We start from the raw sequence: 58,294 nt of genomic DNA, 5'->3' as shown, positions 1-58,294 counted from the left end.
TATATATATATATATATATATATATATATATATATATATATATATATATATATATATATATATATATATATATATATATACAGGGAGCTTATATATATATATATATATATACAGGGAGCTTGAAGGAAGGCGGAATAAATAGGGGAGGTGTACAGATGATATATATATATATGTAGGTCTCTAGTTATTCGGGTTTTCTGCCGCGTAAAATTGGAGATGTCTTGGCGATGTTTCTACGAAGTCTCATTCGTCATCTTCAGGCTCGGTGCTTCCAGGAGCAATGTGAGATCTCGGCTGTTTCTTCTTTTTAACTGCCAGTGGAGGTTTGAACTGATTGGGTGGGAGCTTGGCTGTGTCCTGATTGGGTGGAGGTGTGTCCTGATTGGGTGGAGGTGTGTTCTGATTGGTTGGGGGTTTGTGTTTCATGTAAGGATAGGAGGGGTTTAAAGAGGCTAATTGTGCATTTGCAGTCTGGCTTCTGGTCCTTGGTCATGCCTCCTCATCAGTGTGGGTTTTTGTCTGCTTTCTTTGTGGATGTTTGGTGGCGATATCCTGTGTGGCTCTTGTGAGTGTGGGTCTGGTGTCATTCATCATGTTAGGGACTCGTTTATCAATAAGGGCAGGCTTCCAAATGGCTGGCAGGCGGGAGGTATCGTCCCGCCTGTTCATGCTATGTGGGAGTTTTTTTATCTCAATGGCTTTTCTGATTATTCTGTTGTTAAAATGTTCAGCCTTGGCAATAGTTCTAGTCTTATTAAAATCAATTTTATGTCCTGTGGCTTTAAGGTGTTGGACCAGGGAAGAAGTTGGTTCCTCTTTTCTGATTGTGTTTTTGTGTTCTTCAATGCATGCACTTATTCTTCTGTTGGTTTGTCCGATGTATGTGGTGGGACAGGTGGGGCATGGGATTTCATATACTCCTTGATTTTCTAACTCAATTTTGTCTTTGGGGTTTCTTAGGATGGTGGATATTTTTCGGTTTGTGCAGAATGCTGTCTTGATGTTGTGTTTGCGGAGGATTTTGCTGATTCTGTCTGTGGTGCCTTTTATGTATGGGAGGAGGGCTTTTCCGTTTTCTTGTTCTCTGTCCTGGATTTTAGTGGGGGTTTCTTTTTGGATTAGGTTGGTGATCTTATTTCTTTGGAATCCATTGGATGTCAGTACGTTAAAAGGCACCACAGACAGAATCAGCAAAATCCTCCGCAAACACAACATCAAGACAGCATTCTGCACAAACTGAAAAATATCCACCATCCTAAGAAATATATATATATATATATTTAAAGTCACAACCCCTGGTATGCCCAAATATGGGAGGAAGATCACTACTTCCATTCTCTGTCCTTCGGCTCGTCACAAGAGACCATCCAGACAGAAACCCAATATTTTTTACTGTTGCCTTTTTGTTACATTTGTTATATTTGTGCTGATAAATAAATAAAGGGAGACTAGTATAGATCTATTTCAAGCTATTTAGCTCTCATCAGCTTCGATTCCCAGTAAGGGTATGGGTAAGGGTATGGGTATTATATATATATATGTTATATTTATGCTGATAAATAAATAAAGGGAGACTGGGTTTCTGTCTGGATGGTCTCTTGTGACGAGCCGAAGACAGAGAGTGGAAGTGTGACCTTCCTCCCATATTTGGGCATACCAGGGGTTGTGACTTTAAATATATATATATATGTGTGTGTGTGTGTGTGTGTGTGTGTGTGTGTGTGTGTGTGTATATATATATATATATATATATATATATATATATATATATATATATATATATATAATATATATATATATATTGTTATTGTTTTATATATATATATATTGTTATTGTTATTGTTATATATTGTTATATATATAGTTATATATATAGTTATATATAGTTATATATAGTTATATATAGTTATATATAGTTATATATATAATGTACTTGTACAATTGATGAAATGTATAGCTATGACATAATTTGCAATCCAATACAAATAATTCACAAATATTTTTCAAAAAAAGGTAGAACACTCACAATATCTTTAATCTGATATTTGGTATGCCTTTTTTACCACAGATATTATGAAATATTTCTACCGATAGAAACTGGCATTTTTCATCAGCCAGTGGATTTCCTCTCTATTATACACTTGGGAAGTTTTTAACAACTGGCTCAACAATATTTCTAGATTCATTTTTTTTTCTTTTAGTAAAAAGACCTTTGATGAGATCTTCATGGGCTTCCTCTCTCTTGGCCACTATATTCAGTCTCAATTATCCGCCTTTCCAGCTGAGTTCAGGTATTATCTGAGGGGTTAAAGAAAGCAAGAGGAATCATTAAGTTGCTATGAAGTTACTGCGTCTTTTCCTTGCTGCTGTCCCTACTTCAAGAGGACAAATGAAGAGGCAGCAATAATTTGGCTGAAGGTCAGGAGGTTTCAGGCACTGAATGCAGGCCCTGTGCTGGGGGTTTACTCTTCGACATGTGCCACCAAATGTTGGCCGATGATGCTGTGATGTTGTGCCTGATGGGGCTGATTTGATCTCAGTGCAGCAAAGATTATTTGGCTCTTGATTACTGAACATGTCAGGCAAAGCTATTCAATGGGAATTTCATATCTGCGGGGTGCTTTCTCCCCTATCCCTTATGTTTGAAGTGCTCTGCAAGCAATGTTGCCAGTAATGAAAAAGTAAGGCTAAGAAGTGGCTGCGCACAGAACCGTAGAAAAAAACCAGCCATAGATCTGAGGATTTCAAAGCTGTTATCCAACAGTGAGGAAAGGAATGGGATTAGAGCAATTTGCAATGATACTCCCTTTTGTAGTTCCAGTGTATGGGTATGCTAGTAATTTAGCAATCCAGGAGTGTTCATTGCATGCCATGTTTATTAGAATTAAGCAGTTTAACAGAACTAATAGAGTAAATGATGTCAATTAATGCAAATTGATACTATTGATGTCAGTGAAAGAAGCAGTGGTACAGGATTATTTTTTTTAAAAAAATGATTGTGGTCAATTATCAAAAATCAAAATTTTAAACTCCAGTATGAGCAATGTGCGTGTTTTACTCATACGAATGAAAATAGATAACTATACTATGTTGAACACATTCAGTAAATTGTGATTTTGGAAGCCAAGGATTAGACAAACCCATTCCATGTATTTTAATATGAATCATTTAAAGAAGTGGAATTGTTATGTATGTATGTATGTCATACCAATAAAAACTGAAATATTTTGAAATTAGATTCAACATTTTTAGTTAATTATCACAGGAGAGTCCAAGCTGATGCATACTTTGTGCAATGACATTTTTCACTCAGGAGGTATCTATTTATTATTTTATTGCTTTTAAGTCTAAAAGGTTCACAGATATTTTCTCTCATCATTTCTGGATATGTTTTTCTTTGTAAGGGAAGTAGCAGCAATGGAGGGAGGCCCTATCTTTGTCAGTACACAGAACAATCACAATCCACAAACATTCATCACATTGTACAAACTACTATGCACTTGAGCTTATCATAGGACAGGCAACATAAGATAGCTTTCCAAATCAAGACAACCAACTTTCTCTTTCTGACAGCTGCTAGCTGATCTATCCAAAACAATTTAATGGACTCAACTTAGTTCCTGGTGGACAGGTATCTTTCTTTCTATTTCTCTCCAACAAAGACATAAATTTCACAACCATAAGTACAGTAACAGTAATTGCATATTTCAGCTAGTGTTACAGAAACACTGAAAGAAAATCTAAATTGTTTCCCAACCAATCAGAAAATGACAGTAATGAACCTAAAGCCGTTTACAGAATACAAGAAAAAATCAGAATCCCGCATTATTCAAGCATGTTGTTTCTGCATTTTTTTATTTCTACAACTTGAAACTATTGTGAAGCATAACGTTTGGTAGAAGACAGAATAGCAAGCAGAGATGGAGACACACCTGAAAGTTTCACCAACGGACCATCTTAAAGCTCTTGCAATCATTATATGGCCAACTCTATTGATATAATCATATATATTACAATCCTAAGATTCATACAAGAAATTGCAAAGTGCTTATTATAAGGGGAGATGGAATATGTACGTAGCTTTTGCTCCTTCCTATAAGATCTACCAGACTTTCTATCATTGTAAGTGTAAGCCATGGTGGTACAGTGTTAAAATGCAATATTGCAGGCTAATTCAGCTCACTGCTAGGAGTTCGATACTCACCTGCTCAAAGTTAATTCAACCTTCCATCCTTCCAAGGCCAGTAAAATGAGGACCCAGATTGTTGGCAGCAATATGATGACTCTGTAAGCCATTTAGAGAATAAGCTGCTTAAACTGCTTCATAAAGTACTATGAAGCGTTATATACCGTATTTATCGGCGTATAACACGCAGTTTTAAAACTAAAATTGCAAGCTTAAACCCTGCCTGCGTGTTATACGCCGATACTGCGTGTTATACGCCGGGTCCACTGTTCCCTCTAAGGTGCGCGGCCGCGCGGCCGCGCACATGGCAAGAAACCCCCGCGCAGAGGTTTCTAACTCCCGCGCAGAGGTTTCTTTCAAAGCAAACGTGGGGAAGTCCTTTGCAGGCAGCTAGAACTGGCTGCCTGCAAAGGACCTCCCCAAACTTGTTTCAGCGGCAGCTCTCAGCCTGGCGGCAGCGTCACACAGACTGTGGAAGGAGGGGGAGGAGGAGGGAACCAAAGAGAGCTTTTACCGAGTCTACGCCCCACAGCCAGGACCGTCCTGGCGCCTCCAGCCGCGTTTCTTCCTGCAAAGCCCTTCGGGCAACCCGAGAGTTCCGCTTGACGCCAGAAGGGCTTTGCAGGAAGAAACGCGGCGTTTCTTCCTGCAAAGCCCTTCTGGCGCCAAAAGGAACTCTCGGGTTGCCCGAAGGGCTTTGCGGGGAAGAAACGCGGCTTGAGGCGCAAGGACGGTCCTGGCTGTGGGGCGCAGACTCGGTAAAAGCCTCTCTTTGGTTCCCTCCTCCTCCCCCTCCTCCTCCTCCTCCTCCTCCTCCTCCTTCTTTCTGGAGCCCCTTCCTCAAAGATTTGGTACCAAAGCAATGGCGGTGAGGAAGTTGTGTCTTTTGGATTTTGCACTGTTGTCTTTTCAATGGTTCTCAGACTGGTTGAACCTTTAGCAGCTGGGGTGATATTCTTTACTGTTAAGGTTACAATTGGATGTGTTGGACAAATCTTAAAAGATGAAACTTTTATTAAAACGTTTGACTTAACTAAAAACGTCTTCCTTTTTCTTCTTCTTCTTAAATATGATTTATTTATTTATTTTTACTTCAGAAGTTTGATGACCGTTGTACAAACTAATCCAACCTAAATGTAGAGGAGGAGAAGAAGGGGGGGGATTTAAAAAGAGCAGAGGAAAAAGAAAAGAAAGCATGAAGAAAACATAAAGAAAGGGATGGGAGGGAGGGAAGGAAGGAAGGCACTTTATGTTGAGGAGTTAATGTTATAATTCATGTTCTAATGTTATAAATTTTAATCCAACATTAAGTTCCGAGCTTCCAAGTCATTTATTTTTAATGAAAAAAATTTTTACTCAAATTTTTGTGTTAAAATGGGGGATGCGTGTTATACGCCGGTGCGTGTTATACGCCGATAAATACGGTAAGTCTAAGTGCTATTGCCATTGCTATTTACTAACACAAAAGAGAGCAACCTTGTAAAACTTATCAAAGGGATATCAACTTTTTCCAAAGGTTCATTTCTCTTGTTTGCATCTTTTATTCTTTCTACTGGTGCTGTGAAAACTTAGCAAATTGAAATAAGACAATATTAATAAATGCCATTCGCCAATGCTTTTCTTGATAGCCTGAAGTGAGTTTTGCCCCATTTTATGACCTTACTTGCCACAGTTATTAATTGAATCATTGCAGTTCTTCAGTTAGTAATACGATTGTTAAATGAATCTGGCTTCCCCATTGATTTTGCTTGTCAGGAGATCACAAAAATTGATCATATGATGCCGGGACACTGCGACTGTCATGAATATGAACCAGTTGTCAAGCATCTGAATTTTGATTACATGACCATGGAGATACTGCAATAGTCATAAGTGTGAAAATTTGTCATAAGTCACTTTTCTCAGTGTCATTGTAACTTTGAACGGTCACTAAACAAACTTCTGCAAGTTGTTTTACATTATTTTGCATATATTTTCTACATGTTATTTTTAATAGAACTGTTCAAGGACTAAACTTCTGGTTTTAAGGGGATTGTTTCATCAGTAAGCAATGAAAACTCTGAGGAGATCACAGTTCCATTAGGGATTGTTGAAAGACAAATGATTATCAAGGAGACAGAAAAAAAACAGTAAATAAAATCTGGGAATAGTTTCAAGCCAAAAAGAGCAGAAAAGCCAATCAATATTTAGAAACAGGAATATTATGAGTCCTCTGTTATAACAAGTATGTGACATCTTAGATGTACAGTATATTCTAACTAATGTCAGGATTAGAATATACTACAGATGGTATTATGGTACCAAGGCTGAATAATCATTCATGTAATTTATAATCATTTATAGCCTGCCAACAGTTATTCCACATCCAGGAAGAATTCTTCTTTTTTCTTCTTAGGCATATTTCTGTGCCAACAGATTATTATAAATAAATGGAAGACCAAATTGAAAATAGCTTTTTTCAAAGATCTTTAATGAAATTTTACATAGAATCCGATGGTGCCTATCTGGCTTGTAAACATTTGCTGTGAGAAATGGCTTACTAACTAAGAATTTAAAGGAGGTTTTCCATATTTTTTTTCTGAATACTAAAATAATTGGCAGTATATCACATATCTCCTCAGGAATAAGTTGCACTGAGCTTAGTTGGACTTACTCCCCAGTAAACACATAAAAATGCAAGCTTAGATGAAATACATATTTTAGCAAGCAATACAATTTGCAGTCCACTGTATGCTAACTTTACTGAAAATGTTCAGTTAGCTGGTGTCACTAAATCAGCTTTATTCATTTTCCCACCCCCATCGCCCCTTATTTGACAATAGATCTGAGCATCTCTTATCCCTGGTATGTCTGCATATAATCAGCATCCTTTTGTCAAATACTAATTGCACCTTCTACCACACAGCTGTGTATGTGAAAATCTTTGAGTACAATTCTCATATGCTAGGATTCAAGTTTTAATTTTCTTCTTATCCCATATTCTAGAAATATTTTACATTAAACTAGAAGACTATGGGTCTACCCTGTTGTAACACTCTAATTGTATCAATTAGTAGAGCTTTCAGGAAAATTGTACAGATCCTGCAGTTAAGACAAATGCCACAAAGGCAACACAACCTGGGCGGCGGGGGGGGGGGAGTATTACACTAAGAAAAAATTGGAACAAGATTTTGTTGTTGGTATATTACCCTAATGCTTATGTAAAAAATAATACATAATACATAATCAAAATAACTTCTGGAAATGTAGAATTTATGTTGGCTCAGGTTTTTTTATACTTGGCATTGCATACGTGATGATGTCATAAAGCTCAACAATTCTGAAAGATGATTCAGAATGAAAATAATTTGAAATACTGATTTTTTTTCTTCTTGCCACTTTTTTGTGTTAAGCATTATTATGCTTTATGTCTCTACAAAGTGCATAGTGTTAGCTCTCTATAGGGTAACAGTTGCTAGGGATATTCTGTGCTTCTTAGTAAAAAAAAATCACACAATTTCTTGTTTAGCAGAGCGAGAGGTTGAGGTATGGGGGTATTTGTGTGTTTTGTGGGCGTGTAAACATTATTTAGTTTTATACTGAAATGAATTTTTGCTGAGTGCAATTTATGGATTATAATTCTGCACCTCAGTTTGTACCACATCCCAAAATTAGGAGTTTCTCTTAACATAAGGCATGATTTAAAGTGATGACAGGTGATATTTCTCAAATAATTACACTGACTAGCAATAACAGATATAAAGATGTTTCTTTAGACTGTGATAGATGGACGTAATTAAATCTTTCACTCTGGGGACAAATTTAGAATAAATACTAAAGGAGGGGGGGATGGGTAGAGTCAGGTGAGTGTAGTTGCCCCTCTCCCCCAGGTGAGAGATGGAGGTCACTGTTTGTGAGTTGAGTATATGCAAAGTGAGTGTGTTGGAGAATGAAGGGGTGACTTCTCTGTGGTAGGGAGGAAAAAAGTGGCATCTTGAAGGCACTGATAATGCTAGAGCACCTGTATAGGTTCACCTTGCTCTTAATTGTGTGTTAGTTGGAGGGGGTTCTTAATAAAATGAAGATGAGAGCAGAAGAAAGTAGTCATCTAGTAATAAAAAAGAGTAAGAACAACAGGAGCCAACTTGGTGGAATGGTCAAGGCCCTAGGCTAGAACCAGGAGACCGGGAGTGATAGTCCCACCTTGGCACAAAACCAGCTGGGCAATCTTGGACCAGTTATTCTTTCAGTCCCAGAAAAAAGGCAATGGCAAATCATTGATAAGATCAAAAAATCTTATCAAGAAAACGGTAGGGACTTGCCCAAGCAGTCGCCAGGAGTCAACATTGACTGGAGGGCGCACATATGCACGCACCTATAAATAAATAACAATAGACCCAAGACTTCAGATTACAGGAGTCTATTTTCTAAAAATAGGGGAATCAGGACTGATGCTTGACTAATACTGTGTTTCTGCAAAACAAACCATGCAGCAAATCTCTATGAAAGCTACTTGTAAAATTACTGCCCTCACTATATGGCTAGGAACATTTTCACATGTTCAGTGCCTTAAAATGTAACCTGCAACCAAAGCCTCACTCAGATTAAACCAATTTATCTCATAATTCATAATTTATCCTACCCTCCACAATACTGCTTTCATAATATGGGGTGAAATCCATTCTTTTCACAAAGAAAATTGCTGAAATTTAGAACACCGGCAGTTATTTTACATGTCAGTTTATGTATGTAAAATACAAAAAAAATATAACTAACCACTGTGAAAAAAAATATTTATTTAACCTTGGATTGAGAACAAAATTTACCATCCTGTCTGTGTCCATCCATCTATATAACATTACTCAATTTTACATATATCCTCTCTCTTGATTTAACCTTATACTGCTGAATTTCACTTCTTCACAGCCCCCTCCAGCCTGCTCTGAGATAATAGTCACACAAATCAAAAAGTCTTACAATCAGTCTACAGTGTATTATCAATGGTGCAATTTTCGGAAAAAATGAAATTCAATGCAAATAAATATTTCAAGACTACATAGCATGTTATTGTTATTTCATCTCCCTCAATAAACTGCAACTAGAGAGCAGTACCATCTGACATTAATAAAAAAATTGGCTTCTTTTAATTTTCAACACACCGTCATATTTATTTTTATTAGACACCAGTAAGCTGGAAAATCCTGAGGTTTAGGCCTTTAGAAGAAGAAAGGAAAGGCAGGGAGGGCATTATATCAACCATGGGGACAAATTCTCTGAAGCAACCTGTGGCCTGTCTACAAACCTTAATTAGTTCGAGAGATCATGATATACAGCCTCTTGAAACAGGACTAAGAATAGTTGTTCTCTGCGGAGAAACAGAATAAGCTTTTGTGGCTTGTAATTTAAGGAGCAGCAACAGGCTAATAGCAGACAACAGAGGGAGTAGCATGTGGTTTGGTTCTCAGCAGAACAGCAGGCTTCTAATGAGGCCTGGTAGTGGAGAGCAGCTGGTAAACTCCACACTCAAGTAGGAGGCTCCAAGACTCTTTATGTACTAACAAAAGGCTGCAAATTGCTCAAAGGCCTGAAGAGGGAATGGGAACATGTTCATATGGTCAACTGGGATATACCTTTTACTTTAAAAAAAATTGCAAGGTACAATGAAGCTAAAGCTTTATTAAAAGCGGTGGTTCCTATCCAGCAGAGGACCTCTTAGGTGGGCTGCACTTTATTTCCAAGTCTGGGTGAAACAACTCCTGTACAAGTGCAGTGGTTACAGGTGGGAGCCAAGTTTTTAAAAGTTGCATTATTTGTAGATTTGGATCCCATCTTTGGTCCAGAATGCCACACATGGAGTTCCCTTCACTTTATTTCTGCAACAATTCCTGGGCAGTAGAGCCAGCTGAGAAACAAGAACAGGGCTACAATCCGTGAAGCCGTTTAGAGATATTGTTCCCTTTGGTGTATTTACATAGGGGTTCCACTTCTGAAAGGGTCTATTAAACCAAGATAGCAGTTCTGCCTTCTCTCTCTTGCAAACTGGTGCTCGGGGTTCTTTTTTTCCCCCCCAATCAATTCTTTATTGGGACACAGATTCATTAGTTATTTTCATCATTATAGTACTCAGTAATTGTATTCCTGCTGCCTTCTGCATTTTACATCAAATGATATATTTACTTTTGTATATTCTGCTATTCCCCTCCTTGAAACTATTGGACAGACAAGAAGATAGAAAAGGAAATATCAAGAGTTGTGGGTGTCCATCATCAGAGGTCTTCAAGAAAAGTTGGACTTATATCCAGGGTGATATAAGTTCTCCTGCCATGGGCAGTGGGTTGGACTAGAAGATCTCCAAGGCCACTTCCAGCCCTTTCATTCTTTTCTATTCTATTCTGACTTGACACTATTGTACACTATACTGTTATACTACTGCTGCTCCGTGCTGATGTGAATTAACTAAGATCTTTATAAGATAGAATCCAGTCCTTGATTTAGGACCGTTGAGTGTATTGTTTACTCAACTTGTAATGTTTAATAAGAGTGGGATAAGGTAAATGTAACCATCACAGATCTGTTGTCAAAAGATTTCAATAATATTGACAACAGCATCCTTATTCACTAGCTTCAGGGATTGAGAGAGGTGGACACCATTTTGCAATGTTTCACTTCCTGCCTAAATAGTCCCAGTTGTTGGGGGAGAGATCAACCCCAGAGTTATTCTGGGGTGCCACAGAACTCAGTTCTTTCCCCTTTATTATTTAACGTCTACATGAATCTGCTAGATCATTATAAACTTGGTTTGTGGTATCCTCACTGTTCCAGGATACACAACTTTGAATTTCAGCCTTGTATCTAACAGATAATGTGATGAACTTTCTAGAATAGAATAGAATAGAATAGAATAGAATAGAATAGAATAGAATAGAATATACTTTATTTGTATGCCGCCCTTTTCCCTGAGGGGACTCAGGGCGGCTCACAACTCAGGGGGAGGGGAGGACAAACAAGTTATAGCATGAAAGACAATACATTGTTAAAAGAAAGCACAACAGTCATACCATTCGGGTGGGGTTAGGGTCTTTAGGCCCAGGCCTGCTGGGACAGCCAGATTTTAAGGGCAGTGCGGAAGATCTGGAGGGTGCTAGACACTATTTGTATCTGGATGAGAAAGAATAAACTTAGGCTGAATCCTAACAAGATGGAGTGACTATTGGTTAAAAAGAAAGCTTATTGTTTCCAGATATGATTACTACAAAGATCTGGATGATGCTCCTGCTTGAGCATCAGATGGAGACTGCGGCTAAGACGTTGTTCACATTTTTGGGGTTCTCTTGGGCCTACGACTTTTGTTTCAGCAGCAGGTAAAAATCATGCTCAATTATTTAATGTTTATTATTAAAATCTTTATGCCACCTAATTCCCAATGACTCTGAGCAGCTCACAATTATATCTTACACATTAGTTAAGCTCTTTCTTAGATCAGGGAGAATTGTATATGGTCATCCAGGCTCTCATCACCTCCTGATTTGTCTATTTGAAATTGCTTTACATTTGGACTGCCCTTGAAGACCTAGAGCTTCAAACTGTTTCAGCATACAATGTCCAGGTATTCATGGTATGTGTAGTGTAATGAAAATAAGGAAGAGAGGTTTAATCTATTCTCCAAAGCACCTGGAGACAAGGCAAGAAGCAATGGGTGGAAACTAATCAAGGAGAGAACCAACGTAGAACTAAGGAGAAATTTCCTGACTGTTAGAACAATTAATCAGTGGAACAAGTTGTCTCCAGCAGTTATGATTGCTTCAGCACTGAAGAAGAGATTGGACAACCATTTGTCTGAAATGAAATAGGGTTTCCTGCTTGAGCAGTGTGTTGAACTAGAAATTTCTTTCCAACTCTGTTATTCTGTTATTTATGAGAGCATCTAGATTTGCCCACATTATCCTCCACTCTGGGAAGCACATTGGCTGCCAGTTAGCTTCTGCTCGTTACCGGTATTTGAAGTTTTCTGGGCTTCCACACAGGCGCACGGAGCGTATGGTGCCTATGCAATGCTCCGCTGAGCAGCTGGAGTGTCACAGAGTATCGTGGGTGGTAAGTACACATGCACACGCTTTGTGTGTGTGCGCACACGCTGCACGCATTCATTTGGTGGGTGCCCAGCCCCTTTGCACCGTACCAGTTGCAACAGGATCTGGAACCCCACCACAGTACAGAACCCATTTTCTAAAGGGTTCCTTCTGCATAGACCTTGAAGTAAAGCCTTGCAGTTACTATGCCTTGACTGTGGCCAGTCACAAAACATCACAATACAAACTGATGAAACTGCACTACCTCCTTCTCATTGTCCCACAGGATACCATTTGCCACATCATTGATTGTTTTTTTCCGTGTAAGCAGGCTCACTTTCAGATAAATTGTTGAGATTCAACAACTCTTATCTCTTTTTTCCTAAGATTCATTTCATATAATAACTATACTGTAGGTTTTGATCTGTTACAAATTCAACATTTTTAAATCAGTGCATCCTTTTTTAATGATTCAATTGCTCAATTTCTTCAATATTAAGTAATTTTTGCCCCACAACAAGTTGGCTGTGACAAATTGACCTGTGATGAGTTGACCGTGACTGGTTGACTGTAGCGAGTTGTCCTAGACCCCTGGCCAAGTCTTTGACTCCATTTATAATTGAGGACAATAACGCCAAAGATCCTTCTTGGTGTGAAATAATCTGTGCAAAATATTTTTGATTCTTGGAAATACTAAATAAATACTCTGTATATATGTATCTGAAGAAATGTAGACTTAAAATTATGTAAAATGTTGGGCAGTCAAAGATTCTATTCTTCCCTATATCATGCTTTAATATACCATCAATTAATGACCATTAATTAATATACCATTAATTAATTAATGACCATTCTATTATATAATTCATTATTGTATCGTATTTCCATTAGACAATCTATACCCACATGCTTGGGATAACCCACATTGAACTCAATGGCTGTCAAGCAGACATGTAATAGATTTTGAATTACTAATCTAGGTGTTTTTTTTATAAAAACAAAACCAGGTTTCTGAAATATTTTTATTAATGTACATTTCAAAGTCTATCACAATTAGGTTTTGAACATTGCTATGGTATATAACTGATGGGCTGCCAAACAGTTTCCTTAAAAACAATCGTAGACCAGTTTTCAGGTTGTCTGAGATCAACCATAAGCAGCTTTTGTATGTATGGTTGGTATTGCCAGCAGCAAGTCCTTGGGTCTTGGCTGTATAAAAATATGTCACACTCAGGAGGAGCCTCTAAGGCCTGCTGAGGCACCGGCATCTGCTTTGTGTGTGTCCATGTGCAAGGAAGCTTAAGTAAGTGTGGGAAAATAGCAACTGCAGACCAGGGAGACCTAACATGTCAGTCTTTCTGGTTCATCACAGACAGATGGAATAGCACATAATAGGCCTGGGCCACAGGTCCTCAGGTTTTTTCTTTCTTCTTTTTCTTATGAATATACAAATAAACATTAGCCAAACGTAAGGAAGAAAGCCACTTAAGAAAGAGAATCAACTTCACTTGCAGGGCCATTAGTTGCAAAGTGTTTGAATTAAAATAAGTTGGGAGTACATTGTTGCTTATTTTAGAGCCTATTCACTCATATTAGTTGAGAGGAATAAAAAGATACTTCATTTATGTCAGTTGCATGTGTTCAATGACTCATTTAACATTAGTATTGTTTTACTTTAGTTCTGTCCATTAGGGTATAGGATACGATTTCCAATTTTTTGTCAGATATATCATTCCTGCATGGACTATTGTCTAGATCAATTTTATTTATTAAAGAAGCACTACGTACCTGCTACAGGATCACTGTTTTTGAAAAGAATTTTGAAGCATAGCTTTGACTTCAATCTTCATCTAGTAATCATTTAACCTGTAGACCACAGAACACTTCCCGGGAACTATAGATATTAGATGAAGATTGATTCTGTTCATCATTATTCATATGCACAAGTCATAATTAAAAACTGCCCACTTACAGTAATGAAGAACACCAATCATATTTATGATTAGCCTAGATGTTATGTAGTTGTGAATTAAGCCTAAGAGTGCAACTTTTTCAATAATCATGTAAAAGGGTTGGTATCTATTTAAAGCCCAATTGAAAACTTAATTGAGTTTATTGAAACCCTCCAAAATAACTTTGATAGCCTTGTCTTTGTGTGTGTCCCTTCTATTCAAATCCTTTGCCCTCCATTTTCCAAAAACTCTACCGTAGTTGTGTGGCACAGTCAAGCTACAAATGGCAAAAACATTTTGCTCTTTATTATGGAACTTGCCATAATGGCCGTGACACAAAGAGGACTGTTCCATAGGGTACTAGAAACACGGTAATCAAGTTAGGTTTTATCTGTCTTGGTAAGAGTAACATGCCAAATCTCTGCTTATTATAGGATTCTACTTAAGAATATGCTTCTGGTGAGTGCAATCAATCTGCTGTTTTCATTGTAATGTAATGTGGTTCATAACACAATATCAGTCCAGCCACTTTGATCCTGCTGATTGGTGTGCTCCAGGTTCTTTTGATTAAAGAATGTCATCTATCTTGACCCCAGAAATTCACTTTCTCTGTAGAGTAATTAATATTCACCCAAGATCCAGATGTTCAGAAGAATGGTGAACACATAAGGGCAAGAGAAACCCCTTGCTTCATTCTATTTGGTCTGTCATGCCTGCCATCTTTTATCTGTTATCAATTTTATTGTAATTTACTTGATTATTGTAAACTGCGCAGGATCATTGGGAATTGACATGTATACAAGCTAAATATATTTCATTTTGCAGTTGCAACAGAAGAACTGGAACAGATGCGAAATTTCTGATCAAACTGGATCTGTGCAAGTTCAGTTTTACTTTAAAGCTGAGTGCTTGGAACCTTTTCCCCCAATCCCAACAATGATGCGCAAAGGTACTGATTCAGTTAAATTTCTCCAACAGAAGATTCTATCAAAATATTTTGTGGTTCCAAGTTCCTTTTGTCATGTCTGAAAAGTCAGAATCCCCCTTCATTCTCAGGATTTATCCATTACATCCCATGTACTATCATTCATATTAAGAGACCCCAGAATGTTTTCCAGATCACAAGTAGGCTGTGTCCCTTTAAATATTTATATTAAAGCTTTGCTTTATTTGCATAATCAGAAAAATTATGATCCTTTATTGCCTTGTAGTTTTGACAATATTAATTTATTTATGTGTTTTCTAGATTTATACCCTATCTTTTGCTTAGGACACAAGGTGGCATGTAAAGTATTCAGTTCTTCCACTCTCCTTATGGTCACAACCCTGGGAGATAGATTAGGGCAGGCTGAGAAAAAATGACTGGCCCAACATCACTCAATCAGTCCTGCTGCTAGTCCAATATGTCAACCACCTCATTGAGTCTCATTATCAAGAAGCTAGAATAAAGAATACTGAATAAAAATAATTCACTGAAAACCATGAGGTTTGTAAGGAAGGAAAACCATTGGTTCATTTTAGGACCAAAAATAATAATAAATCAAAGTCTACCTAGATTATATTCAAAATATGAATAAATAGTATTGCATGGATTTGATTAATCATATATTAATTAATCAGGTAATGTGCCTTGTCTAGAGTTGTGTTACTTACAATGGACTCCATAGAATTCAGTATGAAAGCTTAATCATACTTAGACCCTTCTAGTTTTGAATGCAACTAATTAAATCTGCTAGACTTTGTGCAAATAATTTAAGCTAGATCCAAATCAATGTGGTATTTTGCATCTTCAGTTTCAAAAGAGAGAGGGAGAGAGAAGGATAAAAAAAGTGAACATAGTTAATTATAATTATACATTCAAGAGTAAAGAGATAATCAGACCATAGTTACAGCAAGTGTCATCTCACATTTCTATTATTGTAATGCACTCTACTTGGGCCGGTCTTTGAAGTTGCAGTTGCTGTAAATTGCAGTGGCCCACTTGCTGACAAATAAGAAACATTTTGGTGGAGAAAAACCTAAACTGCAGAAGCACTAACTTCCATCTTTTAAATACAATATTGAAATGTTCGCACTGTGCTAAAGAGTCCTATGTACGGTAACAAAACTGAGAGGTTTATTGAGATTCCTCTAGGTTGCCATGTATATGGATCAAATAAGATACTGTAGCTTGCTGTAGCTTAAAAGGTTAAAAATTCTAAATCTGCCTATGTGAACTAGCATGCTAGTGTGACTGAAATATTGGACAAGGGCTTGTGGGATTGGAGGCTGAAGCTCTTCCTCAGCCATGTCATCTTCTGGGTGATCATTAACCAATCAGTCTTTACAGCAGGGGTGAAATTCAGCAGATTCTGACAGGTACTGGAGAACTGGCAGTGGAAATTTTGAGTAGTTTGGAAAATCAGCAAATACAATCTATGGCTGACCCCAGAGTGGGGTGGGAATGGAGATTTTGGAATATCCTTCCGCTGGAGTGGGGTGGAAATGAAGATTTTGTAGTATTCTTCCCCCAGGAGTGGGGAGGGAATGGAGATTTTGCAGTATCCTTCCCCTGCCACACCCACCAAGCCACACCCACAGAACCGGTAGTAAAAAAAATTAAATTTCACCACTGCTTTACAGTCTTATACCGTCTCACAGAAAAGTTGCAGGGATAAAGCTAAAGATAAACAAATATGTTCCTTTATGTCCTTTAGAAAAGCTGACACGGAAATACAATAATATAAGAATAAGAAACAGGAAAGGTGGAATTGGATCTGTTTTGTGACCCAGGAAAGCTACTGACTTCCGCACTTGCCCCAGACTCATCAACACACTTTACTTCTTTGGTTCCTGCTAAAATGCAATGAAGGCTTGGGGAAATTTCAGTGGTTGAGGAAAGTTCAGTGAGAAAAATGAATCCCAAGCTTTGTAGAAGGCCATAAAAGTTTGCATGCACAAGTGGAAGAACATTAGCTTTTTCAAGTGGCCCAGACACACCTGGTGCTTCCAACGAGAGACAGACACTCAAAAGAAAATTAAAGCTTCAAATGAGCTGCTTCCACCTAACAAGCTGTAATTTCTCTCCTTGGAAAGAAGGGAAGGAGAGGTCAGATAGGAGAATCGTCATGGCAGTCCGTTTGCTCTGCCTGAGAGGAGCAGCTCAAGATGATCTACCGAGTGCCACAAGACAAAAACATCATTACCTATAATTACTGTCTACCAGTATCCACGGATTGATAACAAGCTTTTTCTGCCAGTCTGATCTGGCTTTTATTAGGAGAGATGATTACATTAATTAACAAATCAACGTTATCCATATCACACTGGGTTATTGACCTCCAAAACAATGACAGGCAGCTTGTTAAATATAACTAGATGACAACCAAAGATTATCGCATCCCAGGATTAATAACAGGAGATAATAAAGGGATCAGTGTAGCATATTATTTCTTTGGAAGTTAATAAATATAATTCTCTTCTGGCAGATTTCCATTTCTCCTTCCGCTTCCCTCCCACCTACCCCCTCCCCAATATTTTGACGAAGGGAAAGAGGGAAGAAGAGACAATATCTTATGAATAAATAAACAAAAAAATAACTATATTTCTCTAAGATTCCCACAAAATGTCATTCAAACACCTAATTTAATACTAGCTTGGAGGGGAAAAGGTTTAAAAAGACCCTTCATTAAACATGGTATAACTAAGCAAAGGAGAAAATAAACGAAAAGAAAAGAAATGTAAGAATTCTGTACGCGTCTAACCCTGTTCATTTAAATACCTCACTCTCAAGTCTTTTAAAATCATTTGTGTGACCATTTCTTTTCCTCCTGCAAATCTCAGATGCTGAGAAGGGGCAGGGAACATCGTGAACATATATTATGACTACAGCAAGGAATAAAAATGTTAATGTTCCTAGTGGAGTCGATTAAAACAAACTTCAAAAATGGGAGAGGGGGCAATGCCCTATTTCAGAGTTTCTCAACCTTGAGAACATGTGACTTCAACTCCCAGAAAATTCTGGAAGTTGAAGTCCACCTGTCTTTGGATTGCCAAGGTTGACAAACACTGCCCTATTTCAACAGATGAATCAACAGGTGAATTAAAAAATATACAAGAAGGCTTCTTCCTTGTGCTTGTACGTTCATAGTAAATAACAAAAAAAAATCTGTGCAAAACAACCATTTTTGCATAAAACAATATTAATTCCTATTTTAAGGGCTGAAACGGGATTTCTAATTTGAGGAGAGAGTAGAATTTATTTCAAAATAAGTTTTCTTTTGTTCTCTTCAAAAGTTTTAGGCTATAATTCTCATGAATCTGGCTTCTTTCTGGAAAAACTGTTTTGTCTTCATCCTTCTCATGTACTGACTGTTTTCCATCTTTAACAATATAAAAAATGTTTGAATGTAGTCTTAATGTGGAAGACAGGATGGTTTGGGGGTTAAAGTATTAGATTAAGGTAAGGAAGATGAGGTTCCAGCCTATGTTTAGGAACAAAAAATGTATTGGGAAATTTTCAACAAAATATGTGTCAAACATATTTGACATAATTGGGATCGTTGCTATGGAGAAAATTGAGGAGGTAAAGTTAAAAATGCTGCAATTTGCTGTGGAAGGATTTAAATCAATGATCAATTATTGTGACCAATTTTATAGGATCAGATAAGACCATCTAGTCAGGAGACAGAAGAACAATTGAAGGGCAGTGGCCAAACTGTCAAAGATTTAATGTACTATTTTAGTTTCTGGCATATTTTTGAATCTCTTGCTTTAAACATCATGACTTGCATTGCCTTTATTGCAAAAGGAAAATCTATTCTAGATGTTCTGAATGAAAATTTAATGAAATGGAAGGTCACACTGGTTTTGAACAAGATTCATAGTGCCATTACACATAGCACCTGACTGTGGAAATATCAGAAAAAATAAAATCCATGACTGTCTATGTTTAATTTTGTAAAGCACCTTTTGCAAGACATTCTGCCTTTTTCCCCAGGATATTTATTTCACAATATCAAGTTTTCTGGGATTTTCTACTAGCGCAATTTACTTTATGAAACTGTTGAGAAAATTGTAAACAGAAAATCATTAGAGTTACCAAAGAGAAAAGTATTAATTAGAACTGCTTTCATGTACAGTCATTTGAAATTTCTCACCCCCTTGCAAAACATATGTTTGATTCATTTCAGGATAGAATTTACAGTAATATGCTACAATATGATTTTTGCTGCCAAGGTCACAAAGAAAATGTGAATAGGATCCTGTCCAACTACAAGCATAAAAAGACCTGTAGCATAATTTGTTATCTCTTGACATAACTGCCTTTACAACAAGCTTTATGACATCTGAGATTGCATCTCTCCTACCACTATGATAACTGACAATCTGCTTGTGTTATCTATACAGCACAGAGTATTTATGGCAATTTAAATACCTTTTCCTAGGTATTCGCTACTGCTACCCAATTTCTCAGAACACTTGAGTCATGAACTAGAGCACAGCTGGATATGGTTTGTGGGTTCAAGGATTGCAAATCAGCTTCCAGAGGTCCTGCAGATAGACATCTGGTAACACATTACCTAACTGGGACATAACTAGAATTTAAGCATGGCCATATTTATTTTATTTTTCCTTGTTTGGAATTGATTTTGGGTGGAGCAATTAAATATAGAAATCCTTCCAAAAATATCTATGGATATTCTCAGTAATCCAGGTCATGGTTGTCCCAAAAATGCTTTTTCAAGAGGAAACTGAACTTTCTGGTTTTTCAGCGAAACGTCTTCAAAGAAAAACCTGAAAGTCCAGTTGCCTCTTGAAAAAGCATCTTTGGGGCCTTCCAGAAATAAATTGCTCCCATTCCTGCTCCAAAAACTGCCCTAAAAAAAAAAAAGAAAACCTCCAACTTAAGTTGGACTTTTGTCTCCCAATTTCAGTGCTATGATTTCAAGGTATTAAGAACTAGAGTGGGGTTCTGTGAGCTCAAATGGCATGGTCTATGGATAGTTTATTCCTAGGCCGCTGCGTATATCCTTGGACACAGCTCCCAAAATTGGAAGATGGTGCTAAGCCTGTGCAGCTTTGAGACCAACCTTTTCCATTTCTTTCAGTGCATCAAACAGAAAGTACTTCCGACTTTCCACGTTAAGCTCTCAAGAAGTTTGCATCAGGGTTTTCTTGATGTTGAGCTCTCTCATCATGCACATTGTTTTGCAGATTTCGTCTGCTTGTTTTTTGAAGAAATGAACATGACACAATCCTAATCACATCAGCCAAAATAATTATAGCTGTTGAGGGTACTCTTCCCTTTACATAAAGAAAGTAGTGGTTAAGCATAGTACTTCAGGAGGTAGGTCAAAACTTTTCTGCAGTTTTGTTCAAGATGCATTCTATGTGTTTTGTTGTTTATAAATGATTTATTTTCTTTGATGAGACTGGGAGATCCTTTCAAAGATTACAATTCACGGCAAGTAAAAGAAAACCTTGAATGAAAATTAAAACTTACTTTTAATTGCATGGCAATTTAATGGTATTTTCAAGCTGTTCATTTCACAACAGCATTCACAAGCTGGCTTCATATGCAGCTATTGTTTTAATACGATTTCAAGGGCCTCACTGTCTTCAGGCTTGTTAATTAAATGTGTTGTTGAAAACATGTGGCCCAAGTTCTTCAAAACTTCATCAGTCTCTGCTTCATCCTTGAAAAGAAGTCCTTGGAACAATGCCAGAGCCTTAAATAGAAAACCACTGATTGCAAACCAGGTAGTCAGTCATTTACCTGTATGCTTTAACTTAAAATGCTACATGTTCTCTTTTTCCATCTCTTGTATTCCGTTAAGAGTGAATGTTTTCTTTGAAATCAATGGAAGACATCAAATTATTTCAGCCTTTTTAAGATACATAATATTTTAATAGCCTTTTGGAAAGTTATTGGGCTTGATGTGGCTTTCTTATGACAATCAATTATAATTAATGGCTAACAAGTGAGGCAAATACACTTTCTTTTTTGGTGATCAACTACGGTACTAAGGAATATAGTGTACTCCACAGAGCTGCTCAAATAGCAGCTAAACCAAATCTCTCCTATTCAGAGGAAATGAGCAAACTGGTTTATGACAATATAGATTTGAAATTAAGTAGAACAGCAGTCACCAACTGGTGGTCCGTAGACCACTGTTGGTCTACAAGAAAATTTTGGTGGTCCACAGAAAACTTCTTTGCATTTTTTATATTGTACTAAATCAGGGGTATTCAAATTATGGCCCCTGGGCTGGATACGTGCAATGAATTTTGTGTTGTTGTTGCAGACAGTCTCCCCATTTGGGATCTTTTTGTGTGGGTCCGAGAGGGGTAAGAAATTCTGACTTGGAGTCTGCTTCAAACTCTTGGTGCAGGGCTTTGGGCGAAGGCTGGAGGAAAGTGCTGGTGGCAAAGGCCTTGTTCCAGTGGGACTGCATCATGGCTTGGAGCTGACCAACTCAGGCCGCTAGCTTCCATGCACCGGTACCTGGCCTTGCACTCCCATAAGTCTTCCCTCTGCTTGGAAAGCCTATGCTCATAGTTCTCAGTGAGGTGCTTCTGCTGAGCCTCCTACTCAGTCAGATCCAATTTGAACTGAGCTGTTTTGCCAACTCTTTCTTGTGGTGGCTGCTTAGCTCCAACAACTGCTTCCTGTTGGGGCCCTAATGAGCCCGAGTGTGCAGGCAAGGAGTGGCTGGGAGGGGAGGAGCGAGTAGAGGCCAGCAAGGTGCCCCTCAATGTGAGTGACATCCAGTTGGCCACATCCACCCAGTCACATGACCACCTAGCCATGCCCACCCAGCTGGTCATTAGGCAGATCATATTAGTGGTTCGTGGGATTTAAAATTATGAATTTAGTGGTCCCTGAAGTCCGAAAGGTTGGTGACCCCTGAACTAGAATGCATTAAAGGAAACAGGTTCCAGGGGATGGCCACTGCTATCAATTTGTTACAAACCATGTGCTTCTTAGCATGAACGTTCCTGAAAAAGTTTTTTTTCAGAAACAATCTGGCCTTCTCTTGTTGCTCCCTCTTGTTGTAACCCCACTTCCTTGTGGTAGCAGCACATGGTTGCCAAGACCCATCAATGATAAAGTAGCAGTTTACTAAGTCCTGAAAGGCAGAAAGCTGTCATGTCTTTTCTTTATGAACAGAAAAACATGTTTAAAAAAAAATAGTACAATTAAGGTTGGCATCACCATGGACAGAACTGGCATGGGGACTTCCTCTTCTCCATCCCTTCCCTGGTTTGGCCATAGCAGATGAAAAATGAAAAGGAGCCTTCAAGCCCTCTTTTTCAGCGACTTTTCTATAATGTTGCCCTTTTTTTTGTAGAAACAGGAAAGGATACTTAAGTGTTCTCTGCATGAACAGTTGACTTGGGGAAATCAGCTTTAGATCTGTTCCAGGCTAAAGTATCTCCTGCTAGGTTAGTTTGAATTTATTGTGTTATACACAGAGTACCTTAATATCTTTCATTTGATCCATTAAACACATTATGCAAACAGAGACACTACATCAAAGTTGTATTTATAAATAAAACTAAACTACTAGCAAACCTAAACATGATCACAACAGATTGTTTTGGTTATTAAAGAATATTCCTGCTTTTTCATGTTGAAATTGGATTAAAATATTAAATTGCTTCAGAGATAAAAGTTGAGTTTGCAAACAGGATTATATATACATCAGAGGGACACTGCTAGATATGGGCCAGCTATCCAGCATTTTTCTTTTATTTTGGCCTCTCTCTTTTTGGCATCAACAAATTTTTAAACATCAACAAATTAATATTCTGTTAGAAATTCCTTTCATTTGGAAATGAAGAAAAGAGTTCTTAAGAGTGGGATATGTTCACACCTAAAGAATTTGACTCACATTCACATCTTTCTTGTTTGTTACTGATCTCTTCCAGATTCTTTTTCTGCTTTCCCAATTTAGCCTACAGAGTTTGGTATTTCTTTGTCATTCCCCAACTAAATCTCAAACTAGGTTTGACCCTTCAAGGACTAGAAATAAATTGAAATATGTAATCCTTTGTTGTGCATCAATAAATGTCCCCCTGAGGTTGAATGCTTTTCTTAGTAGACAGGACCAAGCATTCAGACAGTATCCACTTAGAGAATATCCAAACTAGATTACTGTATTGCTTATTTGTTGCCTTCATTTTATAAGGAAACATGTTTTTATTCCAGTTGTGACCAATAAATTTAAAATTACTGATGAAGCTAAAAAGATATATTTGCACATCATTGTCCTCATTTAGAGTATTAACATCCCAAGTAGTAAGACAGTGATAGGTATTCTTTGCCAAGTTTGGGGATTTAAAAAAATAATAACTTTCAGAAGTATATTTCCCATTTTATACAGACAGTTTTCTATTGATTTGACCCACATATATCTTTGTCTGGACTGGTTCAAGAGACTCGGAATACACTCAGCTGGTTTTCACAAGAATATGTTGGGGGCTTGAAGAAGGGCTATGTGGCATGTCATAAAAACAGCTGCCTCTATCTTTTCCAACCAGCCAGGAATAAGCTGATGAGAACAAAGACTTGAATGAAAACACCTCGACTTCTCATGCTAGGACAAAAGATGGTCATTAAGCATACCAGGAAGGTTCTTTCACGGCTATAATTACTTATAAATTGGAGAGTTACAATTTTTTTTTACAAAAAAAATCTCTTCATTTATTTTAAATGTGATTTCTGCCATCATTACCTACTGTATGTTGTTTTTCAGCTGTGTTGTTAAAAAAAAGCTATCTGTTTTCAATATTATTATAAATATGCAAATATTGAAAGTTTCCTCACAAAAATAGGCTTTTTGCTTGCAGTAAAAGAATGGGGTTTTTTTTCCTTAATTAGTACAACTTTTTTTCAGTAGGGAGATAAGATCAATTCTATCTTTAGGAAGAAATTTAAAAAAACCATGGCCCCATATTACTCATCTCTGCTTCCCCATCCTCTCCAAGTCTCTTTTCTAAAATTATAATAAGAAGAGATTGGACTACCATTTGTCTGAAATTGTATAGAGCAGTGATGACAAACCTTTTAGACAGCGAGTGCCCAAACTATGCGAGCATGCATGCCCAAACTGAAAGGTGTGTGCGTGAATGCTCATATGCATGGAGATGCGCAAACGTGCCATGCAAAGCAGAGACCCAAAGACCAGCTAGCTGGCAGGAGGCAGGGCATCCCAACACTGGCAGTGTGGCAAGAGGTAAGATCATTTTCTTTCATGAGCTTCTGTTTTGTTGTTTGCAGGGAAACAGAAGCTCACATAAGAAACACAGCAGAGATCTGACCTGGGGCGATGGCGCATGTGCCAGCAGAGAAGGCTCTGTGTGCCACCTCTGGCATGTGTGCTATAGGTTCACCATCATGGGTCTGGGGTCTCCTGCGTGTGGGGGGGTTGGACTAGAAGATCTCTAAGGCCAGTTCCAACTCTGTTATTCTGATCTTGAATACAAGCAAAAGTGGAATGGAGCATGTCACTATAGTACCTGATTTAGTAAGAACAATTCCAAGTAACCTGTTATTTTTTCCCAGAAGAGGATCTCATCAATAAATTAAAAATGCTCTGTTTTTAGAATAATGTGGATAGTGAGTTGTTAATAAAGAAAATGCTACAATACATTGGGGCAAAACTGCTTTTATTTTAAAAAGATGTAATCACAGAATCATGTAGTTTTTCAGTGTGATTTATTTCAGGTATTCAGTTTCTATCTCTCTCCATTAGTCTTCTTCATAAAAGATTTTCCTTTCTGTTACATCAAAAAGGGGTGAGTCTATAGGTAAGAAGAACATAAATTCCTGGGTCACATGTCATACTATCTTTTCTTCCTTCTTAGTTTTCTAGAAATATTTTTCCTACAGGATTTGTAATTGTTCAAAAAAAAGGGATAGACAGATACATTGGCTGACATGTACCAGGAAAATTGTCATTGATACAAATGACATGCACTATTGATAATTACACTTGCCATTTTCTTGCAGGATTTTATTTTGGCCTCTCAGTCTACCTTAGCCAAATGTATAGTTTTATGCACAAATGCTTGGTAGTTAAAAGAAAAAGGAAGAGTAAGCGGGGAATATAGAATCTATACATTTTGGGCACAATCCATTCAATCAGTCTGGATTTTACACTAAGTATGGGAACAATGATATTGTACAACAATACCTATGTCAGTCCTGCCTTTAAGTGGGCTCTAAGGAAAAGTAAAGGAGCCTGGACATAAGAAGCAAGACTATTTGAATAGTGCTATGCTAACATATAAAACAATTGAGAAAAAATACAATTAGGCTTTCTAATAGAAGAAATCAGTCAGTGGTGAAGAAGAAACATCAAGAGGGAAGTGCAGACAAGCAGATGGAGGATAGTTTCTTTATTGCTGCTCTAGGGCATATCCAGACGGTGGTTTCCCACGCTCTGTATTCAGTGCTGGCCCACTAAACCATAAACGTAGGAAATGGGACAAAGTGGTCTGCTTGAAAAAGCAGGTCCCTTTTCTTGTAGGTTTCAAGAATAACTCTTGCAAAGGTAAATCACACAGCTAAATATGGGTCCTGCAATTATCATCACTTTTTCAAGAGATCAGGTGAATAAACAACCCAGGAGGGGGTTTATTCATGCTCTTCATTTCTTCTCTTTCTACCGTTCAGACATTTTTCGAGGTTGCAAAACTACTGTCCCAGCCCTATCCAAGAGGAAGGTATCGGGCATCACTTCTGTTAAGGATGAGTTAAGATTTATTGGTGTTCTTTTTTAAAAAAAATATTTTATTTTAATATAAACTATCCATCTTCCATTAAACAGTGTATCATCTGAGTTCAAATATTTTGGGCAATAACAACAAAAATTTACAATTATATTCATTATTAATCTATTCCAGATTAATACCAATATTGTAAATGTCTAATACTATAACAGTCCTCTTCTTGATTTATTTAACGCTATTGGCTATGTTAACTCTATTGATACATTTTCTATATTTTACACCTCTATTTTTACTTCTAATTCTTATATTTATTCTCTAACCATCAATAAAATGATTCCCATATAGTATAATCAGTTTGTTCTGTCTCTTTAATTGCCAGTGTTAATCTGTTCATTTCTACAAATTTTAATATGCTCACATGCTTCTCTGTAGGAATCTCTTAACTTTTCCAGTTTTGTGCAAATACAATCCTAGCTGCTGTTATTACATGGATAATCAAATATACATTTTCTTCACTATAAGTTTCTGGTAAAATCCTTTATTGGTGTTCTGTTTGTTATCTTTGTAACAAACATATCTTAGAAAATTGCAAAAAATAACTATCTGGGGTAGCTTCTGCAGGTCTGAATAATGTCTTAGAAGGGGATCCGATAACATATTTTACAATAATTTATTATCCCTAGCTATAAACAGGGGGATTGCAAATAAATTATGATTTGGGAGACTTTTTAAAATAACCCCTTCCTACTCCTCCCCTCAACATACTGAAAGTTTATTTTATTTTTATTAGTCACATATGGTTGAGAATCAAGAGAGGGTTGGAGTAATAGTGATCAGCACCAAAGCTCATTGGATGGGAATATATCTCCACCCTGCCTCCACCACTCAGACTTCATTCAAAAGATGAACCAAAATGTCTGATGTTATGAAAGCAGGAAATTATGAAAAGTAAAGGTGGTAATTGTATTAATTGTAATTAAGTCTTTAATGAAAACTGGAATTTATCCCAACATCAAACATGAACATTCATTTACAAGTGAATGGTAGTTCATCTTTGCCAGACTGTGAAGTGTTCCTTATTTGCATGCCTTTTTTTCCCCCGAGGAAGCAGGTTTACCTGCCCTTTACAGCTGGTGTGAGTTGTACCCTACAAGGACCTGCTGCCGGCTATAGGACTCAGGTGTTAATTTAATCAGTTGCAGTCCCAAACAGATTTCTCCATGGAAAGTACCTTCCAAAAGCAAGTGCTGAATAAAGAATGTTCAAAAGGTAAAATGGGATAGTGGGAGAGCTCAAAGGCATAAGGAACAATATTAACATTCAGCTAGATTACTGGCCCAAAATAATTCATCATAACAGATATTTAAAAAAATAAATCAAAAATTGACTCATGCACACTTTTATTTAATTATGTTTGCTTCTAAGCAAAGTAGAATGATGAAGTCAGTACTGCAAGATTTATAGAGAGGAGAATACAAGACAGATTATAAATAAAGTGAAGAGATCTCAGAAGGGTTTGTTTGTTTTTTTCATTTTATAAACTTAAAGAATTCTACATTTTGATTCCCTTTTCAATCAGCTAGTCGGGGGTTGTTGTTGTTGTTTTCTTTTCACAGTCCTACACTTTGGGAGAGCTAGCCGAAAACACCTAAACAGAAAGGAAAGATCTTTTGTAAGATTTTTAAATTGTGGAGTGGGAAATTCTAGAGTTCAGATTTGCTATTGGGATATTAGGACCATATAAGGAAAAGTGGATACATGTAAGAGCCATTTTATTAAGGCAATGCACTGTCTCTTGTTAACAAGAGGAGGACAATAATCAGATTAGACAAGTATCACCCAGTTACCCAATGCAATTTCCTTTTTAGATTTGTGTTATAATAATCTTCAGGTTACAATGGCAATTGAGATAGGGATTACCATCCCTAAGCAATGCAGTCATAAAGCACAACTTCTCATGACCATATCCCTGAGCAACAGCAACCTTAGCAGTCCTTCTTGCCATTGTAACACTAAAATTCAGTGGTCATTAAGTGGAAAACACAGGAGCCCCAGGTAAGTAGTACTGGGGAGCTGGAGAGGGGGTGAGGGTGGCCCTAGCCTGGGGGATTAGCACAGGCTATATGTGTATCAAGAGAGCCTGGGGAAAGGCTTGGAGCCAAATGTAGGTATCACATGAGTTGTGATAGGACTAGAAGGCCTGGCAGGAGTGATTTACCAGAGCGGTGACTTCCCCTGCCAGTTTCCTCAATGACTATTGTTGTTGTTGATAAGCAGTGTCTTTTCAGCTAGGAAAGAGTCAGGTACTTTGTTGAGAAGCAGAAATTGTTTCTTTGGATCTGAAAAGTTTATGTGAAATGTGGAACTGAATCTACTCTCTGTCATGTTTAAAAGGTCAGATGAAAGTTTCCTCTAAATAAGCTCTCCTCTCATTTCAGCCATTACAACTGTATTGTTTATTAATATTAATCCCACCACAGTATTTTCTGAAATGTATGTGACATTGCCATAAAAGAGCAAATGGAAGCTTAGTCCTTTATGAACACTTACTTCAATCATTAAATCATAGTTAGTCTTGGATAGTCAAGATAGACAATGTAAATTATCTATAAAAACAGTGGCAACTAATGCTGGTCTCTCAACACAAGGATAAAATGCTTCCAGAATCCCATACTAGTTAGAACTTGGCTGTGCATTTTGCACCTTATGGATAAAATATGACTCCATAGCTACACAGATTACATATTTATATCAATCCTTGCATTGGCATTTAATCTCTAATTTCTTGACTTGTGGAAACATCAACTATAATTCTATAATTCCATGGCAGCAAAGGCACTAATTTTGGAAAGCCACATTTAATATGTAAATGTGACAGAGGTCAGTAACATGGAAGAAAAGGGAGCAGCTGCCATTGAAGTCTTCTCTTCCTGGAGCAATATGGAAAGTGATGTGGAAGCTGCAGTAGAGCTGATATAATTGATCTAAACATAACAAACACTCAAGCATCAACTGTAAAATACTTTTTAGATTGCACACCTCAAAAGAGAGCAGTGGAGTACTGAAGGACCTTAGGCTATGGCATGGAGAACAAATGAAGGTTTCTGAGAAGGTTTGGAAGAGACTGATTGTGTGATGGGGTGAAGAGGAGGTAGGATTAGAGACCGGTAGGTTATTGAGCATCATAAGAGAGTTTTGAGCCTGTGGTCGATGAAGTTTATTGTGTGTAGATGCCAAAGTTAATCTGCAGAACTGCTCTGCACAGGGTTGCTGATATTAGTGAGATCACTAAATGGTGGAAGCATGTAAATTAAAACAACCTGAAAACAGCTCTCTCTCTCTCAATCTCTCTCATCTTCTCTCTTAAAAAAATAGATAGATAGGCAGGCAGATAAAATGTTAGATATGAACCCATGAAGTATGTTGGTGTTGGCTTTAACTGAAGAGATCCAGATTAAATCTCCTTCCAGCAATAAAGCTCCATTATCCAGGTAATCTTGGGCCAGGCAGTCTGTTACACACTAATTTATCTGGTATTAACTATAGTATATGTCTTTCTTGAGCCTCCTGGAGGGAAAATATAGATGTTCTAAAATGAATGAATTTATGAAGGTACATAACAAGGCAAAGATCAAGGGGTATATTTCTCTCTTGTGAGTGTTAAATAAGAAGTGTCCCCATCCTATTCAAAAGCACAAAAGCCATTCCATTTTTATATTATGCAAGTGAATATCCTTTTAACAACCAAGAAATTCGCATCAGATAATATTATTTTATTTAGAAGAGAATTAAACAGACATGACATGCATTTTTTTTTCAAAAAAGACAAAGAAGGTAGCAAAAGGCTTAGAAAAGAAAAGGAGCCAAGAACCAATTGATTCAAGGCCTTGAGGTGGATGAAAACTGGGTATTTCTGTAGCTTTCAATAAGAAAATGCCAGCAGCATTTAAGACATAAATTTACAATAATCAAACAGTTGTTCAGATGCCTTGATGTGATAAATATTGAATTAAATGCCCCATATCCAGCTAAGAGGTTGATTCCAGCATGTTAAATTCTTATTTTCAATTTGTTTACTTAACCTTGCAGTTACTCAACAAAGGTGTGACCTTGTTGTGACAAACCTCTCCTTTGTTCATTCCAGCATGAAACACTTCAGAAAGTATGTGCTAAGAGACAGATGCTGAATTCAGCAGGTCTCTCCTAGTTGATGTCAAAGTATCTGAGCTCAGGTGTACGGAACAATCTCATAACAGCTGAAGGCCATCTTAACATTTGGGAGGGAGGAGGGCTAATGATACAAATGAACAGATCCAAGATTTGTTTTCCTGGGTTTGGGTGGGAGGGTTCTTCTGAGATCCCCCTTCAGTTCTTTGTTAAGATTATGTTTGTACAAAGTCATGTCTCCAGTTTTCAGTCATTATAATCCAAGGGGGATATTATCCTAAAGATGCTTTTCCAAAAGGCAACTGGACATTTTTGTGTGTTTTCCCCCTTGAAAACGTTTTGCTTCTCATCCAAGAAACTTCTTCAGAATTGAAGAAGCTCCTTGGATGAGAAGCAACACATTTTCGGGGGGGGGGGGGGACCAAAACAGTCCTGTTGCCTTTTAGAAAAGTACTTTTGGGACAACCATGAACTGGATGATTGAGAAACTCCGTAGACAAAGGGAGACTGCGGACCCCAATAAAGTAATCTGTGTCCACCTTGGGGCTTCAGGCTGCCCAGACCAGCTCATGTAGGATTTGTCATTTCCTTATTCATCTCCACTGATTTCACTGTGTTTCTTTAGATCATTATGGTATAACATTATGCCAAAATCTTCCTAGCAATTTCTCAGTTCTCTTCTCATTTTTTAAAAATTTCTTCATCAGTTGTTTTTAAATCATTTATGGTGGTGCTGTTGCGCTTGCTTTCCCATTGGAGGAAGAGAAGAAAGTAGTAATTACAAAGTATTCATGCTATATCAATTCAGCTGATTTACATTGTTTGAATATTGTCCTATGCCTATATAACAATTATGCAAGTCCAGGAAAAAGAACGACTTCCTTAAAGAACATCCAACAGGTATAGAAAAGATTGTCATGTTGGATCCAAATCACCATTGATTATTTTAGATTTGAAAGCTGTATTCCATTTGATGGGAAGGATTTGAGCTTTAAAAATGATTGAACAAGAATTTAACAACTAGTTATCACACACACACACACACACACACACACACACACATGTGCACAAACATAAAGAAGATGGATAAAACTGTGGCTAGGGCATAGTTGAGATGAAATAAAGGATTGGAGAGAAAAATGTATTCCATTTCAATGTGACTTTTGCAATGAAGTGTTCTGAGCAAGCAAGAACAGAAATGTTAAATAAGGCATATGAGATAAAATGTGCAGAAAGTATTTTAGGAAAAGTCTACATATTAGCAGTGAAAGATGCTAATACATTACATTTTGATAACTGGAGTCTTTCTATTTTTTATGATCCAGATGACAATATACAGTAATTCAAACATCGGTATAACCCTTTTATCTTTCTTCTAACAGGCAGTAAAGCAAGCAGGTGTTCTAACCTAGGATTCTTTAAAAAGCATGAAGCAAAGTCTTGGTCCTTTATTCATCCCAACTGTGCCCTAGTCATAGTTTTATCAAAACCTTTTTTATTTACACAACTGTGAATTCCTTTCATTCACAGTCAGAAAGGCTTGGCAAGCAGTCTTTCAGAGGAATATTTATCAACACGAACCTTATCTCACTCAGAGAGCTGACAGATAATTAGTTTCCAAACGGAGGACAAAGCAACATTTGGCACAGAGTCTCTTATAATCACCAGCAGAACTTTCAACTTTTGAAACAACTGAATGAACGAATTGTTTCCTGCAACAACCCCTTCCCATTCGCTCCTCTTTTGTTTCTTATGGGAGGGACCAATCACCTCCAAGTTGTGGCTTTACTCCCAAGTCGGTTGTTCTTGCCTTCTGGGAGTTTTGCACATGCGCACACAAGGAACAGGTACGAGCTGTTCCTCTGCCTCACTGCTGTCTATATCCTTCTCTGCCTCCGATGCAGAGCCCTCAGCTTCCCTCAGCCCCCAGGACTGGCCCATGTTCCTCCCCAACCTCCTAACTGTCCAACTTTGCTACCAGCTCCACTGGCTGCCACAATAGCTGGCAGTTAATGCAACTTTCAGACCAGAGTGTGACATGTACTATACTGGGAACACATATAACTGCCCACACCACCGAATTCTGCATAAGTTTAAGCTTTGAATTACTCTTCAATGGCAGCCCCATGTAGAGCACATTACAGTAATTTAATCTTGAGGTCATCAAGACATGAGTGATTGTGAGCAAATCCCCCCACCCCTAATCCAGGAAGAGACGCACCTGGCATAGAACATGAAGCAATGGCAAGGCCCTTCTAGCCATGATTGACCCCTGCTCTTCTAACAGAAGTTGTGGGTCCTGGAGAACCCCCAGATCACACACCAGATCTGTTTAGGACAGTGCAATCTCATTCAGTACCAATGGTGGCACGGTACTAGAACCAATAGGCTCCAAAACACAAAGCCATTGAGTTTTGCCAGTGTTCGCCTGTTGATCCCCATTCAGACTCTCATAGCCTCCAGGTACTGAGATAAGATGTTCCAGACATCTTTTAATTCACCGGGGCAGAGATGTATAATTGGATATCATCAGCATACTGTTGATACCTCACCCCATGGCAATGGATGAGCTCATCCAGCAGCCTCATCTTGATGTTAAATTGCAGAGGAGATAGCAACAAACCCTGTGGCACTCTCCATATTAACTGTTGGGTGTAGTAGTAGTAGTAGTAGAATACCAAATACATGCAATCAGGGTTTCTTTTCCCCTAGCATATAATATATGACATATTGCATCAAGTATAGAACATATTGAATAGAATTAATAATCCCCACCAAGAATGTAGGGCTATCTATCAAACTCCCCCCAGCAGTATACTCATTTGAAAATGAATAATTACATATTTTCATAACGTTAATATAATTCCTTTCTTATGTCATCCTATTGGCAAGACCCTTATTTCTGCAATTTTTGCAAAGAACAAATACATAATACAAAATCCAGGATGGTACAAGGAAGAATGTTTCACTGGATTGATTTTGAACATACCTGAAAGCATTTTGCTGCTGCTAAAATTTATTTGGTATGGTTCAGTGAACTCAAATGCAGTTCAACCTGATTTTGACATATTCATGTTTACCTCCAGGTGATAGCACAGAAATTGTTCTGACTCATGTTTGACATCAACCTTAATGCTATTTTTATTTTCTTCTGGAAGTAGAAGAATTCAGAACTCTCTTTGACCATTGCTGTTTCTTGCCCTAAAACAGCTGTTGGATTTAATTCACATTCAAAAATTGTTCCATCAATTCCAGGTTTCTAAGAGACTTTTCAGATTTTTTTCTTCTGCCTATGCTTAACTCTTGTGTTTCCCAGTTTCAACTTCAGCATTAACCATCTTTGATTAAAAACACCTCAAATTTCTTTCACAGGGGCATGTTTCCTACTAAATTATTAAGAATGTCATGTTCATTATTTTTCATTCCAGCATAAGTAAATATTAATAACATTAAACTTCTGTGACTTCACACCCAAAGGTTTGGAATGCCAAGTGCTTCAGCAGGGTTTCAGAAACTAATTTATATTAAAATAACAATTTAGCAGGCACTGGTTTTTTTCTAAATGAATGTGGAAACTGACTTTCCTCTTACCTAATAAAGTGACTGAATTGTCTTTGTTCTTCCATATTATAAAATTTCATTTTACAAATAGATAATATTAATAGGAAGAAAATGGTCTTTCGCATGCTGTGGTTTTGTGTTTCTAATCTTGTTTTTACTTATTGTACAAATGGAAAAGAATTAATGTATTTTGTAATACATTTGCTATTAAAAAAACCAAATCAGTTTTTGTCTCTCTGCCTACAAGTGTCCCAGCTCTGTCCAGCTGAACATCACAATTATCCTCTAGCCCCAAGGCAATATTTATCCTGCATTTAAAAAAAGTGGGGTTGCAAACATTATTTAAAAATAATCCCCATTGCTAATGGTTACTGGAACTCTTAATTCATCAGGGAACTTCACGAAGCTGGAAGCTGCAGCTTCTCATCACTTACAAAAATGGTAATCTTTAAGATCCAGAATCAACTGGATTTAGGATATAAATCTGGATATTATTAATAAGGGCCTTTTTTCTTATTGAAATTCACAAAAGCTGTCCCTAAGTGGGAGTGCTCAAATCTGCTGCACATATGAATTTTCCCCTGATTAACATACATACATGACTGTTGAGATCTCGATATTCACAGAGCTTGTTTTTTTTCCCTTGTAAACATTTCATTACTAAAATTGATAATGTCATCATTGCCACAGCTTAAACACCAGCAAACCCTCCTCCCCTTGCATCCCCTTTCAGAATTGACAAGGTTACCGAGTCTGATAATGAAATGTTTGCAGGAAGAAAAAAAAACCAAGCCAATGCTAAGATCTGAACATTTCAGTTCTAAGGTGCACATATTCTCCACTATCATTAACCCCGCATGAAAATAGCATATGAATCCCATTTAACTAGGTTAACTGGCTGTAATTTCTCATACTAGTATGAGTGCCTTTTTCCACTGAAGAGTTCCAAGTGGCTCCCACACATGTTCCATCTAGGATATTTTTGGAAGACCATCTCTAATTAGCTTCAGCAGAATTGAACTGTGGGTAATCAGAGCTTATAGAGCAAAGCACTTGTCATGTTCTTCTTCTGTGCTCTTCTATGCATCTTGCAATGAGAATTTATGCTACCTGGAAAATATATAAGAAAATTTCACTTTGAAACTGCTCTATGATTTTGATAAGTATTTTATCAAAAATATTAAATCTGGAACGTTGTTTGCGTTTGTAAGTAACTCTTAATGACTTCCACTTTTTTTTTCCAATAAAATGCTCACTGTCTGCAATCTGACAAGCTACTTTTAGACTTTTGTTGACTCCATGATCTCTGGGAATCACTGGCTTAACTTTTTTCATCTTGCCTCTCTCCAGGAAACTCAGTGTCTTACAAAACATTGTAATTCAGTTACTGATCCTTTGCAATCCCATGGACCACAGCACATCACACACACACCATCTTCCACTTCTGTACAGGCAGGGAAGGAAGGAAGGAAGGAAGGAAGGAAGGAAGGAAGGAAGGAAGGAAGGAAGGAAGGAAGGAAGGAAGGAAGGAGCGAGCCCCGGTATCCTCCAAAGTGCCTGAAATAATCCCTATTTGGTTAATAAGATGCTGCAGAAGAGAGGAAGAGAAAAGATACTGGATGCTGAATGGAGAGATTCAGGTTCTAGTCCACCTTTAGTATTGAAGCCAGCTGTAATGATTTTGGCCAATCATACACACCCCTCAATTTTGTTAGTCAGCAGGTTCAGACATCCCTATTTAGCACTGTGGCTCAAAGTGCATTGACAGAAAGTGTACAAAGAGTAAAATCCATGTCTAAATGAAATCCTCATCAAAACTCTTGGGGCTTTTATGAATATTCTGATTTGCCATAGGACTGGCAAGTTTCAAATTCATGTTACACATTGTTTAAGTTGGGGATATGAGAAGGGGGAGATACTCTGAGACTAACCAACTTTGTTGTATATATGGTGTACAATGACAATAAAGGCTATACTTGCAAGTACTATATTAATCTATATTCATCTGCCTATATCCCACAGTTTCTACCTACCTTTCACAATCTGACGGAGTCAGCATACCTCAGATCTTATCGATTGAACCATGTTACCTAGTCCTAGTGGGACCCAGGAAGTTGACCTTCTCTGTCATAGCACTTGTCCTCCGGAACACCATTCTAAGATCATTTTCTCCCACTTTGGCCCTCTCAATTGTAAAAACTGGCTCTATCACTAAGCATAAATCACAGCTCATGAGGGATCCCATGTATCATATTTTGTCTTTTAGGCGATTGTTGTCTTCTCTTCTTCCTCCCACTTTTTCCTTTGATGATATGCAGTAATTATTTTTACTGTGTTTTTATAGCTTAGATTCCTAACAGACTGGAGCAGCCAAAAATGTCATCAATAAATCTGGCAGTAACATAAGGCTACTTCCCACCAACATAAACTTTTTTTTCTGGAGATAAGCAGAGCAAAGAGTTGCAGCAGCAGAAATCAAAGGCTGCAGCATTGGAATAGAATGTGGAAAGCCGCCTTAAGGATTCACTTTTATATGTATTTGGTTTCATTTATTTATTTTTTTGTTTAATATAAAATGTTAGGGCTTATTCAGGGTTGCGACAGGAATGGAAGACTGGAGTAAGGTGTCAGTCACTTTGCCTTGTTGTAACTCAAAGGATGACTTCGATCTCAAACTGTCTTAAGCGTTCATGGAAGCCAAAAAGTCCAGCAGTGGGGAAAGAAGGCCTAAAATTCCCGACAGGCTAAGCGTTGGCTTGAAATTGCAAAAGCAACCAGCTCCATTCACTGCAGGCGAGGGGCCGGGATATTGGTTTGGATATTCGTCCTTTACTCAGAAGAAATGTGGCGCTGGCCCAATCAATGACCCGCATCGTTTTCAGCGGCCCGTTTACTCGAGCCCGAAGCTCTGAGAGTCGGAGGGGCTGCATCTTTCTAACTAGAGCTGCTGTTGGGACAAACGCGTCATTCTGCCCTTGGCGCGGTTCTTTGACAGGGTGATAGCAATAGCAGTAGACTTATATACCGCTTCATAGGGCTTTCAGCCCTCTCTAAGCGGTTTACAGAGAGTCAGCATATTGCCCCCAACAATCTGGGTCCTCATTTTACCCACCTCGGAAGGATGGAAGGCTGAGTCAACCCTGAGCCGGTGAGATTTGAACCGCTGAACTGCTGATCTAGCAGTAGCCTGCAGTGCTGCATTTAACCACTGCGCCACCTTGGCTCTGCTTGAAAGTCGGCTGCCTCGGATCCTACTTCCCTCCTGCTTTGGATGACGGAGGTCGACTTCTTCCGACACAACGGCTTTTATTTCTTTCAGCCATATCTCTTTATGATTTTTCCCTATGCCACCCGAGACAACTGAGGAAGTCATCTGAACGCTTAAGCCGTAATGATAAACGTGCTGCGCCAAGACTTTTCCTTGTACCAATAATGGAATGGAATTGAATTCTTTATTTGCCAAGTGTGATTGGACACTTCAGTGTTGAAATGAGGATTCATTCATTCATTTTGTCAAACATGTACGAGATAACAGGTATAAGTATAAACATGGACATGAGCACATGGAATGAGTACAAATAAATGGGGACAGTAGGACAGGGACTGTAGGCACGCTGGTGCGCTTATGCATGCCTCTGAGTTTGGTTGTTTTCTTGCAGATGTTTCATTACCCAAACTAAATAAGATCATAACTGCTATTCCTGAAGCTATGATAGTAGTTTTTCTGGTTTTCATGTTTATAGGCGGGGGCTTCTCTGAAAACTGCCTGGATCCTACCTTCCGTGGTTCAAACCGAGGCGCGGATTGAAATGTTGCAGGATTGGTTGATTGGCGTCAGGAGAAACCACTAAATCGAGAGAAACGGAAGTTTTAGACAGAAGTTGCGGCGGCTTCTCCTTCAGCTCTTCCTCCTCCTTCTCTTGGGCTGGAACGGCAGTGGTTTCGCCTAGTCGCTTGGGAATCAGGAGGAGCTGAGTTTTCAGACGACAAGAGTTTGCGTTGCGCTCCCCATAAAACAGCTGCCCGGTTGTCTTGGCTTCGATTTTCCCCTCCCGGCTCACGAGAATAATATTTTGGGATCCTCCAGAAGCTCCAAACGCTTCAGGATTTCCGGTCGGGCCCTTAAAGAAGATGGGCATGCTTTCAATATTTGAGTCTATTTGTGCTTCTCAACAGCCACGAATCAGATTGGGGGTGGGGGGGGAGCACTTTATCATTTTACCAGAAGCTTCAAATCTCACTCATGCTCTGAATCCCTTTCCTTTGATCCCTTTCCTTTGAGCCTCCCAGAGTCACTTTGGATAGTGAGGTCAGCATCACATAAATTTTAAAAATAAATGCCCTTTAAAACTGGAACGCACACTTTGAGCGTCTTCTCTGTCGTCGTCGTCGTCAAACCCCCCCCCCCATTTTTTTAAAAAAATGCATATATTTTGCAGTCTGGCACTAAACATAGTCGAAAATCAAATACTTTGTCCAGAAAAACCCTCCCCACAGAAATGGGATGCTAACATGCTTTTGCCCCTTACAAGACTCACCTAGTTTTAAGATTTGAATTTCTTATTTTCTAATGCCAGGGGGAGAGAGTTATCAGTAATTGCTTCAGGAGAGAAGCTAAAGGAGTCCAAGGTATGAAACTCCAGTATTATAATATTACCGTTTAAATAATTTAAAAAGAAAAATGGGAAATTCCCAGAATCTGTTGACATCTTTATTTGCTTGCTTATTGTTAACCTGTCAAGAAATTAGATCTGAGACCAGAGGAAATCAGGAGGTTTTGCTACCACAGTCTTAACGAAGTATAAATCATTGTGTCTGGAATATAAATATCTAAGTAAATATTGCCATTGTTGATGTAATGAATTTTTGCAGACTGCAGTCCATTGTTTAGTAATGAAAAATATAACGTTAAATGTTTGTGTTAAGAACCTGCCTAAAACTAATGCAGGCTCTGTATCAAAACCCATGAATTCCTTAGCTCTTGCTCAGAATTGGGAGCTGCAAGCAAAGAGGCTAAGGATTCAACCTTTGGCTGCAATTCAGTGCTTTTTAGCTTTCCCACACCTGACATCATTGATGTGCCTTCAGTACAATTTTGTAGAAGTCTTGATCCCCCTATGATGTTTCCATTCCAATTCCCGAAATATTTTTTGCTTCCTTGAAACAAGTCACTCACTATAATCTGCCTAATGAATTAACCCATTTCATTTCAGTTAGCACAATCTATTCCAACATAAATGAATAAAATCGGTGTGGTGGGCATAGTAGATAATCCAGAAATAAACTAAGGAAGATTAACAACCTCTCCCCCCCAAAAAAAACTGTAATGTGTTTTGCAAATGAAATTACTACATTGTTATTTAACTTGGTCAGGGTGTTATGTGAAGGCAGCAGTTGTGTTTATGTCATATGAAAGAAATGATTAAGATAAAAGTGCCACTTAATATGAATCAAATGCATGTTTTTAATGAAACTTCTGTTGATGCTATATTGTACTGAAGAGTTTCAAATGCCTTTTTACACCCCCCCCTCAAAAAGACTGAAAAATCTAAGAAAAGTTAAACAATAGTTCGCCAATAACTTTATTGTCTTAAAAATGACAACCTGTAACTGAGACCAAAATACTTTCCACTGTACACCATTCATTATAAAGCATACACCACATGTTGTCTACAAAATTCAAAAAAAGGATTTTCTTGAAAATTATATAGAACGTGCTTGAGGGGTCATGCTTTCATGTATTTATTTTACAAATGTTACAGTATTGTGTTATAAATAAATTATAATCAGAGAGTCGGCCAGGCTGCTGACATCCTATGCTTTACCCTCCCTGTGGGAGTCATAAAAAATGTTCGATCAGAAGTAAATCCACACATATCGGCCTGTAAATGAGATTGAAGTTGTTGTGTAAAGTGTGTTTTAGGTAGAAAAGGGCTATTGTAGCCAGCATTGTTTTTGATATTGAATAAAGATTATACCATTTTTTAAGTGCAGGTTTTCCATCAAAATATATATCTTAGTGCTGGTCAGAACAAATGAGGGGGGAAAGCTAACTCCTTATCTGCAGGCAACCTCCCAAATACCCCACAAAAAAGGCACACTTTAAAAATGTTATGGAAAGAAACAGATTGGCTGTTCCAAGATTCCCAGTGTATTGAATTAATATTCTGCAAGTAATGGCATTTGGAGCTGTTTCTTCCTTCAGAAAAAGATTCTTAGAATATAAAATAATAGAGTTGAAAAAAACCTTGGAGGTCTTCTAGTCCAGCCCCTTGCTTAAGCAGGAGACCCTACACCAGTGTTTTTCAACCACTGTGCCGTGGCACACTAGTGTGCCGTGACATAGTGTAAGGTGTGCCGTGGGAGAATTACTTTATATATAGTCAATATAGGCACAGAGTTAAATTTTTTTAACATTTTCTAATGGTGGTGTGCCTCGTGATTTTTTTCATGAAAAAAGTGTGCCTTTGCACAAAAAAGGTTGAAAAACACTGCCCTACACTATTCTGGACAAATGACCATCCAGTCTCTTCTTGAAAACCTCCAGTGATGAAGCATCCACAACTTCTGGAAGCAAGTTGTGCCACAGATAGTTTTAACTGTCAGGAAATTTCTCTTTAGTTCTCTCCTTAATGATCTTCCATAGGTTACTCCTTTGTCCTTTTGTCAGGTGCTTTGGAGACTAGGTCAACCCCTTCTTCTCTGGGCTTCTCATATACTGGAAGACTGCTCTAATGTCTCCCCTAAGCCTTATCTTTGTTAGGATAGAGATACTTAGTTCCCTCAATTATTCGTCATATGGTTTAGCCCCCAGACTCCTTATTATCTTTTTTTGCTTTAATGTCACTTTCCAAATAGTACTTAGGACTGCAGGTATTTTCACCCTGAGTTCATTCACCCAGTTTCACACCTACACCCCTTTCCCTGCTTGCTCATTTCAGTAGGTAAAGCCATGATAGGCTAAATCAAACCAGGGAAAGGAACCAGCAGCCCACAAAGTATTGTTGAGGAATTGGTAGAGTGTTCAATAATACCATGAGAATCATAACAGACTTGGGGGTTCTACTGCTGGAATGAGACTACTCCAAGCAAAACTTTTTAAGATTTCATTAAATATGCTTAGAGCTCAGCCAAACGCCTGATCCTAAAATATTACATAAGTAACTCTCAATCCTCAATTATATGAGTGTGATAATCCAAACAGCTCTCTGTAGAGTGACAAGTGACTGCAGACTTTCATGTAGCAATGTAAACTCTCTTCAAACTAATAAAAGAGCTGGCTGGATAAAGTTTGCTAGTATGGAAACCACATTCTTTTCCTCACTAGTGATTTACAATGGCACCCAAATATTTTTCTGCCAGTAAAAAACACTAATGAAGTCAGGCATTATACTGCCACAAAGATGATTGCAAGATGGCCTAAGAAGTATCCAGTCCATTGTGACATGTGAAAGAGTTGGATATTTCACCAGAGAAACACATATACTCAAAATCAGTCCACAGCGCAGTAGGATTTTTTTAGGCTATAACCTAAGTGAAATTTGCTTGCAAAGACAACCTGAATCTCTTGGCACTGTCATCAGTTGATAAAAGCACGGCTATTGGCACAACACACTGAACCACAAACTCACCAATCAGATTTTTTTAGCAGAGCTTGTTCTGCAATCCCAACCCACTTACTGATCAATCCTGCGGGGAATTTAGAAAAGTGGGCTCCATCTTGCAAACAAAACCTCTGAAGTCCCTGGTCCTTCAGAAGTTTTGGTCAGCTCTGCAAACTTTTTTGTCATTGCCCACTTTTGGCTGAGGCTGACGGAAGCCCCACCGGCAGGGGAAGTACCGGGAAAAGCAGATGCCCACCTGATATTTCTTAAGGGCAGAGCTTAGTAAAGCTCTGAATTGAAAGAGCTGGGCGAACAGCTTCCCCTTTTTCTAGTCCTGGGATACGGTATGCCGACTGAATGGGATATTATACTCAGCAGCTCCTCCGAGACTTCATTCCGAGGAGGCTAGCAGCTTTGGTCACCCCCCAAAGTGTCGCGTCCGACCCGCCCTCCACCCACCGACCCGGCTTGGTTCGGTTTATTTTTATTGCTGCTCTTTGGCCCGGCAGCCCCCGCCCCCGCCGCTGCTGCCGGTGTCCTGATCGCTCTGATCGTCCGTGAAGCAGACGTCGACGTCGCTCTCGTTGTCCGTCTTTGGCTCCTGGAGCTCCTCGGCGCCGCCCTTGGGCAAGCTCTGACCCGGGTGGCGAGACTTGACGTGCCTTTCCAGGTCTCGGCGCCTGACCAGGACCTTGCCGCAAAACTCACAGCGATAAGGGGTGTTGCCTTCGGCGTGCAGGCGGATGTGCTTGTTGAGGTTGCTGGGGTCGCCAAAAGGCCGCAGGCAGACCTTGCACTTGAGCGGCTTGTAGCCGGTGTGAGTCCGCATGTGGATCTTCAGGCCGTACTTGCGCGAGTAGAGCTTGCCGCAGTACAGGCACAGGTGGCCCGTCTTGGGTTTGCCGCCGGCGGAGCCCGCGGCCGCAGCGGCCGGCAAGCTCTCCAGGCGGCCGCGGCTCTTCTCGGCCGCCGCGATCTCCGAGAACTGGTGCGTGTGCAGAGCCATCTCGCGGTCGACGCCGGCTAACGAGCCCAGCTCGGCCGGATGGAGGCCCGCCGCGGCGGCCCCGCCGAAATAGGGCGCCGTCTCCGGGTACTTGAGGAAGTTGCCGAAGTGGAGGTTGAGCGGGTAGCAGGGGGCGCTGTAGAGCAGCTCGCCGTTGTAGACGGCGAAGGAAGGCAGGAGAGACGGGAGCGGGCAGTCCCCGGAGGGCGAGTAGGGCGCCAGGCCTTCGAAGGGCGGCAAGGCGGCGAAGCGCTCCAAGTGGAGCCCGGCGCCGCCCGCCAAGCGCGGGTAGCGGCCGGAGGGGGGAGAAAGGTTGGCCGAGAAGCCGCGCTCCACGTGCTTGAAGGCGGAGTTTTCCTCGAAGGACGCTAGGAAGGGGAAGCCCCGGACGGCGCCGGAATAAGCCAGCCCCGCTGGGGAAGGAGGAGGAGGCGGGCCGGGCGGCGGGTGGCATTTGGTGTGTGGAGGCGGAGGCGGGTGGCGGGAGCCGCCGGCTTGACCACAGACCCGGCCGGGCTTGAGGCTCCCTAAGGCTTTGCTGAAGCCGCCGCCTTTACCCTCTTCCCGAAAAGCGGCCGAGTCTTCTTTCGCCAGGCCGGTGGGCTTGAAGGCCGACCTCACTCCGGGATAGAAAGACAAGCCGTTGCTGCCTCCGGAGGTGCTGCCCAGCAGACCCCAAAACTGTCCCGGGCCCCGTCCCGAGCCCACGCTCATATCCAAGGCTCGCTCCTGCTCGGCCTTGGCGCCTTTGCGCCCGCTCCCGCCCGCTTTGGCTAAGGACGGCGAGCCGGTCGATTCCCGCTTAACGGCGTCTCGGAAAGCGGCCGGGCAAGGGGGCCTCGGAGACGGCACAGCAGCCGGTTTCAGAGCCGTACCGAAGAGGTCTCCGGGCCGGTGGTGGTCCGGTGCTCCTGCGAATCCGCGGCCGTGGTTCAGCACGCAGTGGAAGTGGACGTGGGCCTTGAGGCTGTTGGGGTACTTGTAGGTCCGCCAGCAGTACCAGCAAATGTAGCGCTCCTCGCCTAGCAAGAAAAAAACAAACCGGGAGAGCGGTTACCACCAGCCGAAATGGACCAAGCGCGACTTGACTAAAGATTTAAGGATTTGAAGATGGGATGGGGAGGGAGGCGATAGGGGGCGGTTGGGGAAAATCTGTTGAAGGAGAGGCCGGTGTAACTGCTGTCCATTAGTAGTTGCCTAATTAGTAGTTCCCTGATTAGTTGTTCCTTTGGGCTCCCACTTGCATTAGTCCAAATAATTTCCCAACAATCTCTGAATTGCCACGCCTTGGTTCACACCGCACTGATGTCTTACTTTAGTCTCCATTGGGTTGATAAACAGGGTAAGGGGGGGGCGCGTTTGCTAGTAGAGTAGGGTAAGTATCAACCTGTAGTAGTTCTGGATATTGCAGATGATTCTTTTCTCCTTTTCCCATTACAAAATGAGAACAATTTCTATAAAGCCCAACCTGACATATTTTATGACTTCTCCATTTCTTATTTCTAAGCAATTATAGTCACACTTTAATTTTGAAATATTTTTAATTAATATACCTCTGCAGTTTCTAGAGACACAAGTTCAATATATTATGGTTAGTCTCACAGTCAACCAGATGTTTAGACTAGATCTGACGTTTTTAATCCACGTATTGATTCCTTTCCAAGAACTTGGGATAAGCAGCTGTTGTTTGCATATATAATATATAATTACTCACTATTGTTTCTAAATTTTAAGTTAATAGGGCTTGATTTTAATTGATTTATTTTAAGACTGCCTCTTTTTTTAACACTGGAGGTCAAGAGTAAACTTTTATGTTGGTTCTACAGTAAAAAAAAACTGCTATTATACTAGAAATTGAAAAGACAACACAAAGGAACATTGCCTGGTTTGATCAAATTAAGAGTAATTCTGAAGGTAAAAGAATTAATATATGAATGAATCATTTAACAATTATGGCATACCTCACTCATCTCTAGAAGGAATAGCACTGAACCAACTTTTTTTGGCAAGGTTTGGTGTCCTCCAAATCCTGTTTGTCAGTTTCAAAAGAGACCCTATTCATATTGCAACTCTAATATTTTGGAAGATTCTGGATGCTCACTGATCATTCCCCTTAATTATTTTATTAAAACTTCTATCCCTGCTCTGATCTATTTATAGATTTCAGCATCTCACGTCATTAATGATGTACTATCTTATCTGGTTTAACATGAAGCACTCAATCTGTCTGGCAAACAAAAATCTGAACTGACCAGCCCAAGACATAGTAAAAGTTCTGGAAGATTCAGGCACATAATGTGCAGCTATTGGAGAAGCCAGATTGCTTTCCTCTTATCTAAAAGCAATCTTCCCCTGGATTACAACTGCAGAATTAAGTTCTTGTCCTGAATGCATTTGGTATCTGATTAACTGGGCAGACAAGGGTGTCATAATCAGCTATCTTGAAGTTAAGTTGAGCCAGCAATAAAATACAAAATCTTTTATAAAATAAATAATCCTATTTCAGTAACATCTCTTGCCTTTTGTCAAAATGAGTTTGCCTCTCTGCATATGTTAATTAGTTCTTACGCACATCAGGTATATTGCTTACTCTATATAATTGCAACTTTCAGATTTTATGGACAATTTTTGAATTTTGTTTGATAGGTTATTCTTTGTAAATGCCATTTCCTTCTAATTTCCCTCCTCTCCATTTCTTCTCCCTACTCTTTATGAACAACCACCACAACCACTAGCAGTGCTACAGATAGACAAATCATATCTTGTTACAAAGTGAGATGCCTGAATTATCCCTCTTCACCTATTCTGGGAAGGCTAATGATGTCCGTTTCAATATCAGGGGTTTCCATAGCCACATCTTCCAATGACGCATATGTTATCTTTGGCAACAAGAGCTTTCTGCATCTAGCCAGGATAAATAGGCAATATTTACAAAAACAAATACATGAAATCCTATGTTTAAAATGTTAACATTCATAAAACAACAGCAAAACTCTTCAACCTCCCAAGTCATTCTGTTGTGCTTTATGGTAGCCATTCTTGAACAAAGACCCTTTATAGACAGATTATATAGATTATTATTCATAAAATTACTGAGGAAATAGTTGAATTTTTACTAAGGAAAAAACCAATTTGTGTGCTAATTGATTCATCAATGCAATGCATGTATCTCTTCCAACACATATTTGTAATGCTCAGTTACTTTCCACATTTCATTCCCCCATCACTTTTCTTCACAAATTGCCCCTATCCAAATCAAGGACGCATGTATACATATAACTGATTGAATTATATATTTGTAACCCCTTAGACTTGCCAAGGAACATTTTTTATATTCTTTGCAAGTTTTGGCTTGCTTCAGGCATCTCATGAAAAGATATTTTGTGTGAGCCAACTTATGCCACTGAAAATCAGTTCATCTTTTAAGGTCTCATTCTTCTTAAGAAACCATGAGTTCAACCAGTGACACTGTGCCTGTTATTAATTTGTCTGATGCCAAATACTATGTTTCCTTACTCAGAAATACAGCTTAGTAAATACAAGCAGGCCTATCATGCTTAAGACTTCAGTCTCAAAAGAACCTTGTCCCAGCTTCTTTTAGTCCAAACGGTGGATTGCATGATCCCTCAATCACTTGTGTAATTTCTATCCCAATTTTCTTTCCAGAAGATAAGTACAGAGGGCAGTGCAATGATCAAAGCAATTTACAAGTCTTTGGGGAATCTGAATCAAGCTGCAACAGTCAATCCACATCTGACTGTTGAGAAAAAGTGGAAAGACTGGATAATACATATGAGCCTCACTTGCGGGCACCTTTCTCGGTTGAGGACTTTTCTCCTTTGGGGGTGGGGGAAGTGACAGCGGAGCGAGAGCAGTAAAGCTGGAGAAGGCGGCGAGCTCTGCAGCGAGGCTGCTTATGGACACGAAGAGACGGCCAGCACCAGCAGCTGCCGCCTTCACGCTCGGATCCGGCAGCCCATCTGTTGACGCGGACAGAATAGGTAGCGTATGTCAGGGAACGGACTCGGGGAACAAAGGGCAATCTAACGCTCATGAACCCCTCGTTACCAGGCAAGACAATGGCCTAGATGGATGAGCCATAAGGAATCGGCTGATTTAAAAGGCAATGGCCTTCGGGCTCCCTTCCTGAAATGTTTAGCTTGTCCCGAAGTGGGTGAAAGCAACTTGGATTCAGGTCCGATGGTTTATGGGTGGAGAGGAAAAAGGAAGATTGTGCCGGAGTGCTGGACAGCGATATTAAATCTTCTGGTTAACCAGCAGCACCCATTAAGTTCAGAGAAAGTGAGGACGTCGACAAACTATATGTGACTTTTTAGCCCGGGTGTCAACTGGTGTGGGGGAGACATCACTAAAGTAATTTTCGGATTTAAAGAGATCTTAAACACCACCACTTGATAGGGAATGAAAAGCTATTTGTCAAACGGCAGGCAAAAAAAAAAAAGATCCGGAAGGGGCTGCAAAACTTCTCTAAGTCAAAGTATAACACGAATTAAAAATTACTGTGTTACATTGGTCACCCAAGAATGAACATTCCCACCAATGTGGGGACACAACTTTTTCAGATCATAGGCTTAAAGCAATAGCAATAGCAGTTAGACTTATATACCGCTTCATAGGGCTTTCAGCCCTCTCTAAGCGGTTTACAGAGTCAGCATATTGCCCCCAACAACAATCCGGGTCCTCATTTTACCCACCTCGGAAGGATGGAAGGCTGAGTCAACCTTTGAGCCGGTGAGATTTGAACAGCCGAACTGCAGAACTGCTGTCAGCTGAAGTAGCCGGCAGTGCTGCATTTAACCACTGCGCCACCTCGACTCTTGGTGGGAGGAAGGGGGTGAATAGACATGGAAGTCTATTCCTAGACTTCTATTCTAGACTTATAAGGAATATTTCTAAAAGGAAGCGCTGGGTGAAATACCAAATCTCACAAATAAACTAATAGTTGTATTCCTATAATAGCTGGTTGGTTTTGTGCTGGGAAAAACGAGGCAAACTATATTTTTCAGTTCTCCTTCAGTTATTTAAGCCCATAAATAACTTACTTAATCTTTAAAAATAAATTATGTCACTGTCTAAATTAGTGACTACCTACATCCATTTGAATCTGTTTTTAAAAAGGGAGATGGGCCTTCGTTCTAGTTTCCCAATGGTTTTTTAAAAAAAACTTGGAGAGATTACCTCCCTTCTGCTGGAAAAAAAGAGAATTTTGTTCATTTATTTATTTATTCGATCAATCAGTCGATTGATTTATATGACCCCTCATCTCGCAAACGGGACGTGGGGGTGAGGGGTGAAAGAACAAAACTTAAAAACTTTAAAGCCAGCAAAACAACGCGCTTTTTTTTTTGAGAGCCAAGAGGAAACGTTTTAATGTATAGATGGGAATGTATATTTCCAAGCAAGGGAACCTCCAAAGCCCAGTTTGCAGGCGGAAAGGCTCTCCTTCACTCTACCTAAACTGGTACAAACATAGTCCACATTTTCTGCCAGGTTCCCTTACACGGTTTCTGTCAACTTATCTAATGAAGAGTTCTCCAAAACTCGAAAGCTTGCTCCTACTTTATAAAACATCTGGGCTTTAATGAAGTGTTGCTTCCGTAAATTGGCGTTTCTTTCTCTTGCTTGCTGACTCGACTGGCCAGCGAAGATAAGTATGGGCTGTTCTTAACAGCTTTGGGTTTTCAGTCTGTAATTGAAGAGTCCCAGTCCAACACATTGTAAGGAATTCAGGTTGGAAAAAGACAGTTTCTTTGTCTCTAAATATAACTGGGCTGCTATCCCACCATCTTTGATCGCCATCAGCAGTTCTGGCTAAAGACTCCGACAAACTTAATTTTAAGTGTTTGAATTCCCTATTTCTCCCTCCCACTGGCTGTCTACGGACTTTCCTCCCCAGCAGATCTTATTGGCTTCCTAATTCGCTTTTACGCGGCTCACCTTCGGAACGATAAGATGCGGGAGGGGGAAGAGGAGGAAAAGGAAGGGTCATAATCTCTTTAATATTCGAGTGCGTTAAAATGTGTTTGCTCTCAATCCGACTTAGTTGTCCATGTACTTGGAAAGAGTAGGGAAGAAAACAGGTAAACTTCGCTAGGAAGGGAATACTACATACCAGAAATTGTGACCGATCCATAAGTTTCAAGTGGTAACGATTTGGAAATAGTAGCAAGCCTAATCAGAAAGTTTCTTGGTTCCTCCACACGCACAGATAGAAACACACCCGCTTTCGGTCTGCTCCTAAGAACCTCGTTTACTCAATCTGCACCCGCTGAATGGAGCGGTTCCAATACTCGGCAAGGTCGCTGTCTTTCCAAGCCGTTTGCTCTGCCTCGTCTCCCTCTCGACACGTTTTATATGCGAAGGGACTTTTTCCCCCAAGGGCTAGATGAGAATCTCTTCGAGTGAAAAAAAAATCGCTCCCCGCCGCCTTTTAAGGTTTCCTGAGGTCATTTAAAGCGAGGTGCAGTCGGAGTTTGGCTTTTCAGATTAGCAGCATCCAGAAGCAAGGTTGGAAGTTGAGAAATGGGCTCAATAAATAAATAAAGAGTAACTGGGGAGTGAACCTCACTCCTTGCCAAGAGTTTTGCTGCCCTGCAGCACATTCACTGAGAACCAGATCTCTTTGGTTCTAATTGGATTAACTCTACATAAAAACTCTAGAGAAGGCTCAGTTCCCGGGGAGGTTGTGGGTAGCTCCGGGCAACAGCAGGAACCTCATTGCGAAATACTGGTGATTAAAATAACATTTAGAAAGGCTCTTGTATTATTAGTTGTAATGTTTAGAATGGCCTGGGTCAGAATTCGCTTAATGAAGCCAAGATCTAATCACCACCTCAGTTTGAGAGTGGTCCAAGAAAAGAATTGCACTGAGAGAAGAGTGTAGTCCTTAGCTGATTGTCTGATTGCAGAACAGCTCAGGTACCACTTACCTTCATACCCAGTTGGCAAAGACAATTCTAACTGTGGAGTTATGGTCCAAGGGACCACCAAGGGGCTCAAGAGGAGCCTGCTGCCCATTCCCAATGGCTTAACAGTAGAAAGCAAGACAGAAACCCCTCCCCTCCTCCTCCCTCTTCGAAAGAGGAGAACACTTTAATCAGAGTAATGGACAGTGCAACTATGATGGTGGCTCTAATGAGACTTTCTCCCAGGAAGAGGGAGGAGGATAGCGAGCTTAAGAAAAACGTGCAAGGTTGGACAAGATGGTTTGTTTGCAGTAACTGGCAGGCCTTGATTGAGCTAAAAAAAAAGCTAGGAAGGGTGAGACCTAGTTTGTATTGAAAAGGGAGACTGCTAGGAAATTCCAGGACTCTAAACTAGACTATGAAATTTGTGAAAGCTTTACGCTCCCTGTATGATTGCCGAGAAAACCACCTGCTATTGGCTTGATTACTCTCCAGTCAATCCAATCCTAGAATAAAGTGTTGAGGACTTTGTCATAAAATTGCTGTAACGAACAGTGATGAATTACCCAAAGGAAAAAACGTGTCCCCAGTGTTACAAAGCTTAGGAAAAAATAATAACGAAGCAATAATGTCTCTTAAGAGAGGCTGTAGAAGGTTTTTTTTTTAACAATGGCTGATTAGGAACATCAAAATATAATGTGCTAGAATAGCTTCTGTACAAGAAAGTATGCACTACAATCCTGTATATGTAAATCAGATATTTGTTTCCATAACAATCTAGAACTGTATCCTGTCTGAAGTGTACTCTGGATTCTTTCAACTCAGAAGTGGAATTTGCATCCAAGTTTGAAAATGCTAGACTGAAACTTTGGAAAGCAATCCCTGACATCAGGAGTGGAGTCTTCAGTGGAAACTTTTGCAATTCTAGAACATTGACTGGGAGCATGTAAATTATAACAAAGGACTTCTGGACAGGACAGTCTTACCAGATTGGGGCTTGCCTATAAATTAAATAAATAAATAAATTCCAGAAGGGTGGAATGGGCAGTTGTGGACTTAGCAAAGAATCTGACCCACTGCTGCTTGAGAGTAACTATTTCTAAGAAATGTTTTTGAAATTTAAAAAAAAAGTGCATTACTGGACCTTTTGTTTCACCCCACTGAGACTGTGTTCCAACCATTTCTTATCATTTTTGAAACAAGGAATATAGAGGAAACCCTACAATAGGCTTAAAAAAGAGTTCAGGGAAATAAAAGCTTCAAGCTCCTCCCCCAACCACAAGAAACCTGTCTCCGCCCCCTTGGTTTCATTGCCCCACCTACTGCAGCTCTCCGGTCCGTCCCTCCCACCTCTCCAGAAAGCTAAGATTGATTTCTAATCATCAAATGTGGCCCACGTCCTCCTTAGTTCTGTGCCGCTTCTCTGTAGGAGCCGGTGACTTGGGGGCGGGGCTGCCTTCAAAAGACAAGGAAAATTGCTAGCGCCCATTTTAAGCAATCACATGGAGGTCCGTTTTATTTCGCCATCCTCTCTTTTACCCACTTACAGTACTTTTCCTCCCTTTCTTCCTTGCTAAATCTGCCAGTTGCCATTTTTACACTAGTAATTTGGAGTCGAAGACCTTCTTTAGCCCCGAGGGATCCTTTTTTCGGAATAAGACCGAGCTGGACTCTGCAGCAGGGCTTTGCAAGGAAATTCCTTGGTATCAAGAAATCCCCTCACTGTAGGATGGCTCTGTAGGATTTACTGCCAAATAAAGGGCCTCTAGGCTTCGTGTTTAAAACATAAAAATATTACACACGAGGGGGCTTATTAACTGTTCACCCACCTTTCAAGAACCTGAGCTTGCTATCCCAAAGGTGTTTTTTTTTCAAGAGGCAACTGGACTTTCTGGTTTTTCTTTGAAGACGTTTCGTTTCTCATCCACAAACTTGACCTGACCAGTCAGAGTTAAAGAAGCTTCTTGGATGAGAAGCGAAATGTCTTTAAAGAAAAACCAGAAAGTCCAGTTGCCTCTTTGGGGGGGAGGGGGGAAACACCTTTGGGATCACCATGAACTGGATTACTGAGAATCTCCATAGACACTTGGCTTGCCATCTAAGCCAGCAGCGACGGAGCTTGTCTTCTCCTGGTTCTACGAAATAAACTGTGAGGAGTTTAGGAGGCTTCACAGCTTCTATCGTCTCCTTTGCATCCTTAGCAGTAGCGATGAACACGCGGCGCGGTAAACGGTAAGACACTGTCTTTTCCCGAGGCTGCGCCCGAGTAGCGATTGTGCCCGCCCTTGCAGGAAATCCAGATCCGCAATTGGGGGCAGAGGGTAATCCCATTGGGCTCAATAGGGTTGAATTCCTCCAAATTAAAGACCTCTAGGACTTTAAAATTAGGTGGGACGGAAGTGCCTATGTAGTCTACCACATTATTCTACCTATGTGAAAGTTAGTCGCAGGGACTGGAAGCAATCAAAGTAGGCACCGCTTCCCGGCAGTGCCCAACTCTGCCCGAGCTGAGATGCTCGCTCGCAGGGACCTACCTTTCTCGTCGTGGGTCGGAGTCGCCGAGGCCGGGATATCAAACCACTCAGCCAAAGCGTTGGAATACCACACGGTCAGCTCCTCTCCCGGCTGGACGTCTCGCAATGCCCGGTAGAAAATCTAAGGAGAAACGAGAGACTGAGACCCTTAGCGGCTCAGAGGGGCAAGCCTTGCCACCTCCAGACCTGGACGGTACCCCTATCCGCCTCTCCAGTTCACCGGGAGCAAGCTAGGAGGCCAGTACCTGTCCCCCCGGCAAATCTGCCACCGCTTCCAGAGTCTGCTCTTGCGCGTGTCTAGCAGCCCGGATTAGTCCGATCCATTCTACGGCCGAGGCTCCGGCTTCGTCCACCAGCTCCCCTCTCACCATCCTCACCTGGAAAACAGGGAAAGACAGTCAATTGTAAGATCAGAAGCTTGGCAACTGGCTTGCGCTGCCTCGCAGGACGCGCGTTCGAAAACCGGCATTCCAATCACTGGACGGGATCTAATAACTTTTCTGGATGGTAGGAAGGATTCCTGCTGTTTGCAAAGGAAAGGGACCTATCGATGGGCTGAGCTCCTTCGCCAACTGCTGCAGCCAGGATACGATTGCCAGTAACCCCAGGAGTCTTCATTCCGAAGTAAATTCCGTCGGGGCTTAGGGTCGGGCCAATTTACAGAAAATCGCATCCTTAGAGGAGCAAACACCGGCCACTTACAGCCACTGCTGCAAACCAGAATCTGGTTTAGGCGATTGAGTGCGACGAATGTGTGTGTGTGTGTGATGGAGATTGGATTTAGAGCGCTGAACTGGGAAACGCCTGTGTACTCGGTAGTAAATGTGGATTGTCTTTGAAAGTAGTGCCTTTGGAAGAGAAGTCTAGTGCTTTCTTCGGTTTTCCTTTATTTCTGCTAAAAGGTCCTCCGAATGGGTTTGCCTAGGCACCCTGGGAGAAAGGAAGGGCAGCCAGATCCGCTTGAATCGAAGGGCTGGTGTTCAGGTGATACAGCTACTACGGTGGCCATAAAGGATCTTTCCTCGAAGTTAAGTCCTTCTGAATTTAGTTAGCCTCAAACTGGGTTATGAACTCTATTTTCTCACAGCAGGCAGAAAGTGACAAGCTCTCCCTCGTGTTGCTTCAGAAAAATTCCCCTGGCAAGTGAAAAAACAGAGGGGGGATTTGGGGGGGGCACCCAGGCCCAGCCCTTCCTTTTCCTTTCACTTTCTCTGCCCTGACTCTACTGCCACGTCTTGAAATGTTTAGTGGCGGCCACCTTTCAAAATGTTCTATCAATATTTTCCACCCACCCAGGCAAATCTCTGCACCATCTCCTCAATCCCCTTCAGTGCAATTAATTAATGAATCATCTAGTCAGACTTGTTCGGGAAACGGAACGATGGGTCACTCAGTTTAGTCACCAAAATCTCTCTTGTATTTCATAATCTGCTTGAACATTGGGGGGGGGGGTTGGGAATGAGGAGCTACCTCGTTTGAAAGGCTGCGCAATAAACATCATTCTTACAAAGGCGTGCTAAAGGGAGCAATTGAGGGAGCCAGATGAGAAATAAATTTGAAGAGTCTGGCAGGGCGTTTAAAAACAATTAAAGACTATTCAGAATCCAAGAGAAGGGGGTGGAAGACTTGTGACAGATCGCTGCACTTGGGGATCAAGTTGCCTCCTCTTAGATTCATCTGGAGAAAGTCTCACATCCCTAAAACCATTTCTATTCTGGAAGCCATTTATAGGTTTGGGATGCATACATATTATTAATGTCCCACAGGCCTATATTTTGGAAATAGTCCGGATTCGTTTTGCTAATAAATATTTCACCCGGATCAAAATTTTCTGATTATTATCATAACTTAGCATGGAATATGTCACCAAGGGCTTGGGATGTGCAGCAGGCATCTCTCCAGCATGGCCCAAAGCCCCACGACAAAATGTGCCTAGTTATTCTTTGCATCAAAAGCATGTGAAAAATTAAGTGATTCTAAGAATCCACAGCTTGCAAACTTTGCTCTCTCTCTGTACCTGTGAACCCCTGTGCTACCACTATGGGAATAGTCTCTAGAATAAGACAACCGGTACCTCATTAAACTGTCGTTGCTCCAAGACAGCTGACTTTGCTTTAACAACCTACCCATTGCCACTTCTGCCAGTCTCTCCTACCTAGGCTAAGACCTGGCGAGATTGTGTTGCCGCCACTTTCACCCCACTCCGACGACCATCACGGCACCTCTTGACCATTTAATAACATCTTAATTATGAATCCCGCCTTTAGGTTATTTGGGAAGAGACCTCAAGAGGAGGGGGAACTTATTCTGAGGTCAAAAGCTATTCGGGATGGAGAAGGAAATGTAATGCGTGCCAGTAAATGTGTGTGTGCTTGTGTGCCTGTGTGTATGCGAGAGGTTAAAATAGCAAACACCCAAAGCCAGGTATCTCCTTAAATCTAAACATCTGAATGGCGTCAGAAAGAGTGGGTACCCATCCCCAGAAACCTCAGAGACTCAAACCCTTCCCTTTTCCTTGCACGGGCGGGACGAGGGAAGAAAAATAGGGTTTCTCGCGCGCTGCTCCCCCCCCCCCCCAAGGGATCTGCTTCCCATTCCGCCCTTTTCCCGTCTGGGTTTACGGGTCTCTCTCCCTGTGCTTTCCGTCCAGGTGTGGGAGCAATACCTTTTTCTTGGGTCCCGGCTCCCTGCGATCGGACAGGTACTTGCCCAGTTTGAAGGTGCCGGGCACAGGACCCAGCCGCAGGCCAGCCGGGATGCTGCTCTCCGCGGTGATGCCGAGGGCTGGCGGGGGCCGGCTGCTTAGCATTGCTGCCTCTGGGCAAGGACCGCGGCGCTGGGAGAGCTGGTCCCACTCTGGACGCACTTGTGAGTGAGCGAGAGCAGCGGCGGGGGTTGAAACGCCCTGGTGTTCTCTCCGCCCGCAGAGTGACGCGGCCGGGGGTGCGCGCCGCCTTTTCAATTGCTACACGGCGACCGGCTCTCCCCTTGGCACGACGGTGCTCCAGGGCGCCCGGTTGGGGCGGCGAGAGAAGTTGAGCGCTCGGAGCAGCTGCCGAGTTCCATGCGACAGGGTCACATGGCGCTTTTCCCGACCCCCTTTCCTCCTCCCCCCCCCTCACTCCGCAGCGCATAATCAAGGGCTCTCTCTCTCTCTCTCTCTTTTTTTTGAATGGGGCAGCCAACAATGGCCCAGGCGACCTTCTCATTCCTAAAAATCCAATTTGTCAAGGGCAAAGAAAAGACGCTGGTGAATCAAAGGTCTGGAGGGACCATTAATCCTCAGCATGGGGGATTGTCCCCGAGACAGTTACGATATTTTAAGTGACAAATCCACTGTATAATTTCTCCATAAATTTTACTTCCTCTGATTGTTCCCCGACAAACCAGTTTTGGAAAAGAAGGGAGTGTTTTAAGTCTACTTGGCTGAGCCTTTTGTAAACCAGGGGACTTCAAAGATTTTTAATTCTCCCTCCTTTGCGGGATTGTAAAGGCGATTAAACAAAGAGGGGTTGGGGTGGTGGTGGGGAAAATGTTTGGAGGCCTTGTTAACTTCTATTGATTCCTGGCGTGTGCCATACAGAAATTGGGCAGGTACTTGATGGGAAAACACCAGAAAATGCTTACACTTTTAAAACGGAAAGAGCAACGCAGCTATATGGCCAACTTCGTGGCTCTGTTAAAGGCCAGAATTCTGCTTAGAGACCGGCTTCGTTCCTTAAGTCTCCGTTTCTTCTGGACTCACCTGTCCGAGAGCCAGGGTTCCTCCTCGTTTCTTAGAAGCGTTTAAAAACGTGACAGAAATAGTTTTATCTTAATTTAGGGAGCTCGCATTGGAACTCAGATAAGGAAGAGAAAGTATAAGAAGACCCAAGATTGTAAAAATCGCTTCTCCTTTGGCCTGCATTGCCCATACCTCGATTCAGGCAGCACAGAATAACTTTCTCTTCTTCTAAGTGTGTTATTCTGTTTATTTAGAACAATAAATCGAAAAGCTGCAAATCTGGTTCTTTAAGTAACAAAACCAAAGGATCTGGCAAATTATTGTTATTTAAGAAATTTGCACAAAGACAGCCACATACAAGACCTAGAGTGTCATGGGATGGAGAAAAATAATACAAGATAACTAGATAGCTAGAAAGCAAATAGGTAGATGATAGATGGAGATAGTTGGACAGACAGAGATAGATGGGGATAGATAGATAAATAGATGGATGGATGGATAGATGGAGATAGATAGACAGACAGACATCTGTATACTGAACAGCCATACAATATTTCAGCAGGACTGTAGAGAGTGCGGAGGTTGCCCACATTTCAATTCAATTTATTTTCAAATCAAGACTGTTGAAATAACTATATCTTTCTCGGAAGATAATCTTATTACGGTAATCCTACAAAACGTTTTTCTTTGGGACGAAATGCCAATGGACTCAGGGAAAGCCAGGAGTATACTTCAGGGCTTTCATGTAGGGTAAGAATTAAGTGTTAGGTTTCAGCCCCATAGTTGGGAACTAATATTCTTAGAATTTAGTAGGAAGGAAACTCCTATTGAAACCCCGGGGTCTTAGACGGGGCTCTCCATCACGGAAGGATGCTTCTGTCCTTCACATGGCAGTGATAGATGGGTTCCGGTGGCTTTTCCTGGAGAATTTCTGGCAGCTCTTGACTGTCCAAAAGCTTCCTGTTTCATCGCGCACCTCCCCTTCCATGCAGATCTATTGTCTCGTAATACCAGGCCTGCCCTCCGAAAAGGGATGGAGATTTATATACAAGACATCTCAGAGCTTGAGGAAGGAAAAGGGGACTTCTTAACTCTACTTCTGCAAACATTTCAAGCAATCGGTTGACCTACTTCTAGGACCAGGCACAAGGAAAGAGGAGACACACCTCAGGAAGAGGTCATTTTCGTTTCTTCAAAAGTCTTTAGGGCTGCCTGAAATCGGTAGAATAAACTGTGTTTAAGGAAAACAGTTTTACATCGGTCCTCAAAACTTTGAGTAGCTGCCTAACCGGGAATCATGTGACCTGGCTTGTTGTTGGTTTTTTTGCCTCTCTACCAGAGAGTTGCAAAGTATGGCTGTGAAAGTTGGACCATAAGAAAGGCTGAGCGCCAAAGAATTGAGGCCTTTGAACTATGGTGCTGGAGAAGACTCCTGCGAGTCTCTTGGACTGCAAGGCGACTAAACTTGTCTGTCCTAAAGGAGATCAACCTTGACTGCTCTTTAGAAGGGCAGATCCTGAAGATGAAATTCAAATACTTTGGCCACCTAGTGAAAAGGAAGGACTCACTGGAGAAGAGCCTAATGCTGGGAACGACTGAGGGCAAAAGAAGAAGAGGAGGAGGACAGAGAATGAGGTAGCGGGATGGAGTCATCAAAGCAGTCAGCGTGAGCTTAAATGGACTCCAGAGGATGGTAGAGGACAGGAAGGCCTGGAGGAACATTGTTCATGGGGTCCCGATGGGTCGGACAGACTTCGCAACTAACACAACCAGCCTATGAGGAGCCCCCAGTTCAGCCAAGGAAAATTTACTTCCCAATTTATTTGTACCGCGCCGAAGGTTAAGCCGCTATGGGATTCGCAAGATTGACTTGTCACTTTTCCGTTTACAAGACGGAAAAGGGGCTTTCGCGCAAAAGCCCACAGTAGCTTTGCTGTTTTTGGTCGCACGTGCGAGAGGAAGACCTTCGCCGCGGTAGCTTCTTGAGAAATGCACTTTATGCCGAGGGAGAAGACGCCTCCGTGCGCGGCTGCATTGTGCTATTTCTCGCTGTCTCGCTCGCTCTCTTCCCAGAGTTTCGACGAGCAGCAGTTCCACCACCGGCGAACATACCGGAACGAATCGTTTGGAGGCAAGCCAAGGAGACCCCCAAATAAAACCCATCTGCTTGAAAAGGATTTACTTCCCACTAGTTATGCAAAGGCTTCGCGGCCTGGCAGGGCGGGGATAAGCCCGTCCGTTGGAAGTTACATTCAAAGGAGCGGGGTAGGGCCGACTTTCACATAACCTTTGGGACAGGGCCCCAGAAAACGCTTAAATTCAAAGGACCCGATCCGGCAAAATTCGGCGATTTCATTAAAAGCCTTAAGTGAGGCTGGCTCACAAGGGGGGAGTGGGGTTGGTCTTTTATTCACTCCGGTTTCTAGGGGATGTAAACATGTGGAATATTTAGTCACCTGGAGCGAACTATCTCGTGCGTTTAGATCAGGGGTCCCCAAGCTTGTCAAGTTTAAGACCTGTGAACTGCAACTCCCAGAATTCTCCAGCCAGCATAGCATAGCTGGCTGGAGAATTCTGGGAGTTGAAGTCCACAAGTCTTAAAGTTGCCAGGTTTGAAGACGTCTGGTTTAGATCTTAAGCCTATTGTATGGGAATAGGGGAGGAAAGCTATGGCAAATCTAGACAGCATGCGAAAAAGCAGACATCACCCTGCCAACAAATGTGCGTATAGTCAAACTATGGTTTTCCCAGTTACAATGTATGACTGTGAAAGTTAGACCATAAGAAAGGCTGAGCGCCAAAGAACTGAGGTCTTTTGAACTATGGTCCTGGAGAAGACTCCTGCGAGTCCCTTGGATTGCAAGGTGA

At 40.5% G+C, this 58,294-nt stretch overlaps 1 protein-coding gene across 1 annotated transcript; it reads right to left on the bottom strand.

The window, feature by feature from the left end:
• Positions 1 to 41,720: 41,720 nt before the first annotated feature.
• Positions 41,721 to 54,511, bottom strand: PRDM13 (PR/SET domain 13). The gene is made up of 4 exons (XM_032215273.1): positions 54,368 to 54,511; positions 51,948 to 52,079; positions 51,703 to 51,823; positions 41,721 to 43,264 (listed from the first exon to the last, which is right to left on the bottom strand). Exons 1-4 carry the CDS (start codon positions 54,509 to 54,511, stop codon positions 41,721 to 41,723), a joined length of 1,941 nt encoding a protein of 646 aa, XP_032071164.1.
• Between the last annotated feature and the right edge of the window lie 3,783 nt (positions 54,512 to 58,294).

This window comes from Thamnophis elegans, chromosome 4 (assembly GCF_009769535.1).
Source record: "Thamnophis elegans isolate rThaEle1 chromosome 4, rThaEle1.pri, whole genome shotgun sequence".
NCBI lineage: Eukaryota > Metazoa > Chordata > Lepidosauria > Squamata > Colubridae > Thamnophis > Thamnophis elegans.
Note: the sequence above shows the minus strand (reverse complement) of the source record. Positions and strands in the feature narration are given on the sequence as shown.

Bases quoted from the DNA above. Each gene is read 5' to 3' on its own strand.
- PRDM13 (XM_032215273.1), bottom strand. From the start codon at position 54,511: ATGCTAAGCAGCCGGCCCCCGCCAGCCCTCGGCATCACCGCGGAGAGC. The intron at 52,080-54,367 runs GTATTGCTCCCA...CCTGTTTTCCAG, and splicing joins AGCCGGGACCCAAGAAAAAG to GTGAGGATGGTGAGAGGGGA. The intron at 43,265-51,702 runs GTAGGTCCCTGC...TTTTCTTGCTAG, and splicing joins TCCGACCCACGACGAGAAAG to GCGAGGAGCGCTACATTTGC.